This window comes from Platalea leucorodia (assembly GCF_965183815.1).
Source record: "Platalea leucorodia genome assembly, chromosome: 4".
Classification (NCBI taxonomy): Eukaryota; Metazoa; Chordata; class Aves; order Pelecaniformes; family Threskiornithidae; genus Platalea; species Platalea leucorodia.
The window spans coordinates 119,611,611-119,662,613 of NC_138826.1; the positions used below are offsets into that span (position 1 = coordinate 119,611,611).

A 51,003-nucleotide genomic window follows, 5' to 3' on the forward strand; every position below is an offset into this window, starting at 1 on the left:
GCCCTAGAGAGTAACACCTCTGCGTCTGCGACAGGAAGATACAGTTCCTCGGGAGAGGATGGAAAAACCCACGTACAAAGGCTTAGTCAGGGGACAGTCCGCAAGAGAGAGGCCAGCTCTTCTCTGTGGACTTGCCTTTTGCTTGGAGCAAAATTTTTATGACTGACATGAAGATGCATTTTTGCAATGTGAATCCCAAACTGCTGCTCAGCACCCCGACGCCTATCAGTGCGACTAGGAATGGATGGAGTTACAACAGTGGACATTTGGTGGGTCACATCAGTGGTTCTGTTCTACCAGCCCAAAGCAACAGAGGGAGCATCTCAAGCTAAGCGGGCACGACAGATAAATACATGCAGCCAAATGAGGAGAACCTCCAGAACTGTGGATTGCAACAAACTGGGGAAAAAGGCACAATTTGTGACAGCATCTTTCCATGAAATCACAGACAAGAACAGTAAACCAGTCCAGGGTCTGAACTAGGACCAGGGCACCAGATACTGCATCAAGCAAGGCACATCTTACATACCAAGGCAGAGCAGAAGGACCATTCCCCTGTGAGCACCAAAGCTCCTGCTGCTGCCAGTGCAGAGACATACAACCGAAGACCTCCCTGGTGAGATCCAGTTCACTGAAATTAGTAGTTCCTTCTGCATTTAATCATTTCATGCATAACATGAACTTCCAGAAGTCAAAACCCTTGAGATTCCCATCTTTTCTGCAGCATAGGGAGTGGAAAGCCATCTTGCCTCAGAAGCAGGAGGCACAATGGGGCAGGGTTTGAGCAGCCAGGGCCTGCAGGTGCCCTGAATGGGAGAGGCGATGGCCTGCACTGGGCCACTCACAAGTGCTCCGGACAGCTCTGAAACCGCTGTAAATGAGCCACTGTGTGCCAAAACACTAGCCAGACAGGGGAATGTGTGGAGCCCCTGCTCAGGCAGATTTAAGGCAGAGAAGCAGCTGCAAAAGGAGGAGATACAGGTAAAGAGACAGGTGAAGGGAGAGACAGCTGAGGGGATGTGTGGCTGGAGATGTGCTCTTGGAAGGAGATGCTCCATGCCAAAGGGGTGCACTCCCAAGGGACTACGGTCATGGGCACCCACACCAGGGCAGGGACGCCCCTGAGGGACTGCAGCCCATCAGTGACCCACACTAGAGCAGAAGAAAATCATTAAGAAGTGAAGAGCAGCAGAAAGAAACTGTTACATACTTGATAAGAGCCTGCTGCATTTTCACCTTACTCAAGGCACTGGGATGGCCTGAGCATAACCCATACGGCACCTAAGGGAAGCTGAGCCTGCAGAAGGGGGAGAAAATGTGTTTACTTAAGTGTTTGATTGTTTATGTTCTCTTTTGATACCCAAATCAGTGATCAGAAGTTGGTGCTAACTGGTAATAAATTAAATAAAGTAAAAATTCTTCCAAATTCAAGACACTCTTTCCCACAACAGCTAGGCCCTCTGAAGCTCCAGGGAATGGTCCTATACCAGTCTACTGCAGGAGAGGGCTTACCTATTGGGATGTTGGTGCCCTCTACACCAAAGGAAAGGAGCAGCTTTGCCCCAAATGTTTGTCTGAAAGGGCATCTCAGCGGAGCTGAGGATGGGAGGTGGCTGTTCATCTCAGAAAAAAATACTTCACGTATCCCTGCGAAACTAAAGTTAGCAGCCTAAAGGACTTCCCAGACAGGGGTGCCCTAAGAGGTTAGGTTGATCTGAAGCATTAGCAGTTTGGACTGCCCGCTGGGCTCTGCAGGACTTCAATGTTTAAAGCAATTTACGTAGGTTGATCCCAGCCAGTTAACATCAGAGAGAAAGACAGAAATGAGAGAGTTGTGCAAAATATCTCCTGCACCTCTGCTAATTGCTTGACATTGGGGAGATCCCTGTGTCTGTTCACCCATGCTACCCACCCACCCGTGCAAATGCTCCACCAGCCTTTCCTACCTCTGGCCCTTAGCTGCACACCACCTGGCATGCCAGCCTCCCTAACCTGAGAGGCAGAAAAGCAGTGAGCAGTGTATTCATACCCCAGCCCATGGATTTGATAATACAACCAAGATTTATGATTTTCTTTTACAGCTACATCAAAATCTGCTTCAGGGCTTCCAAAATTGATTATAACTCCTCTCTGTCACCTACTTCATATTTGCACCATACACACTCTTACAGGCCAGGTCAAAAGCAAGCTACTAATGCCTGCTACACTGTTTGTCATCTTGTACATCACCCACCCTGCCCACCTCCCAGTATTTAATACATACAATTCAAGGCCTTCTCTAACTTCTGCTTTTTGCTTTTCTTCTCTTGAATCTTGCAGAATAAAACTTTTTTTTTCTTCTATTAAGAAAAAGGATCTATACCAAGCTTTGAGTCTTCTATACTTCCTATCACGGCCCATGTAATCAGATTTAGGATTATTAAGAGTTTATACTTTGCCTTCAGGATTTACTGAGCACCATGGTGAGTCATCAGCGTGTTGATGATCCTCCATCTCACGTCTTCTTCTTAACAAGCAGTGCCACAGTCTCACTTTTCCTCTAATGCCTGATGAGGAGTGAGCGTACTGTACCTACAGAGCAATGCTAATTTAGCTTTAACTTCACCGCAGCAAAGGGAGAAGAGTTCTGTCTCCAAGACGCAACTGGTGGGTCCGGAGCACGTTGCAGTAGAGACACCTGGTGGCTATCAGGAACACAGGTCTTCTGGAAGAAAACTGTGGATGGATGGGTAAAAAATGAACTGCTATTTTAAAAAGGGATTGTTAGGTCTGTGTTTGATTCTTTCAACGACTTAAGTAGGTATATATGCATGTAATTGTGCCCTTAACATGAGACAGCTCAGGATCCACGAACATCATTTGCTTCACAAACAAGAGTCTGCTAACAGAGTAAGATTTCATTTTGTTCATGAAACACCAGAGAACTCCAGTCATCGCTTTTTCTACATATATCTTGAATTCGATATAAAGTTAATGTTCCTAAGTGTGGTTATATCATCTACCTGTGAGGAAAGTGGTATTATTTCCATTGCACAAACAGGGAATGGGGCACATACAGGGGTCAGGATCCCAAAACTGTGCAAAAAGTCTTGCAGATCCATGACTAAAATGCAGGACAGTAGCATACGGTTCCCAGTGCCCCAGTCCACAAAGTGCTGCCACACAATCTGGCAGCGATGGCTTATCATTATCATATCTCACTACAAAACATCCCAGAATAACAACGCTACGTAAAAGCAGGTACAAATTTTGCAGTTAAAATATTGTTTTCTACGAGGTACATTGAGATAAATAAGATAAAAAGATAATAAGGAGAAAAACTTTATACCCGGCATGAAAAATGCTCATAACCGAGGGGATAACGTATAGACAAAATAAGCATGGTATGGAAGGAGTCTTCTTCATGCTTGCCGCTTAGTACATGAGGTCTTTCTAGAAATTTTCACATGGTGAAGACATATATGAAACGTCAAAATTATTGCTTCCTGTAAAGTCTGCACTCAGCCTCCTGATTATGCATTTTGGTACAGCTCAACTAAATGATATCCTGTTATTTTCAAAGCAAGACTACAGCCGCCTTGGGGTAAAAAAAAAAAAAAAAAAAAAAAAAAAAAAGAGATGTACTTCAAAAGAGGCAAATGTAGGATCCCCGCTTCATTTGCTGCAGAAATTGGGGGAAAAAAAATCAGGGAGCTGCAAGAAATCATGGGCTGGTGAAACTAACAACTGTATGCAACCCTGGAAAAGCAAATTGTACCTCTACTTTGGCCAAGGAGTGCCTAAGGGCACTGGGCACTTAAACTTTCCCCTGGAAGTCAAATACTGGACGTGGAACTTGAGATCCCCGAGGTCTGATGTCCAAAAAGACCAAGTACACTGACACCAGAGTTAATTTAAGTGTGCTTCGAACAAAACAGATGCTATAAATCCGGCTTTCAGCTCCTTATCCCAGCTACATTCTTGTCCCAGCCATGCATTCATCTCCATTCTTTCGCCACCGTAACTTTTGTGCAATGTCTCCTCCCTACCCTGCCTTGTCACCCCATTACAATTCTGAGTCTTAGCCCCACTGTTTCCACGTCCCGGCTAAAACTTTTTTTTTACAGGTGCAAATCCCCAGGTTTTGTTCATGACTATGTTTTAATCTAGAATAGGAGACAGTGAAACCGAGGTTTGCTGTGCCCCGCTTCCACAGAAACTCCCTGGAAACAGCCATGCAGGGAGAACTCTGTTCACCCCCGTATCTCGAAGCGTGCCCAGGGAAAACGGAGCGACCCGAAACCTTACGGGCAAGATGCAATTGCCTAACCACAGCCACCTCGCCCTATTTGAGATATCCTAGACTATACGGGGCGTCTGTCCTGCCTCCAGTTGCTGCTTCAGAATTGCACAGGGCTCCCCTGGTCACGTTCACCAGTCCCCTGCAGGCATCACCGATGCTTTTGGGGTTTTAAGGTATTAAAAAAGGCACCAGATGTTTAGGACAGCTGAAGCCTGACTGCTGAACAAACTCTGCAAGCCTGTCTGGAGGCTTCAGGATGCCTACAGCCTGTGAGGAACGTTTGCAGGAAAGCTGTTTACGGGGGACAAGAGCACATTGTAAAGCTCCCAAGCTCTGGGGCAGGATGCAGCTGCAGGTCTACCACTTAAGTAGCCAAAAACAGGTTTTGTGGTAAAAGCATAATGAGGTTTTTACACATAAAATCATGGGCAGGGGATTCAGCTCACCCTCTTGCCTTGGTCTACCCAGCCTGCCTGTGAGCAGGCTCAGCGGGTGCCTCTTTTTGCCAAGGGCTGTGGCACCTGCATGTACCCGCTCCATGAGGCGGCAAGCACCACAACCTGCACACTACTAGACGCTTGCTTATTCTCGTTTTAAAGGTTCATTTTCTGATAATACGCCGGTTTTTTCAAGCTGTTAGGCAGGAGGGAAATGAAGAGCGAGCCATGAAGGAAGCCTGCGTGGAAAGAGCGGCTTTTCCCCAAGGCCGGGCACGGGGGACCCTTCCCGCCTCCCCAGCAGCGAGGAAGAGCAAGGCGCCGTGCGCTTTGTGGCACCACCGCGGCGGCGGACCCCGCGCCGTGCGCTTTGTGGCGCCGCGGCGGGGCGGAAGCGACGGGCGGGCGGGCGGCGGGCCCTTCCGGCGGGCGAGCGGGCTGCCTGCGCCTTGCCCCGCCGCTGCCTCCGCCTCCCCCCCTCGCCGCTCGCTGCCGCTCGGCGCCTCCATCCTGGTACTTGGGAGTCTCCATCCTGGTTTCTCAAGTGCCCGGACCCAAAACAGGAAGTAAGTGCGCGGGGGCCTGCGGGCTGACAGGGCCGGGAGCGGCCGGGCAGCGGCGGCGGAGCGGAGCAGGCTGAGGGGGATCGGGAGAGGGAGGCGGCCATGTCCGGCCCCGCGCCTCAGCCGCCGCCGGACTGGGCCGGGCCGGGCCGGGTTGGGCTGGTAGCGGAGCTGGCAGCGGTCTGGGTCAGCGCCGCCGCCCGCCGAGGGGACGGGAAAATGGCGGCGGTGGCCCGGGACCAAATGGCGGCGCTGGCGGCCGGGGGGCAGCGGGGGGCTGAGGCGGGCCCTGAGGCGCGGAGCCGCCGCCTGCGGGGCGCTGCCCCCGCCCCGGGGGCAGTGCCGGGGGCTGGGGCAGGGCCGGCGGGGCCGCTGCCTCCCGCCGGCTTTCCCCCCCGGGCCCTGCTCCGGTGTTCCCCGCCTTCCCGGGTGCTGCCGGGCGTCGGGAGCGCTGCGCAGACAGGAATTTGGAAGGGGCGGGGGGGGGCAAAATTGGGGAAAACTTGGAAATTACCAAACCGCGGCTCCGTTGGGAGGGCGGGGGAAGGGGAGAGCGGCGTGGCGTTTTGGTTTTTTTTTTTTTGTATTTTTTTTCCTTGTTTTGTTTGCTATTTCTGTTTTAAACTCCCTTCCCCTTACCTTGATGTCTGTAATAAAACGCCACCTGCACGAACACGTTTAAATCTCCCAATTTCCCCTCGCTGGGTCTGCGGTTGGGGTATCCTAAGCTTGTGGCTTTTATCTGTTTTGTTTGATAATCTTTTCTTTCCAGCGAGAGTTGTGATTTGAGGTTGCTTGGGGCTTTATTTTTAAGTGGAGTCTGAAATGCATTAACTCTACCAAGGTCAGGGATTTCATCTCAAAGTGGTATCAGGCTTTTCTGAACTAGAGTTATCCTCTCTGTTTTGCCAAAATAAAGGATTCCAGTCGCACAAGCCTTTTTTTTCCTTCCCCCCCTTTTTTTTTTCTTTCCTTTTTGAGGTCTCTTTATTCGTGGTTGTGCACTTGGGCACAATGGAGTGTATTACGCTTCTGCTAGCTATCTCTTTAGCTGACAGATAGTATTTGTGTGTATTTATTCACAAAGAGTTACCATTGTTCAGCCCCACCTGGCCATTGTAAGTGATGTGTTGAAGTAATCTAGAAAATGCTTTTTGTTTGCCAGCGCTGCTCTGGCCATAGATGTAAGCTGGCTTCTTGACAGCATAGTTCAAATCCTTTTGCAAAACCAGTAGATGTGGGCTTTGCAACGAGATGGACATGTCTCATTCAGATTTTGATTTCCATCGATCCACATGAATATAATAATGGCAACAGCTTCATGCTTGTTCTCCAGACACTTATGAAACTTTCTAGGTGATGTTTTATGACTTACCAAAAAGATTGAGCATTAATTAAAATCCTTAAATAGAATGCCTAGAAATACTGATTTTTGGCTTAAACACTCAAAATTATAAAAGGTGGGTGTATAAGAGACAAAGACCTACATGCGTCCATACTGTATTTTACATTTTCTAATAGTCCCATATTTATGAACGTTAATTCTGTGCTCGTCTGTCCATCAGAAAGCAACAGAGCTGTGGCTTTGCTTATCAGTCTTAGGCCTCCTACAGTCAGGATAACAATGAACTTTTCATATTTTATTGCATGCTAAATTTCTGCCTGCTGTTTATAAAGGTGAAGAAGTTACTGGGATGCTTAGAATGAAACTGGATTTACATGAAAGAAAAAGAATATTTATTTTAGTACATATCATACTTACTGAGATTTTTATCCATAGTCATAAGCTTGTGCCTGAGAGCCATTTTCTATTACTGAAAAAGAAAACTTACAGCTTTCTGCGTTTTTTCTTTCAAAAGAACTAGGACTTAGCTCCCCACCACCACCCCGTGTGACATTTAAAGCATGCTCAGTGCTTTTTATTAAAATATCAATGGATAGGCTAGAACTCATGGAGTTCTGCCAAATTTGGATCGATGCAAATGAGAACAGTTTGTCCCATTGTCTCTCCCATATAGTCCGTTTCTGTGATGGCCCACTTCTCTAAATGCCACCGATGAGTAGAATGTAACTGTTCCTGAAGGACTGTAATCTCGTGCTGGTACATTTTAATAAATCTTTCTGCGTTTCGAACTCAGGTCTTTGGGTCCTTCTGTTTGATACCTGTCTGGTTTGGTCCCCTGTTACATCCATTGTTGCAGCTGTTGAAGACAATTAATGTGTGGTGGATTTTTAGATTAGAGTGGAACCCATTTAGTGTGGAGAAGAGGTTTTTTGTTGAATAATAGCATAAGAGAATTGGCACTAGTTGAATAGTAAAAACTCCTGATTATGTAAGTATTGACTGCGTAAGAGCCATGGTATGGAATATACTAAACATTTAGGCTTCCTTAAATAGGAGGTATATGAGGTCCTGTAATGACTTTGTTTCCGATGTGTTACTCTTGAATGAATGCCTTGAAATCCCAGTGCATCCCATGTGATTGCTCCAGTTAAATGCCTCAATAGCCAGACGCCTCCGTTGATAAACTTCAGTTTTTGCTTCTTAAAGGATTCAGTGAAATATACTTTCACTTTTTGCCCAGTGCAGAGAACACAGCCTTTAATACAATTTCATGTAGAAATTTTAAAAGATTTACAACAGTCCACAGATGACTAGACATAACATTCAGTTAATAACTAGGCGTAATGACAGAATTCTGTCTGCAAGGGTAAAAATACTGTTTCTTAAAAGCGCTTAATTTTTACAGCCCACAGAATAATTGAGCCCATCTGCCTGATGAAGATGATTTAGAATTACAGGAATTTTGTATTAAAATGTTCAATTTTTTTGTAACTTGGTATAAAACCAGCTTTGTAGGTTTTCTTCTGCCTAAATCTGCTGCATATTTCCCAGATAAATAAGACCTGCTGTATTATGTGGCTCTAGTGGAAAATTCATATTGGAATTCTATATTAAATGATTCTTGTAGGCAAAGTATTTTCCTATCTGTTTGGTTGCATGTTGAAACCTGTTTAAAATTGTAATGCAACTCTTAAAAATGTTGTGTTTGGTAAACATACCCGAAAATCTAACAAGGCAAAAAATGCTTATTAAATTTACACTGATTTCTAAGGTGCTGTCTTAGAAATTGAAGATCATGCTATCTTCACTGCGTTTCACAATCCGCATCCACACTGTTAGTGTATGTGCATCCAGCAGCCTTCCCTTCCCCCACAAGCTAGCACCCTGCTTCAGAACATAAAATATTAGTGGGAGATTGGTTTCTCTATAAAGGATGTGTTTGAATCAAGGATTGAAAAAAGGTCTTGGATCATGCATTTACAATTAAAGCAAGCTTTTTGTTTTAAATAAAAAGGAATGCATTTTCAAAAGGATACTTGGTGAAGTTACGAAAATAAGGTGATACTTCGGAGGTGATGAGACTAATGTCATAATCCTCACTAATTAAGAAACATTGGCTGTCATTAACTTTGTATTTAACTTTTTCAAGAGTGGATGTGCAGTGGTTTTGCAGGTCTGTATTAAACAGAATTCGCACGGCACATCCTAAAGGACCTCTGCGGTGGTACGGCATTGTTTAGCATGGCTTCGGCTGTCATCCCATGATAAATCAAGGACATCGGGCGAGTACAGTGTCCCTGCAGCCAGTATCAAAGAAGCCTGCATCAGAGGGCGTTGTCTCCTGCAGCAGCACTGTGCTTTCTCCACTGAGCTCACCATAAACTCCAAGTGGTCCCATCATATGTCACATTTGATGTATCTTCAGCATATGTGGTAGTTCCATCGTTATTTATGTGTAAAGCAGTGATTTTTATAAAATCTGGAGATTGTTTCCTAATCACACAGAAGAACCACTGCAGTTACTCGAGATTTTTTTTTTCTCACCTTTCGGTCACTAATTCATGTCTTCATGGGTTAGCGCTCCTGTCCTGGTGTAAATGTATCTTGAAAGAAGAAGTTTGTTTGTTTCCTTCACTTTCTTGTATTTGTGTAGTCTAATGAATAAAAAATAATGTCCAAAATACACATTTGACTTTGACTTGACTCCTCATGTTCTTTGCAGTCAGTTTTCAGTTGAGGTCCAAGGCCATATCCATTAAAGTTGATAGGAATTTTTCCAGTCAAATCAAGGATTTGGCTTTTCCTAAGTTTTTATTGAAGCTTGGTTATGATTATTACCTTTACTCAGAAAACTTGACATATGCTAAATCTCAGCTATCTGGCACAGGACGTTACTGTTTTTTTTCTGGAGAGCCTGCACTTACTGTTGGGATAAACCGTTCTTGGGAGATTGGCAAAAAGTTACAGAACGCTGGTCAGTCCAGGAGTTACATGGAGGAGCGCTCTTGGGAAATGGCAGTTCTTGAACAATGTGCCGTGGGCAGTTCTTGGTGCTTTGTAAGGAGGACGCGGGAGCCCAAGCTGACAGGTGTAGGTGTCTAACGTGATCAGAAGAATCATGCTGCTGTTGGATACGGTGCCTCAGCTATTGTCTATTTAGTCCTGTTACGGCTCTTTGTAGGGAAGTGTCAGGGTAGCAGCTATTGATAGTGGTTTATCTTCCTTCCCCACCTTTGGTGGAAATGCCAGGTTTGGATGTATGGACTCCTTCCATGCTATATCCTTGTCTCTTCTAATACGGCAAAACCGCTGAGGGAGAGAATGTAAATGGACAACCCTAATTACTCTGTGGTTTTGACTTGGGAGCCTAATCCTATAAACATATTCTTTGTTTCTCAGCAAATCCTGAGCAACCGATGAAAGAATGGCCCAGTTTTGCTATCTCTGTATTTACTTTTCAGTATTCTTTCAATAAAAAGAAGGAATGCTCTTCTGCCGTTGATGGTGCTATAGTTTCTGCTGCTTCTAGATGAGCTTTAGGTGAAGTACATGATTGACATAACATGTTTTATGAAAATAAATCTGTCTTTCAAGCCTTTATAGCGGTGAAAAGAAAAATAGGTGCTTTCAGCTGATTATAGAAAAATGAATGTTTTCACTATCTGTTCACATATGATTAAAGAAGAATCCGCCATGGCATTTCAAGTAACTTTGGGATTTTTTGCTATAGCATTCCCTGTAGTAAAAGTGATTCAGAAAGTACATATGAACATGAAAAAGAGAATCTATATATTTCTTTTGGCCCTCCAGAATTATCCAATTTGTTGACTCCCAAAAAGTTAAATGAATAACTCAAAACTGAGTTGAACAAGTAAGAGTCTGCTAATTTAGCTACAACACTTTGGATTTCTTTCTTCATGTTTTAGAGTTAAGGATGCCTCCTTTGGTTCTTAAAATATCAGTACTATAGCTGTGCAGCAAGCATCGCTTCTAGTAAGGGATAGGGCAGAGGTTGTAAAACTCAGAAGCAGATGAATCCCAAAGAAGTTATTGCCTCCTACACTTGCATGTGGCAAGGAGCTGTTCCTGATGGTAGATATGAAAGTAACTTTGAGAACCCTCTGATTTAAAATGTCAACGATATCTGAAATTTTTGACATGTTCAGAAGGGTAATATCACTTCATTCTAGGAATCAATCACTACATGTGCTTAAAGATGTGCCAAATCTTCATCAAGCTTGAGAGGTGATAAGTAATTTTATTGGAAGACTGGCAGTAGTTTTATCCTTCCAACAAAACACTGCTCTTGGGAATCTTCAATACCAGAGAACACGTTTTCTGATTAAAAATTAAATCATTTCCTGCTGAAGCAATATTGTTAACATTATACAGGGGATTTAAAATCCAGGTTGTAAATTCCACTCATGTGGGTTTATGGGTATCCCAGCCTGGTACATGGAAGCTTTATAATGTAATTGTGATTTTTTTTTTCTTTTTTTTAAAGCTGTAGTCAATGATTTTTTAACAATGTAAGTTAAAATTGTTGATAACAGTATTTTGGCTTTAAAATAAAAGTTATGAGTAATTTTCTTCTGTTGTTGACATATGAGAAAACACATAAAAAGGACTGAGCACTTCAAGGAGGAATAGGTGACATTTTCTTTTTACAAAGTTCTGCCAAAGACAGTCACCAAAGCCAGGTGCTCAGAACTGATGAGATCATTGCAAAGCTTCTGGATATTTTAGATCTGATTTCATATAGCTTCTGCAGCAGAAAAGGTTACATTTCTTTGTATTTGGTGGATTAGAACTTTTTTGTGGGGCTTTGTTTTGGTTTATTTTGAAATTAGTAATAGTGCTAGTTTACATTCAAATTCTTAAAAGCTTTGGGTTTCTTTGTAGTACTTCTATAGTGGAAATGAGATTGTCAGAAACACTTTGTATTGCCCTAGTTCACTGACTTCAGCATATACTGCTTATCCTGGATGACTTATTTTTTAAGTAATTTTTTATACTGGTGATTGCCTGCACCCAGTTTTCCTGTTGCTCATATTGTTTCAATGGTAAAGAAAAAATACTGGCTTCACAAGTTAGTTATATGCGTGGAAGGAGAATAAAACTTTGCAACTAAGCGATCTATAAATAGCACAGCTATGAATAGTATGACACTACAAAAATATTTCTCAGTCCTGACTAGCTTTAGGTTATAAAATAGTAAAATTATTGAATGAGCAGTGAAACAAATATGAGTGAGACAGAACATGTCAGATGTGAAAAAGTAATAGCCTAGGTTTGTGTTTAAAAAAAAAAAATGGTTGCAAATGCTCCTGAATAGGGAGTTTAGGTACTATTTTTAACTGGATAAGTAGCTTTGAAGCTATCTGATGTTACCCTACGTGATATATAAGTATGTATAAGTATGCAGGAAAAGTAAAGGCAAGTGAATGTCTTAAACCGTGGAGTTGTTCGTGTGAAAGAACAGACAGACGTTTGTCATTCTCTGTGGGAGTTTATGGTGGTTGTTCAAGATAAAGAAAGCAGCATTACGGTCAAAGTGGCAGTCTGACTGAAGAGAAGTAATCTGTGTATTGCTCTTTCAGGTTTGAGTATGAGCACAGTTGAAGAAGAGTCTGACACAGTGACAGTAGAAACCGTGAACTCTGTGACTTTGACTCAGGACACTGAAGGGAACCTTATACTTCATTGCCCTCAAAATGGTATAGACTTGTATTGCATAGTATTTTTTCTTCTTTTTTCATTGATCCAACCATCATACTTCCCTGCCCCCAAATTCTGTGAGCTACTTGGATGCAGCTTACTGTGCTGCAGTTTGTTCTGTTTCAGTTTAAAGAAGGCTAAAGTGTCAAATTAGGTGTAAATCACAAAATTAAGTATGTATGTGCCCAACAAGGATATAGCTGTTCTGATTTGTTTCCATGGAAATGGGTTCTTAGAACCAAGCATGTACCCAAATTTCTGTAGGCTTAAGGGGTTGGTTTCTGTGTAATGGACTGTGGATGGAATTTACAAAGAAAATCTCACAGAAAATGTTTGTTGAACAAAGCATGTGAACGGTTATTGCCCATAACTTATACCAAGTTCCTGGCCAGTACTAAAGCACCAAACCAACCTTTCTACCTTTTATTTTGGTCCACTTTGTTAACAGAACTTGGTCCAAAGCTCCAGTTTGTTGACAGAAAGTAACCTGTGTATGTTTTTGTTGCTAGAAACTGATGAAGTAGACTCTGAAGACAGCACTGAACCTCCACACAAGAGGCTTTGCTTATCAGAGGATGATCAAAGCCTTGATGATTCCACTCCGTGCATTTCTGTTGTTGCAGTTCCAAGTAAGTTGTTTTATGTACTCTTGCAGCAAATGTTTCTGTTGGTAAAGGTTAAAAGTGGATTCTTTGGATCGCATTAGAATATTTTGCATGTTTTATTTTCAAATTTCGTTAATATTCTTAGGTATCATCTTTACTTCTCAGAGCCTTGGATGGTTTTGCAGCAATTGTTATCTATACAGTACTGGCAAAATAAACCTGCCTTACAGGTAGAGGACTGCAAGCACAGGTGCATTGAATAAGTTGAAGGATAAGTGAATGAACAACAAACTAGATGCTTTCCTCCTGCAAAGAGCGATTAGGTTTTTTTAATGGTCAAACAGTATAGTTAGTATTTCCATGTTTCGTAATATTGAGATGTATGATCTTTTTAAGGTAGAGATTGTTGTACAAAAGGTGGGCTGAGTACTGAATTAGTCTTAAGGAAGTTGATTGAATATTAGGTAGTTCAATATAATCTCCCAAAGGGAGGCAAAACCAGATCTAGCAAGTTAAAATACCAATTTAGAATACCTAGAGTGGCTGTTTATTTGGTGGAACTTAGTAGAAACTCCTTAGAAGTAAGGACATTATCATGTTGAAGGAAAACTGGGGAAAAAGAAGGCAGCCGAAAGATTGGAACGTTGTCCTTTAGTAATTGGAAAATACTGAATATAGAGCTGGAAAGGAAGCATTAATACAGTACCGAATGTTTGCACCCAATCAAACACCTTTTATTTATATGTTTCACATTAGGTCTTAGTTATAGTCATATGTAAAACTGAAGGTTTCAAACCCCATATTTAAATGTTATGAAGAGGAAGAGTTGATAATCATCTTGATGATTTTACTGTGTCAACAAATAAATACCAAATAAGGCCTCTTTAAAATTTTCAGCACAAAGGTAGCAATTTATGAAACTTGTGGCACGCATAAAAAAATGTTACAGGAGTAAGGTATGCAACTAACTTATCCATTCTGAAGTTTCAGAAAATGATCAGAGCTTCGAGGTGACCATGACTGCTACCACTGAGGTAGCTGAAGATGAGATTAACGAAGGAACTGTTACTCAGATTCAGGTACAGTGAAACTTCAAAATTTACCAGTTTGATGTACATTTTTATTTAAATTGAAATGAAAAAGGGAAACAAATAGCAGAAGGAGCTTATTAAATGAATAAGATTATTTTTAGTATGAAACAAATGTATTTGAGCACGGATCTTGTTTGTAAAATGTTGTTCTATAAAAGTGCAATTGAATCATTTTATATATGAAAGAGGTTATTTGTAGTGGAACTTCCTGCCCAAAGAGCAATACAGTAAACAGTAATAGATGTAACCCTCCACTGATAATGACTTGCTCTGTGGTGATCTGCATAGAGGACAAGTTTATCTTTTATTTCTTTCATTCTTTGATTATAAATTAAGCTTTATAACAGGCCTAAATATGCTTTGTCTTGTCACCAGTCCTAACAGTTACGTACAGTTCTCATGGGTATACGATGTTTAAAAGTTCTAGATTGGAGATGCTGGACATAGTCCTCTTTCCACCAAAGCCAGTGAGACTCTTCCTATTCACTATACGTTAAACAGGATGAAGAATGTTATCTAATGAATTCTTACACCATCTATATGTTAAGACGCTAAATCTTAAGGTGTTTTTTCATCTGAAAAGGGGCACTTTCTGAGCAGTCAGCAAGGTAACTAGGTGTGCTGGTTCCATTTTCCTCCAATTTATGCCTCCATGTTAAATGCAAGGTGATAGAAAACTCTTACTGAAGACCTTACTGGGTTATTTCATATTGGTCTTTTCAAGATTCTTCAGAATGAACAGCTGGATGAAATCTCCCCCATGGGCAATGAAGAAGTGTCAGCTGTTAGCCAAGCCTGGTTCACAACCAAAGAGGATAAAGATTCTCTAACAAATAAAGGTAGGATATCTCAAATGCAGTTCTCCCACGCTGTAAAAAGGTAAGCTATTCCAAACGTCTCAGAACATTTTGCAGGTTGCCTAAAGTAATCTCTGCTGTGGCTTTTTTAGTGAAGATATTTGAGAAGACTGATTCTAAAAATGCTGAGAGATCTAATGCATTGTCTTCACCATCCCTCTCACACTTTGCATGCAAGAAGGAAGTTGGAACTCCAGATGCACTTGGAGAGGAAGAGGGGCCATGCTTGCAGTGGTGACAGTGATTCTAGTGGCCGTGGCAGAGAACCGCTGTAGATAATGTGTGTCGGCAGAGATGGGGCAGGCAGTTGTGTTTGCTCTGTTTGCACATTAGGAGATGGGAAGCTGCAGTCAGAGGTGGGTACACCAGGAAAAAATGAATCTACGCTCAGGCTAATACAGCTTCTTCTGAGTAGGGCTTATTAGTCTGGCTACTGTGTTGTGACTCGTATTAAACAGTTTCTGGATGGAGTTGCTTCAGGAAGAACAGGGATTATGTAAACAAGGATCTACTGAAATAACCCCGCTGTTCCTAAAACTGCCACCTCATTGGCATTCCTCCCTTTCAGATTGTACCTGCGCAATCATGTAGTTGTTGCTGAACTTTAAAGGTTTTTTTGTTTTTATTTTCAAGGGAAGTGCCTTTCTAAACCTAGAGAAAACAACTTAGTGTGAAATGAGGACATGTTGTCTCTCCAGTTTCCTCAGTCTCTCCACAATTTTTCTTATCCTGACCTTACCTCTTTGTAGGAAAAAAAAATTCTTTCAATCAGTGCAGAGCAACTCCCTTTTTTATTAGAAAACTTTAGGGAATAAAGTAATTGTTTTCTCTCACAGAAGCAAATGATCCCTTACCCAGTGAGTTCTGCTCCAGAGAGCTGAGTGTACTGCTGAGTCAGTTAAAAAATGTGGGTGAGGCACGGAGAACCTGGGTGTTGGGTATGGATAATTCAGAGAAAGGGAGCTGAGCAACTCTGTCAAGTGACCATTTCACTCACTGATCTCAAGCATGCACTAATGGTTGCTTCTAACAGCCAATAAATAATTTATCCCTGTTTTCTCTGTCCTTCTTATTTATTAGATTTATAGGGCATCAGAGCTATTCAGTGTTCAGTCCTAGGACTGGGGCAGAGGTGGGATAGCAAAGAGATCCCTTTCCATCACAGCACTGAGGCGGATGGGTCGAAGTAGTGAGAAATCATGTTCCTACAGTTGCTGTGCTCTAGGGTGAGAAGCAGCACAGAGACAACGATCTTTTCAGTAGCAAAGGACTTTGGTTGGGAGCAGCACATTGTCAGCTGTGACTGGAAGAGTATGTCCTGGTGATTTGGCAGAGAAATGACTGTTTTCACGTGACTTCGTGGCCTCATGTTTGGTATATCTCTTATTAAATATGTTAGAAACTTACTGCATTTGTAGCTGTCTCACAGGCATAGCAAGCGACCATATATCATAAGTTGTGAATGAACCAGGGCACTAAAGCTGGTGATTCTCATTAAGAGATTAATAATTTGAGGAAGACATTTCCAGTAAAATATGCAGAGAAAAATATTTGACAATCCATACTAGCTGAACTTTTCTTGGCATCTCCATGTTTTGTCACAGAGGTCAGCTGTGGAGGAGTCCCGGTACGTGTCTCCTTTTACGGTAGCTAGGAGTTTGACGTGTGTTGCCTGAGCTCACCATTTTATAGCAGCCTCCACCTGACAGTGCTTTCTTTGAAGACCCATGGGCAGGTTGTAATAATCTTGACGCTGAATATGCAAACACACAAAGTGCAAAATATACTTCCTTTCCTAAAATAGTTGAGTATTAAAGGTTATTCCATGTAGAGAGTAGCAGTGTCTTGTTAAGTCAGTTCCGATGCTTGGATAGAGGTGTGAATCACAGCTACGGTAGTAGATTATTGTTCTGTCTCTGTAGCTTTGGAAGAAGAGATTGAAGCCATCAGGCCCAAGGGAAGAGTTTTCTCTCATCAGTTCCAATGGAATTAGTAATAATGCCTGTACTTTTCATTATAATTGGATTTGAGTAAACAGTCTCTTTGGTGTGTTCTGCCTCTCAGCTCTGGTAATTAGCAGGCTGAGAAGGAAGTACCCTGATTTTTCTGAGCAGAGATGGGCAGGTAGCCAGCGTGCACCAGTATGTAAACTGGGTCACCAGCATAGTCTTAATTATAAGTGATCGTTAATATTAAGTATGGTATGAGCATGAGGGGAGGAAAGAGGAATCTATATGTAAATTTTGTGTAGGAATGTTTTAATGTTTTATTGATAGACCTCAGGTTTGAAATTTTCTCTCTGAATAAAGTTGATTGGTTTTGCTTTTAAAGCTTAGCTGGCATTGTAGTTACTAAGGGCATAGACAGAGACTAAACATAATGTTTGTTTCTATTGGTTTGCTACTTTTATTTGGGAAATAAGACGCTCACTGTGAGTCTTTATCTTGACTGTGACCACTGGTCGTTATTCCCAATGCAAAAAAAAGAGAGGGGGGGGGACCAGCTTGTAAAAATCGACTAGGTGGAGCATTTACCTCTATGAAAAGCTCTCACAGTAGGTAGCACTACTCACATGTTGGGAAGTAATAAGGCATATAAGAGAACCCCACGTTGTTGCCAGTTCCTGAAGTAGTATTTTGAGTCACGTTTTAAGTCCCAGCTTCTGCAATCATTTGAGTGCATGGAAATTTCAGCTGTCAGTTTGAAGACAGAAATTTTCTAGTTGTGGCTGAAGAGAAAGCCTGAAAATGTGACTTGACAGCACATAGAGGAATCCATGTTCTGATTCAAAAAAATTGATGCTTTTGAAGGGGGTCTGACTCATATTATTTAAACATTAGTTGACAGCTACTAAGGATTGTTTATCAGTTCTGAAATAACGTGTTTAAAATGAATTCTAGTTAGTTTAAGTAGCTAAAATTACTACTCTTTTTTTCTTTGTTAATTGCAATAACGATGGTCATGTTTTTCTGATATTTTTGTTGTTGTTTTGCTGACTTCCACTTCAGTAATTAGTGTGTCATTTCTATTTTCAGGCCATAAGTGGAAGCAAGGGATGTGGTCGAAGGAAGAAATTGACATTTTGATGAGTAACATTGAGCGTTATTTAAAGGTATGTGTTAGAGTGTGTTCTCTGCTAGTTGGCATGGTGATGCAGCCCCTGCTAGAAACCAGCTTTCTTTAGTACTTCCCAGAATGTGCAATAAGTGATTCTGGTTGGTTTGCAGTAGAAATGGTCATTACCCATTTGAAATACATAAGATACTTGTATCCATACACAGGATTTAAGACTACTGAATGTAACACTGCTTTTAATTTGTGTACTGAATATAACCCATTTTAAAATTTCACGTCAGGGTGCTCAAGTGGCTTAATCTCTTTCTCTGAATATATATCACTCAGGAAATCTTTGGCAAAGACAGAGGAAAAAAATTGCACTAGGAATAGAGATAATTTTCCTTACAAAGCATTGAATACAACTTCCAGACTTCTTTGATGCCATATCTGTATTTGTTTACTACACTAACAAGGTGCCTGTATTGGCTTTCTTCCCCTTCATATATTGTTGTCAGAGTTCAGTGTAAAAATAGGGATAAAGTTAACGTGCTGACAGTGATAATTGCCCATAAGTCATCGGTGGTAGGCTTACAGCTGAGAATATTTGAGCTGAGTGCTTATGGCTGAGAATATGTAGCCTGGATATTACAGGTTCACCATCCTTCATTTGTGAATCAAAAAAAGCTCTGGATTTAGTCTTCATTGCCATAAAAATCCTCAGTATTAGGTGTAGAAAGTGTGCCTGCCCACACATGTATTAATTAGAATTTCCGCCACAAATCTTTCATAGGTAATATTATTTTTTTAATCTAGAGAAGCTTTTTTAAGCCAGATAAATAACTTTTTTGAGTTACTGATAACTCATTTGATTCATTATTTTCCCATTTATCTGCTTTCTTGTACTACTTCGAATAATTGAAATATAGTGATTTTTAGTTTAAGCCGACATTAAACTAAAGCTTTCCTTTTATACTTAACTCCAGTGGTTTTGTATCAAATTTGCTTTTAGTTTCCATCAGAAAAAGAAGAGTAGTTTAATTGAAAAAAAATTGCTTTCAGACAAAGAATATCTAAAATTATGTAATAAATTGATATAGCACTTTTTGACAACCTTCCACTGTATAACCCAAGGATAATTCCACCACAGTATATTTTCCATGATGTTCTAAATGAAGCTTCAATTTTTGATCTTAAAATATACATTGGACAGATTTTTTTTTAAATGTAGATGAAAGTTAAAGCTTCCCTGTCTACCTGGACTCCAGTTTAAAAAAAAATCGTGTTCAAGGGTTTGTATTTGAGGTAGCTAATTCATAAATATTCAGTTTAACTTTTGGACTGTAGTATTTGAGATACATAAAAAGTTGCATAGTAGTATGCTAGGCTTCAGTTCTTAAGTGTTTTACTTCTTGATTTCTAGGAGACTTTGTCTAAGGTGTTTGTCATTTGTTTTCTTTTTTTTTTTTAAATGCTTTCTTCTAGGCCCGTGGAATAAAAGATGCCACTGAAATTATATTTGAAATGTCAAAAGATGAAAGAAAAGATTTCTACAGGACAATAGCTTGGGGTCTTAATCGGCCTCTCTTTGCTGTCTATAGAAGAGTTCTTCGCATGTATGATGACAGAAACCATGTTGGAAAGTATGAAAACCTCTAATGCTGCATGGTTTTATTGGTATGAGTAGGGTCATGTATTTAATGTTTGACATGTTATATGTGAGGCAGAAGATTCTAGCCAAACAGACCTAGCTCTTCCTAATCAGAAGTCATCTCTGCTGAGCTCTGGTAGATCAACCTTGACAACAGTTGTGTTAAATTGATGGTATCCACAACTTTAAAAACAAACAAACAAACAAACAAAGGTGCAGAGAGGATTCTAATATGATTGGAAGACTGACACAAGCACGGATTTGCTGAGATGTAGTTTCTTTCTATAACTGTGACCTTGAGCTAATTGATCTTCATCCCTGTGCCCTTAGTTTGCCCATCTGTAAAGCAGTGGATATGGCACCATCCAGAAGTGCTGAAAAGGATGTTAGATTTTTAATGGAAAGTCAGCCTTATGGTGATCATGAACTGAGACAAGAAGGAAGAAATAGCTGTTTATTTGAGAGACTAATACACAAAATGCTAATGCTGTTCTCTAGTAGTAAAATCACCGAGAATGAGGAATTCTGCTGGCAAATGAGAGGAATGTTAGACCAGATAACCTTAGAAATGCACTGATGTGGAAAATGGCATTTGTTCTTCACGTTCTTTTGAAGCTTTCAGTCAGATTGTTTCTTACAGCTGAAATTCCTTAATCTCTTGTAACTAAACGTGTACTGTGTGCTTAGTAAAGCAAAAATATTTATTCTGTATGTTTTCTGTTTAAAATAATGTCTTTTTATTCACCTGCTGTTTAGGTATACTCCTGAGGAAATTGAAAAGCTTAAAGAGTAAGTATTTTTATTAACAAGGTCACACTACCTTATTTATGTTTAGTAGCTTGAGTAGCTTTTACAGGTTTTATTATATGAAATCCCTGGAAAGTCACAAGTAAATTTGACTGCTCTGACTCTATCAGAAAATAGTGGTCACTAAATGAATCTGAAGAGAAATGAAACTACATTTGGGATTATTTTTTTGTATTTTCTAATGTGTATTCAGGACATAAGCAATACGCAACAAAGTCCTAAAGCAAGCCTTCTGTTGAAACTAGTAATGTTTCAAGATTTTTACGAGCACAGTCAACATTTGCAGTTGTTTCTGAAAAACAGAAATTCCCTTTCTTTAAGAAACCTGAGCAAAGGTTATTTCTAAAGAAAGTGGCAGGTCAAGGATGGGATCTCCTCTATGAAGTATTAGAGAGGTACATAAATTGTCAGTAAGGCGCTCTAATTTTGACTGTTGAACCTGATAGATCAAGGAGGAGGGGCTGCAGACTTTACCTCCTTTTGCAGCTTTCCAGGGTTGAGCAGTTTGAAGAAACCATGTTGGACTGAAGGAAGGAAGGAAGGGAGTGTATTTCGTTGTGTTGGTGATATGTTTGGATCAATTTAGCTGGTTTGTATCATTCGCAAGGTGCCTGTGATTCCAGATGTGTCAAAAGTAGTCATGGCTCAACACGTTAAGCAACCTGTTGTCATGTGTCGGAAGAAAAGACTAATTAACATTATGAGCATGATTATGCAGTGTTTTGCCTCATTTAAATTGTAGGACGCCTGGGTTTTTATCGGGCATTGTTTAGATTTCTCAAGTTATCTCTATACCTCCTGAAAATCCTTGAGAAACTTGTGTAGAATGGATGATGGCTATTTATCTAAACATTCATATTGTGTTTAACACAGTAATTAGGCCTCACAGCATCCCTGCAAGACAGTTAGATATTAAACATTTTATAGGTGAGTATCCTGTGTCTTAGCTGGCCCAAAAGGCTTCTAGAAACACGTAGAAAAGTTGTCAGTGGTGATAGAAAATGTTAATACTGTAGTATCAAAGTGACTCCCCATTTTATCTTTAAGCCTGTAAAGCACACGTTTAACCTGTTTTTATTAGAGCATATTTGATATTTTGGTAATCTCTTAACTGCATATAGTGCTAATGAGCATGTTTCTATTTAGGCTGAGAATAAAGCACGGTAACGATTGGGCCACAATAGGAGCTGCACTGGGGAGAAGTGCTTCATCTGTAAAAGATCGATGTAGATTGATGAAAGATACCTGCAACACAGGTGAGGTAAATGCTGGTGTCAGTAATGGATATTCTAGTTAAAACTCTGTCACCTTTACCTTCGTCAGTGGTGTTTTCAGAGACGTGTAACGTGTAACTCTGAATTTACAATGAGGAACTTACAATGTGAATTCTGGGGACATTTTTAGAACATATTTGGTATAGGTTTCTCCAGTTTCACTTTTAAAAGATCAGAACATTCAGTTTATTTTTGCAGTCCGTTATTCATCATACCTTTATGCCACTGGAGCATATTTTATTCAGGCAGATTAAAAAGTACTTTCCCTTGTGTTTAATGTTTATAAACATACACTGTATATTTGGTGTCAATTAAGAGACAGATGCACTTGAGGAGTAAAGTGTTGTTTATTTTGTAGTGTGTATATTCAAATGGAAGGAAAAGTTAGTCAGACCTCATGTAATTACTGTATACTAAATGACTGCATGGTTAATTTACTTCAACTAATACAGTTCAGGTAGCTTGGACCAGTTTGGTTTGATCAGTATTTTGGTAAGTTCTGTGTGGCTTCATTCATCTGTGAGAGGAAGAGAAGAGGAAGAAACTGGGCAGCAAAACAATGGAATTATGCATTTGTTAATCAAGAATGGGTATAATACAAATTGTTAGTAAGAACAGTTATATCTTCTTTGCAAGTCAGTATTCGCATCAGGAATAAGCTGTTAGGCACTGAAGACAAATGTCTGTTGACATGTTACGGATCAGAACAGAGGCCATCTGCTGTTAGTTAAGTTGGAGGGGTTTTCTCTCTTTCAGGAAAGTGGACAGAGAAAGAAGAAAAAAGACTAGCAGAAGTAGTGCATGAGCTAACTAGCACAGAACCAGGTGACATTGTCACACAAGGTGTATCATGGGCTGCCGTAGCAGAACGGGTCGGGACGCGCTCTGAAAAGCAATGCCGCTCTAAATGGCTCAACTATCTCAACTGGAAACAAAGTGGGGGCACTGAGTGGACCAAGGAAGATGAAATAAATCTGATCTTGAGGTTTGTTATTTTAGTTACTTTTAAAGGTTCCTAATACATGATGCTAGCAGGATTCCATTGGGGTCCCTTTTGCTGGTTTCTTAGACACTAAAAACTCTAGAACCCTCCAGAAATCACTGCTGTGTTTACAGTTCCCAGAGATTTATTGTTGAACATATTTTTTGTTTTTTGTTTTTTTAGTGAATGTTAGTGTTCGTGAAAGGTGTCAGATTGAAAACCCTGGAGACTGAAGTCTTCTTTATTCCACAGAAAAGGTACAGCACAGGCAGCGACCGTGCAAGCTTCCCACACATTGCCCCACCAATGCGCTTTAACCCTTAACTGGAGGGTAGTTCAGTCTCCCTGCCCGTTCAGTCCTTGGCCTCTCTGCTGAGATGACCAACAAGGGTCAAGTGTGGTGGTGGTTTCTGTGATGTGGACATCTTGTCTACAAAGAACTAAACCGAGACTGCAAATTAATTTCATGTAGGTCACCAAACACTGATTGGATATCAGCATCTTTGACTACAATTGAACTGGCAAGCTGGTAGTAACTTTGGAAATCTTTTGCTCTCTCCAGTCCTCCTCCCATTTTGAATGCCTTTAACTCAGGCTTTTTAGCCAGTGGATTTTTATGGATTGATAGTTTTGGGTGGGAATAAAAAGCCAAGACATACAGGGCATCTAAACGTTATTTACAGAGCAATATTTACTAATTTACTGAAGCTGTTTGACTTGAACTCAAAATGAGGAACCTGATTCCACATTTCAGAATGTGCTGGTTATCTGGTTACAATTCTTAATATTTCTGTACAAATCGTATCTGTTTTGGTCTGTCCAGATATCCTGAGCTCATCCTACAGGGTTGTTTCGTTGTTTTGGGTAGCTTTTTTCTTTTTTCCCTTTTTGTTTTTTTTTGGGTTTCTTTTTTGGTGGTTTTTCTTTTTTAGCTAGAAAGAGTACTCAGTGCTATTTCTTGCTTTGTGAAGAGAACTTTTCTTAACTTTCACAAAAATCTTTTCCCTCTCACTGTTCACCTCTCTTTCATATGCTCCAGGTACAGATGAGCTGGAGGCAATTCAGAGATATTTATAGTATGCAAACAGATTCTGGTAGAATCCAGTATGTGCATAACATCTGCCAAAATTATGTGAAGACCGTCCCTTACCTGGAGAGCCTAATGGGATTGATTTATGAGGAACTGTTTAATACTGTAGTTAACTTCATCTACTTTGGCTAAGAAGCATCTGAGAGGAGGCAAAAATCTATGTTAAGGACGGATGAGTGTTATTTAGGAGAAAACAGAAGTAAATATCATAACATGAAATTAATTAAGTGAAAGTTCAGCGTGAATCTCAGGAATTATTTCCTGCCTTGGAGATGTGTTTGGGGAATGGTTTTCCAAAGAGAAAAGATGCAAGTACCATCCTTTGGAATGCTTCACAATAATCTGATCAAAGCCCTAATGTGTATGTCAATAAGGAGAATAATCCTGCATGGCAAGGAGATGGACTGGATCATCTAACAGGTCTAGTCCATCTTCTGTTGTTGATGATTCTGCTTGACCTCTGGCAGCGTGGAGCCTTGGAAGCCTGTGTCGATTCATGAGCTCTGGTGGACTATTCACTAGCATGCCATTTTGCCGCTGTTACGTGTGACAAGACCGGAGATGTGCAACACCCCTTCCAGTCTGGAGGGTAGTTTCTAACAGGTAAATATTTTCTGTATCCTGCCAGGATAGCGGAACTTGAAGTTTCTGATGAAAATGACATCAATTGGGATTTACTAGCTGAAGGATGGAGTAGTGTCCGCTCACCACAGTGGCTTCGGAGTAAATGGTGGACCATTAAAAGACAGATTGCAAACCACAAAGATGTTTCATTCCCTGGTAACGTACTACTTGCACACTTCTCTTCTGAAAGCTCCTTTCACAAATGTCAAAGGAATAAGGCTGCATTTCGTTGTCTACCTAGAGCATTGCTGGCCAAAGAGCACATTGCTCCTTTGCTGGAAGTTACTGGCCCCTTGGATCTGCTGGCTGAATTGCTCCTGCAAGCAGTCCTTAAGTTTGTTTCAGTTGAAACAAGCCAAGCTGATGTATACAGCGAAACAGTAGATTTTGCCAACTCCCTTCACTTTGGCTGAAGTGAGAGCACGTATATAAGCACCTCGGCTGGCAGATCTCAGATGATGATGATCTTTGATACGGGGGGCAGTGACCCCTTCAGGTGGGAGAGGATATGTATCTGCAGCCTAAAAGTATCACCTCAGGTTAGATCTGTTACCTTTAAAATATTAAAATGTAATCTGTGTGAGGTGCCGAATCTTAGCTGTAGACAGAACATAGATCTACTACTAGCTGCACCATGAGGAGGAGGGGAGGAATTGGGAGTATAAAGCTCCCCAGATACGTGTCTCATAGCTCTCATTCTTAGAGAAACTAGCGCCTGAGCCAAAGGGTATTTCAGTCTCCGTGGCCTTCAGTCCTCCTTTTTTCTGTCTTGGGGAGAAGAAAAAAAATGAGAGATTAGTCATGTCATAATGAAAGGTGTAATTTAATGGACACTTTTGCTGTGGTCGTCGGTGTAGTTATATATTAGTCATGCCTGGAGGCTGCAGTTGAGAGGGTGGCCCTGTAATGCTTAATGTGTACTAAACCATATAATAGGCAGTTGTTGCATCAAATAATTAATAGTTTAAATACACCACTGCATCAACAGGATCCACTGTCTTTCCCCAGACAAAATGTCATGCTGTCAAGAGTGGGAGCTGTTTAGCAGTTCCCCGTATGGAGTGGTAGAAAAGCAGAGGCCTCAGCTTTTGTTACCTTTTATATGTCAACTCCTCCCTCAGTGGGACCAGAGTGATCATAAGGAAGAAAGGTGGGCAGTTTTAGTGGAGCAGTGGGCCACTTCATGCACAGATGAAGAGTTGCAGTGTAGGCACTGAGGGATTAATTCTGTGTCTTGCTCCCTATTTCCAGTGACACCTCTGTCAACCTCTTGAACAAATCCGCTTCCATCTTTTGTAAGATTGGAGGGTTTATTTCTGATAGCAGCATTACACAACTAGTGATACTGGGACTTGATTGTAACTTGGGGATATACCATACATGTTTTTAGAAGGGTCCAAAATTTTATGAGCTTTTCATTTTTTTTCCTCAGGCATCCTAAAATGTCTATGTTCCTTGAGAAAATCAAGTTCACCCAGTAGTCAACTATAAATACGTTTTATGTATGTGCTAAATCTCTAGTTGATATATCTCTATAAATTGTTCAGGTTCCAAATTCAGAAGGAGTTTGGTTTCTTTTTTCATCTTGGATAAATCTCACATACAGCATTTCAAATGTGCTTCTTCAGCATGCTTTAGCATGAGTATTCTTTCTCTCAGTGCTGATAAAGGGTCTTAAACAACTCCACGAGAACCAAAAAAACAATCCAGGGCACCAGCTTTCGGAGAACAAATCTGGAAGTGGATTACCAAACACTAATTCCAGTTCGGGGGTTCAGCACGTGCAGATTCGAGTGGCTCGTTTAGAGGAGAACGCAGGCAACGCACCGAGCCCTATGGCAGCTTTGCAGATTCCAGTCCAGATTACGCATGTCTGTAAGTAGCTGAAACGAACGACTCGCTGTCCTCTAGTGAAACCTAGAGCTTTCTTATGTTAAGATAGTGAAGGAGGAGTGGGCACGTCTTAAAGAATTTTATTAATTCTGCTTTGGTCTTGCCATAACTTCACCTTAAGTGTTTCTGGATTCCATTTGCCTGTTTCTAACTTTGTTAGGCAAGTGTAGACATTACTGTGACAATAGTACAAGAAGGTGCAATTGCAGCGCCTGGACGTGGGGGTTGTAGGTCTCTGTGTGCATGCACGCAAGAGCTTGCCATATAACGTGTTCTTTGAAAAGGCTTGAGTACACAAGCCTCTTAATGAAGATGCAGCATATACATTTATTCCTTAAGTTTCTTCTGGTAGCTCTTGTCCAGAACAGTAAACATAATGTGCAAGATCTCCTTTTGTAAAATATATACACTGCTGTCCCTAAGTTCTGATGAAGGACACTGAAGGGAAGGTATAGAATGTTTTTTCTAGCCCTGCTCTGTATTACGCGGTTATTTCTAGGCACAGATGCTCTGGAAGGTGATAGCTGCCGAGTCACACTGACGTTCAGCTGATGATCTGCTCTAACCACTGTATTTGTTTTTACGTTGGTGCTTCCCATCCTCTTAAGGATGAATTTTGCTCATTATCAAATATTTATTACCAGGTCTACTTTGATTGTAGTGCTTATTGTTTGTTTTTGTAACTAATCAAGTAACTCCAGTCACTCCAATCCAGTCACCCCATATGCAGCCTGTTGTCTCCATTGTCGATTATTTTGCTCTGTTTGTCATTTGTGAATTTTATTTGGAAAATTTAATGCTTCGGTCTTGCCGATTACAAAATTAGTGAATCGGGCTAAGAACTGATTATTCAGACTATGACTAGATAGGCATTTGGTAGACAATTTTTTGTTTATAATTCCATTATATTAGCCTCTCTTAATCTACTTAAGTGCCATCTTCATTTATCTGGTTTATTTCTTAATTAAAATGTCACGTAACACCAAGCCAAGAACTTTTTATCTGTAGTAATACATCAGTGGCCTCATACTTTCAACCAAGCTTGGCCAAAGCTATTGGGTTTCGATGAGCAGGCAAGAAGTGCTGGTGTTCTGTAACCTTTAGTCCTTTCTGAATTGAATCCTGTAATGGTTATTTTGTGATGTCACTTGCCCCTGTCTGCCGAACAAGCCTTGTTCCCCACTTTAGTCTGCTTTCCTGAAGAATTTCTGTTTGTGTAATCCAAGTGAGTGTTGTATCGTGTCTTTTCTGTCTGTTTCCCAATCTGGTGAGAGCTGAACCTGTTAGCCAATTTCAGCTGCATTTGATAGAAGGCTCAAGGTTTCAAAGGCGTAATTCCTGTAAGCTTATGAACGTAACCGGCTAGGTAGGAGACAGGCCACACCTTACAGCTGTCTGCTGCGAAGTGCCAGGAAATCTGCGTCAGGAAACCTTGAACATGCCACTACAGTAATAAAAGCTTCAAAATCAGAGCTTGTATCTTCTTAAGAGACCAAAATTAGTCTACTTGGAAGCCACAGAGTCTGAGATGGCCAAGTTTCCAGTGCTTGGAGCACTGCTGTCGTCATGTAGGTCTTTTTCCTTTTTGGTATTTATGGAATTACTGGATAATCCCAGGCAAAGTATTAATTTGCCTCCAGCTTCCTGGAACTTGTGAGTTTTTTAAGAACAAGTAAAAAATCATAATTATGGTTCTGAATAGGTTTTCTGATATCTTACAAAGCTTTGAGTACGAGCTGTTTGGACCTGGTGATCTTGAAATGTCTGATACGTAAACTGTTTTCAATGCTTCTCTTCATTACTTTTAGAATTAATGGAGATAATTGCATAAATAATTACACACTTGTAGTAAGAATACTTACAGCTTTTATACATTGCAATGTATCTGGTGTCTCATCAGTGGTGGACATACTGTGGAGGGCAGAAAAGGTTAAAAATACAAAAAAAAAAAAAAAAGAGGTCTGTGGAAACATAGCAATATTAAACCTGACACCAGTTTAAAACAAGTAATACATGATCCAAAAGATATCGTTACACCAGGACCTCTTAGAAATCTCATTACAAAAAGTAATTAGATCACATCAGATAGCTTTATTTGTCTGCTTTTATCCCTGTGCACTAAAACCATAGTGTCTTTCTTTTGCTCTTTTGGATTGTAGAATGCCCTCTTTAAAAAGTACCGTATCTTGGGTACCAATTAGAGAACCTTGTCATTAGGATTGCAGCCAGTTTTCTTTTTCTTATTACTGTAATTAACAGTACCCTGCTATGTAGTAATTATAGTATGTTATGCTCTCTGCAGAGCTGAAACATTTTGGTTTACAAACTTACTTTTTCTTTTTTTTCTTCCTTTTGCAGCCTCAACTGATTCCCCTGCTGCTACTGTTGACTCTGAGACAATAACACTAAACAGTGGAACGCTACAGACCTTTGAGATTCTTCCAGTAAGTAACAGAGAGCTGATAGTTGTTACTGTGTTTTTACTTTTAAGCACAGCTACTTCTTAGGCTATGGAACTGTGTATTTCCCAAAAAAGTTCTGAAGTGGAAAGAGGAAGTTAAGATATCTAAAACTTAAAAGTTCAAAGCAAAATGTGTTTCTAGATGTGTAATTCATTAGGTTAGGGTTAGGATTATTAGGGCTGCGGAGTAAAATGTGAACTACAGTTACATGCTTTAAATCTGTCTTAGTGTCTGAGTGCTATGAAGTTTTCCTTTGTGCTTGGTTTTTCTGTTGAAATCTGACATAACAGAGCCAGAGGATGCTCCCAGCAAGTGAAGATTCTCTCAGTTCCATTGTACTGTAATTTATAGCACAGTTTCTCTTTCATCTCAATGTTAAGAGTAAGTTCAATTTGTTCCTTTCTTACACACTGTTGTGCAGCATAATACAGTCCTGCTTGACTCTTAGCCTTAATACTTGTCTTGGTAGCCTAAGGCTATAGATGGGTTTCTTTCTACTTCTGGAGTGCAGTACAGCAATCAATGCAGTAGGGATTGGAATTGTTTGTTTGTTTGTTTTCCAGGGGAGTTACAGTTAGGCTAGTTCATGTAGATAAGCACGCTCTGAGTGCTCGGTGTGGCCCAGGAACGCAGTGTGTTTGGGTATTAAACTTGTGTTGTCTTTCGTAGTCTTTCCATCTCCAGCCAACTGGAACACCAGGTACATACTTACTACAGACAAGCTCAAGCCAAGGCCTTCCTTTAACACTGACAACTAGTCCCACCATGACCCTAACGGCTGCTGCTGCTGCTCCAGCCTCCCCAGAGCAGATCATAGTTCATGCCTTATCGGTATGTTTTTTGAGCAGTGAAAAGACTGGAATTTAGGCAGTGGGGGGAGGGGAACATAATAATGCAGGCCTCTATATGTGCATGTTAAATTTGCAAAGCAGTTCTTGCATCATAACAGTGTTACTTTGTTTCAAATATTGAAGGGTGAGAATTTCTTTTTTCGTATTGTTTTTGAAAAGCAACTTCAAGTTGCTTCAAAACTTACCTTAGTAAGCAACTTGGTTCTTACTGTGGCTGAACATGATGCCTCCATCTAGTGGCTTGCCCCCCTGCAAAACAGAATACTATGGTTTCCTGATGTTTCCAGTTACTCTCACAAATGAATATTGGTGTTCACAAAATTTGCACAGTAGTGACAGTATTACTTTTTATTAGAGGGAGGGAAGGGAAAGCAAACTGGAGACTGAATAACAGAAGTAATGCAAAATTCAGGGAAAAAAGCTCAGATCTTCTGAATCTACAGTGATCCCCACCTGAACAGTTGCCTCTTTCATATTACGTATTTACTTTATTTGTGACTTAAAGAACAGGTGACACCAAATTCAGTCTACGAAGTCATCATTTAAGGCCAGGAAAGGTCAACAGATGATCTGGGCTGACATACTATATATGTAAAACTCTCAATTACACTTAGTAATGAGTTCTTTGAATCCTTTTGCTTTTATTTGCTGAAAGATGTGAAGATACTTGGAGGAAAGTCTCTGATGTTTTTTCATTTTTGTTTGTGTCTCTTTTTGCAAATACTGCTTACAGCCAGAGCATTTGTTAAATACAAGTGACAATGTCACAGTGCAGTGCCACACGCCCAGTGTCATAATCCGCACCGTTGCTGCCGAAGATATCTCCTCCTCTGTCACTCAGGCAGAACTTACCGTTGATTCAGATATTCAGTCAGCTGACCTGACAGATCCTCCCGATACCCTAGAAGCAAATGCTTTCCCAGATGATATCCATCAGTCCAAGCTGAGTGATGAAGAACAGTCAGCCTACAATGAAGATGATGCCTCCAAATTCAGCAGCAGGAATAGTAGTGAACTGATGGATAGCGTTATGGTAAGGACCGAGGAGGAGATTTCAGATGCCAACCTGAAACAGGAAGAGGATTCTCACTCTGATTTACCCAGCACTTATGTTACTGAGGTAAGGGAGCATATGATACTTGACATTTTCCCCATTTCTGCATGGAGAATGATTTCATTGCATCTTTGACCTTTATGTTAAGCTATTCATGTGAAATATGTCAGTGATGTCATGTATATTGTAGTTCTACGAGTATTTTGTTCAGGTCCTCTGTCCTTGAGCTTCATTAATATGTTGTCGGTGTGAAAGTGATAGCATTTAATTTGGTACTAAGGCTTACACTTGACTTCGTCTGGAGCACTGAATACCTCACTAGCTGTGGAGTTGCTTCACTGCTCAGGGTCCTTTTGCATGATGACTGTGGAAAGCAGGAATATTAGTGGCACCAAACAGTTGCCTTCATGTGGTTATTATGTGATGCTATTGCTTTAAACTAGGCTGTTAATTGTCCAACACACATACTTTACACGTAGATAGGCTGCTGAGCAAGGGAGGTGATGTAGAGTATTTAGTTTTTGCTCTATGAGTCTCATAACATATTTTGAGGTGCACCACAGGTTCCATTTTTGAGGACTTCTATTAAACATACTACTCCAGTTAAGTATCTGTTAAATTGGAATTTGAAGCATTTAAAGTATTTCTGTTCTGAGTTTTGTTCAGCTCCAACAGCTGAGATGCAGAAATTAGTTTATCCAAATGATTTCAGGCATTTGGATTGTTTATACTAAATTCCTCCATCTTTCAGTTGCTGGAACTATGATAATAATTAAGTCAAGGAAAACAGAGATGCTAAAAAGAAGATAACTCTCTTTGGTGGGTAGAAAATACCTCTTTCCTTAGAAGCTTGATTAGGTTAGAGTGTGGAAAGAGATGAGTTAGATTCAAATAGCCCATCCTGTTCTCTAAAACACTGTGCTCTACAGTTGCTGTAATTCTCTTTTTATCGGTCTTGAAAATCCATTGTTGATGTGCTTTGACTTTGTTAGCTTTGTCTTTGAAGAGGTTTGTAATAGACACTGCACATCCATTATGCTGTTGCCAAGAGGAGGATCTTTGTACATCTCAACAGTCTGCTACTACAGAAGCGTTTGAGTCCTGAATACATCCGAAGCTGGGGATTATTCTTCCATTTTCCTCTTTCTTGTCTCATGGTTGACATAGTTGTGATAAGATTCTCAACAGTTGAGGCAGCCCATCAGCTTTCTACTCTCAGTTGCAAATTTCAGCTTCTCAAGGTAGAATTAGTAAACTTTTGCTATAAACCTAGTTCCTAATTAAACTTTACAGAAATCGCTTATGGCTAGCAGGATATAAAGAGGTACTAAACTTTTTTCTATACAGAAAAACAGACTGAATTTGTAATTCTAATTTGCCTTACACTTCTAGTCAGATTCAAGTTTGACATGTGTATTTAAATTTTATGAAATAGTGAACTGTCTGTGAGTGATTCTAAGTGAAAAGTTACTCTAGAAAGACATGCCTAAATTTTGCTTGCTTTAAGTCAGTGTTATTTCTATGCGCTTTCGAGTATTGTATTGTGACTGTGGGTGTGGGTAGTGGGAAGCAGGCAGTCATGCTGCAGGATTTTATTATTTCTGGCTGGGAAAGGTGCCCATTTGCCACAATGGCTTCTTCAGTTTTTCACGCCTCCTTTTTCCCAGTTTCAAGCCTTGCAACGTACTGCTTATCGTGGGCAGGTTACCGTGGGCAGGTTCAGCTGTGCTCTCTGCAGAAAGCCGCTTTTGCAGGTCAGGCATACTGTGCCTTGCATGAATGGGTACACATCTGGACCAAGTCCTAATTCACTCAGTTGCAGCACAGGTAGTCAGCTCCTCTTCAGCAGCACCAGGGAAGGGGTTTTCAGGCAGTTCCCTTTGCAAAAACATTGTGAAACTGTTGGAAAATAAGTTTTTGCTGTAACTAGATGGAGGAACTTCAGGATTTTTTTGAATGGAGAGGGCTGTAACCTCTCCCAAACATTTCCTGCTCCCTCTGAAAACAGTGATAAGTCCAAGTAGCTTCCATTCTGCCAGCAACATTTGCTAGCATTCTGCATCAGTGATTCCTGAAGCTTGAACAAACTTACACGTTACACACAAAAACTAGAATCCAAGTATCTCTGCTTATTCTGGCAGCACTATCTAGGGTGTCCTTTCACTGCGTTTGCAGAACCGGGAGTCTGCTGGAGTGTGGTGTGACACTGAGTAAGCCAGATGTATTGCTGCCATTCCAGTGCTCCAAGAGCCAGGGAAGAGGCGGCAGCAGCAGCGGCTATTACAGGACTGGAAGAGAGCAGGGGTATTGACAACTTGTACCTGGAAAGAGTCAGTGTGTTGCCAATTTTTTGATATAATGAGATGCAGCTGAAAAAGTTTGGAGCCAACCTACAGTCAGCGAGTGACAGGGCAAGCAAGGCACAGCAATTAAAATGGGTCTTCTGAGCCTGTGTTCAGTAGTTAAAACTTGACACAGAAGTAGAAGTTGTGAAACTAGGTATTAAGTTCAGGTAAAGCTATTGCATTTGTGGAGCTGGTAAGTACTACAAAGGTATTGCTTCGGTATCAGAACATCTAGACAGCAAGTAGCAGAAAAGCTTAATTATTCCTCTTTATAGACAAAACATTTGACTTACAAGAGAACATTTTATCACCACCTTGCAGTCTCTCCTTTGCTCTCCTCCTGCCCTCATACTGCTCACAGGGTAGAATTCTTCTCATCTTGTTTTTAGATGCCTGCACTAGGATGAAACGTGCCCTATAAATGCTGAACTAAACTAGCTCAGATGCTGACATTTCAATTTAATGAGATAAAATTCACCCAGGGAGTCTGTGGCTTACTATGGATTGTGGCTGAGCAAAGCAGGTTTTTCCGTTTATGCTACCAGGAGTACACTCTCATGTCCTGTTCTGTGTTTTGCAGGACCTGGGTTCTCCAACGATAGAAGAACAAGTTGATCAGCCTACAATAGATGATGAGACTGTGCTTATTGTTCCTTCTTCCCATGGTTTTATCCAGACAACAGATGATATAGATAGCGAATCAGTCTTGCCCCTGACAACTCTAACAGGTACGACAGTCCCTTCATATGGTTGATGCTGGAGCTAGGATTCGTTAAAGCAGTATGGCACTCTTGAGTTCCTGTAAACAACACTTTATCGATCCTTGCTTTCTCTTAAATAATTTTCCATGTCATTGCTGTGAAACGTTAAGCAAGTTGGTTACCCAACTGATAGCAGTAGAAGTGGAAGAAAGTCCCACTTAACCCTGTGGGAAAGCATTAGAACAGCAGCTGCTTCATCGCTTGCTGAGCTGTTTTCATCATCCTTGAGCCTTGAATTAATACACATAGGCTAATAAGTAACTCTTTCTTTAGTGTGCATTTCTTCATGCCTGGTGCTTGAATGACATTTGTTTCTTATTTGAGAGAAGACCAGAGGCATCAGAACTGCACTTGATGCCTCTCATGGTGAGGGGCTGGGCTGCTTGGGGGTGTGTTTGCACAGCACTCACCTGGAAGGGCTTGCTGGCTTGTGCCACGCTTCCCAATGCCAAGAGTCATCTCAGACTTGGAAGCAGCACAGGTATGTTCTCCCACTGTGCACCTAACAAATACTGCTTTCCAGAGGAAGGATCTCCTTGCAGAGCCATCAGAGGGTCAGCACTAGCCCTGATACAGTAATACCTGATGAATCCAAATGTGAGTCACACCGGTTGCATCCGTATTAGTCATAGCTTACCCTGAAACTAGAAATGGAGAACTGCCTGGTTTGAGCAACATTGCTTAAAATTGGTTAAAATTCCAGACTGCGTTTTCTGTCTCCTAAGTGTATTTTATATCTTGTTATAATGGCACAGTAAATAACAGTTCTAATGTACTGTGTCTCTTGACAGATCCTATCCTACAGCATCACGGAGATGGGTCACACATTATTGGCTCATCATTGGGCAGTCCTGACTCAGAAGATTCAAAGGATGTTGAAGATTTAGTGAGCTGTCCCTGAGAAGCTGTATTCGTGTCCATTTTCTATTGACCATGTTTGCATTGTGAAATTAGTTACTACCCTGTGCCACATTTCCAAAGAAAGCAGTCGGTCCGTGTCTTTAAACAGAAACTTCCAGTTTGAAACGACTACAGTGCACTTTCTCTGCTCAGGCTATTTACCTCATTTGTAAAGGGTTACAGAGCAGCCAGCCGAAGCCTGATGTACTACATCTCAGCCGAGGTGCTTCAGTGTTTTAAAGAACCTCTGTGGCAGTGCTCACTGCTAGGATCCACGTGGTCAATTCTGATCTGACTTGTTACTGGTGTGCTGAACTGCACATCTGGAAAACTGGACAGAAGTCAAGGATTGTGGACTGTAGCCTCTTAGTGCCACAGCAAGAATTAGTTTGCACATGTTTCATGAAGAATGGGTGAGGATTTCTGCACTTACTGACTCTTGTAATACATGGAGTAAGAGACTGTTACTTTTCAGGAAGAAATGTTTTCCATCAAAGACTTCAGGGAGCATGGGCAGCATCACGAAGAAATGGTCTGTATTCCCATCTCATCTGGCTTGTCAGTACGTCCGCGGCATAGGAAGAAGACACAGATGCTTATGGGACTTGCCTGGTCTGCTTGTTCCTGAGGAGTCCGTTGCTGGCAACGGACAGAGCTCAGAAAGATCACTTGTGGAAAATCTTTTTTTTTTTTCTTTTCCTTCATCACTACAGCAAGCTGAATAAAAAGGGAAGGGCTATGAGAAAGGGAAGCTACTGGGACCCACCAGCCTCCCTCCGCAAGCTTGTAACTTCTTTGAGGATTGTTGTGAGTAGGCTGGAACATTTTTCTCTCTCGCTGTTTACATGACACTACCAGCCACCTCTCCAGAGGTGATTTATGCAGCAGGTTAGTAGATGGGGGGGTGGTGTGGAGGTAGCAAAGTCTTGGAGAAATAGCTCTGTGAGAATTTGGGCATAGGGCCCTGAGGCAAAGGAAGCCAATTAATTCCTACGTTCAAGGGTTTGAAACAGACACTAGGCTGAGCAGCAGCCTGTTAGCTAGGGATCGAGAGAAAAAGCTATAGAAACTAAAGACTCATGTATAAATTATTTTATTTATTTCTGTAATTAGCTCTTCATAATCAAGAGTTGGTCTTTTTCAGTCTGTGGTTTTGTTAATGTGAAAAATAAGTTGTAGTTTCAAATGGTTGCCTAGGGAACAGAAATAATTGTATATTCAGTTTAAACGAAATAAAGAGTATTTGTCTTACGTAACTGTAAGATGCCATTTATTTATATTGCTACAGATCCTTGCAATGCTGCAGTTTATTTGTACAGTAATAAAAAAATGCAGTTTTTTCCAAAATGAAAAAGCTTGTGCCATTCTGAAACATCAGTACAACTGGGATGTTCATTAAGTGCAACAGTAGCTCTTCAAAAAAAAGCAGAATGTCACGTCTTATAGCAATAATTCTCCCCAACAAGAGGGACATTACATATACATTTACATGAAAATCATGTACTGATTTATCCCCGCACAACCCACTTCTTTCCTCTCAGGCTGATTGTCCTCACTTCAATGTCTCGGGCTGAGCTGAAAGCAGTCTGACACAGTAGCATCATTGCTGGGCATTCCCCATGTCCATCATTTACCCACTTCATGGAAGTACAGGTTGGCACATATACATAACATGACGATAGAAAATAAAATGTAGTAAATTAGGTTCCTGAATTTAGGTTCCAGGTCTCCTTGCCGATACCAGTAGATCTAGAAGAGAGAAGGAGCTTGTATTACTGAAAAATGCCAGGTACTTCTGAGGAAAATTTCTATAGTAACTGAACTGGTAACTTCTAGAAGTTGGGTTTAGTTTTGTTTGGTTTTTTTCTGTAAAACAACCCAGCTTCATCTGACTAGAGAAGACTGTGTAGAGTCCAGCTAATTTTCTTAACAATTAAGAAATACCACCTATGTTTTCTTAGCTTGCTTGTGGAATAGCAAACAAGAATTTGGCAAGGTGCTTCTCCCTAAAACCAGGCTCTTTGTGAAACTAGGGTGCAGGTTGGCTCTGAAGACGTGGGTTGTCTTGTCAGCTTTGTTGAAGAGGGTGGGTGGGTTGGTTTTTTAAACATTCAAAACCAGCTACACTCCAGTCGATGAGGACAAACGTCGGGTTTTGCACTACACAATCTGTCTTGGGCAGAGTCATGGCTACCAGCTGTAGAACCAGGAGCTGGTACCAGGCAACGCAGAGCACCTTCCCATATTACCCAGCAGCGAGGGGCAGGAGCTCAGGCCCGTGACCGTTCCAGGTCACAACTGGAAGAAGGAGAACGCTCTAAGTATGACTGCAGCAGAGGAAGGAGCCACTGATGTCCCTGCCCACAGCAAGGCGTTGGACTAGATGATCTTTGAAGGTCCCTTCCAACCCAAACCATTCCATGAACTCTGACCTGCCGCTTCCCTTTGCCAACGCTTGGGACCAATGCTTGGGACTAACGCTCTGGGATGCCGCAACTGTTGAGTAGAGGAACCTCTGCCACAACCCCACTGAAATGCCACCTGCTGTAGGTTCCTGCCACTGTAACTCAGCCCCTGTGCTGAAAGGTCACCGACTTCTGTAAGTGCCTGGCCAGCCCCACCGCTTTGAGTTCAAGTGTTTCGCTCCACCCCTGGTCTCCTGCAGCACAATCCATCTCTGCGTTCCCATCTCACTGCTCTGCTCTCCGGTTTCCTACTTTGTCTCCACTGGCCGCTACAGGTGGCAGTGTCATAGAGGTGACAAGTCTTGCACGGCAGCTGGTCTGCAGAAGTTGGCTTAGTTCACACGCTTACTCTGCCGTAAATACAAAACTGCTTACCACTCCTGCACTGTCAACTTGTTCTATGGAGGCAGGAAAGCTTTTCTAGGAGAGTGTAAAAAAGAAGGCGGCACCGCATAAAGCAGTTTTTTTTCAGATTTCATCCTCGGTCATAGACTCAAAAGCTTGCACGGCAAACGTGGCGGTACTTACAAGTATGCCTGCAGAAATGCAACACAAGGAGATGCAGAAAGCAAAAAATATATTCACAGGTTTTGGAGGTAGTTGCGGGAAGACAAAAGCACTGATTAGAGTGACCTGTATGGAGGAAAACAGAGATGAAGACTTTGCTCTCGCCTGCCGTCAGAGCGGCGAGGAGAAGGGGCTCCCCCCAACGTCTGGCGTACCGCAGCGCTCGCGTCCAGGGCTGCACGCCCCTCCCTGCTCTTTAATTCCCACCCCATGAAGAGCTGGAGGGAAATGTAAAATTCTGGAGGAAAATCGCTTTGATGCAACTGCAGACTTAGAGGGGTGAAAAAAATTAATGATGAAAGCTTTGCTACTCTGGCTCGTTGCTGGAAACCATGCTCCAAGTACCCACAAAGCCAGCAGGCACGGGGGTGCACGCTGCCGGCGCGGGAGCATCCCTTCAGCCAAGCTTTCCGCCAGCTGGCACCTTGGCTCTCCCTGCCGCCTCCCGGCACCCGGGCTCGCAAACGGTGCTGCTGCCACGGACCGCGGAACTGATGCTCCCCAGTCGCGATGGCGTTGGGTGCGTCTTTAAAGCTTGGGGAAAGCATAGCTCGAGTCAAAGTGACAAACTTTGGAAAAACTTCTATAAGCCATAAATAGAGGGCAATAAATCATAAATAGAAGGAAATAAAGAGAAGCAAACACATTCTCCTGGGTCACTTTGTCATCTCACCCACGCTCACGTTCAGCCAGGATGCACAATCTGCCCATGGACCTGGGGCTTTTTATTGCACAGCCAGATCTTAAAACATGGCTTGAAGAAAGGTATTCTCCTTCTCCTGTTGTCAAAGAGCTTCAAAAGACGGATGCACTGCCTGGGCCCCAAACTACAGCCTGTTTGGTCAGTGAAGATTTGCCGCCCGTTTTGGGGAGGAACTCTGGTTTTCACCCCATCCCCTAAGGGAGGCACGAAACACGGGATGGGGTGGGGTGGAGGATACTTACTACAAGCAGCAAGGACGTTAAGCCGCCAACAACTAGATTGATGACTCTGTCCTGAAGAAAAGAGAGGACAGTTACACGCACGCCTTGCCAAAAAGAAACAAAAAACCACATAAAACAGACTGGTAACCAACAACGTCGAGAGCATCGCATCAGCCAGGACCCATGTTACCCCCAACACACCAGCAGCACCATCGAGGCTCCCTGGTCAGCTCTGCCACGCAGGAAGGTTTCCCTTCCTCCGACTCCGTGGACCTCGGGGAGGTTCTACTGGCCAAGTCCTGGTGCAGGTTTGCTCATTCGCAACTGGCTTCTTCGCTACATCCGAAGCGATCACAGTTGTGCAAATCCTTTTTAAAAAGTGGGAGTGCATAGACAGAGGTTGTCAGAAAAAGCTTATTTTAGCCTCAGTGCCTGAGAATTAATAGCTTGGTAGTGTCTTTGTGGCTGCTGGCAAGGAGGTGAAGTGTTCCCCGCACCCCAAATGATCCCCCCTAACACCAGCAGACCTGAACACACCTCAGGGTGGCCCTGCTTGGACGGACAGATACTCCCCCCACACACTTCTTTCTGCTGCTCCCCATCAGTATAAAACTGTCAGCTGGGAGGAGACAACCTTTTTGCACCCGGGGAGAGGTGTCCCACCCCAGGTGGCATCAGGACACGGACCGGCAGTGACACCGGGCTGCGTGACCGCGGACTCAGAGGAGCACCCAGGGCAGGACCCCGTACTGACGCACTCGTTAGAGTAAGAAACGACTTGATGCAAAAGGAGAACATTCCCATCCCTGCCGGGATACCGGCCTCCTCCCTTTCTTCATGGTGCTGCTCCGAATAGAAACATCTATCGCCAAAGTCGGACTGGCTGGACACAGTCAGGTGTAACACCCCAGACGGCTGGCTCCCCAGATAAAGCACTAGAAGAACAGCTACAGCAGAAAAGATGTGCAGCGAGAAAAAGCCCAGAACTTCAGTTAATTATACTGAGAGTCATTAAATAGGTACGGTTAATGGAAAGTGAGGTAAGAGTTCAAGCAGTGAAAGCATCTTGCCCAAGACGTCCCAGCCAGCAGGTTTCCCTCGACCTAGCCTTGCACCCTACCTCCCTCCTAGCGTTACATTTTAGAAGATGACTTGTAGCAGGAGAAGCCCCAGGTCATGAAGAAGTAATGCATGGCAGCAGCGGGGCAGGAGGAGAAAACAGGGCAGAAGAGGAGGCAGAGAGCAAAGCGTGCTCTTGCAGGAGAGCACCAGCCCTGACCTAAGGCTCGGTGGAGCTTGGGTGCCTGAGCTTGCGGTTCAGTAACAGGCGGATCCCTAGGAAAGGACCACAGCAAGCAGGCTCTTTAAAGCCTCTTCTACTAGTCCCCAGCTCCTCTACGTAAAACCAGACCATTTATGTTCCTACAGCTCAGAGGCCCCAAGCCGTGGGGGCACGGCGGCGGCTGCAGCCGTGGGAAGTGACCCACCTCCGCAGGAAACGGTCACCAACACCCCCTGCGCAAGGTCCTCGCCAGCCAGGCGCAAACCCCTTCTCCTCACCAGCGCTTCCGCACGCAGCGTCGGCCACACAACAGCAGCCGCTGGGAGCCATCTACAAGGTACCCACCACCGACCCCAAAAATGAGCTAAGAGGAAATAACTCTGGGCAAATAACAAAAGCAACAGGGTGAAATGCAAGCCCGCTACCTCTGCGAGAGCATATCGCAACAGCTCAGCTGGGCTCCTCCACCTAGGCTAAAACAAATTAATTACAGAACTGAAAGGTAACTTCAATCTAGATGGTATGTGGAGGGGTCGTTACCCCCAAAAACAACTCCGATACCAGGAGAGGACGGTGCTTTTGCTCTGCCCTCGCCCTGCAGAGCCCAGCAAGGCGATTTTACGGAGGGGGACTGGAGTTTGCATTCGGGCTCAGCTCCCCAGGGACAAAAGGGGGCGTTCAGCCAGCAGCAGGAGGTGAGCAGCTGGATCCCTTCTCCCTTTGTGCTGTGAGGAGATGGGTTCTGAAGAGCAGAGGAAGGGGAGGGAAAGCCGAGGAGCCGGCTGCAGAGCAGCCGCGGGTCGCCATCCCGTACAGCTAGCCCAGCGAGCACACCGTCACAGCCAGCTCTCCGCAGAGAGGCTCGGAGGGACGGACGCACGGCCGCATACGTACAGACAGGATACACCATCCAGAAACTCAGCCATGATTAGGTTTCTCCCAATTAACTAGAGACTCGGAGGGTGGCAATTTTAAGATGGGGAGAATTCACCTGTTTTGCCCGGACAGAGAGTGGTCTGCTGGCAGAAAACGAGGGGGTCGGGCTCGGCGGTGACTGCGGAGCATTTCTCTGCCTGTTTTACAGGGTGCGGGAGAGAGCATCCCGCTGGCACGGGGACCTCTCCTCCCACGCTGCCGAGTGATGGACATCACGGTGACCGCCGGATCGGGTACGGATGCCGGCAGCGTAGTGGCATTGCCACGTGGCAGCCAGTCCCTGTGGGTCGGGGCATCCCCTTCCCTGTGCTGAAACCCACAGTCACTAAAATTTTCCAAATGCGCCACCGGCAGAAGAAGGTATTTCAGGATCCGGGGATTAGAGCCACTGATCCTGAAATCCCAGGCTTGGCAAAGCGGCAAGAGGCTGTATTCCCCAGTGCCCGCTGACACTTCAGCCCCAGGCAGCTTAGCACAGCAAAAAGGTTAAAAATACACAAGCAGAGGCCAAGACGGCTAAAGAGATTGGGGATGACGGAGCCTTTCACCTCCACACCGTGTCCCGAGCGCACAGACACTCCTTGATACCGGGCACGCAGAAACGGGCCGTGACGAGCCGTGTGTCCTACAAGCCGTGTCACCCCGCTGGCACGGCCAGCTCTTGCAACCAGCGCAGCTGATGTAGGGAGGATTTTTCTCCGGCTTACTATTACATTACTATGTATTATGATACCTGCTAGAGTAAAAAGACAAAAAAAAAAAGCAGCACGCACACTAAAACAGTGAGCGTGCAGGCTGCTGGAGGTCACCTGCAGCGGCTCAGGGTGCTCACACACGGACACCAACTTCTGATACAGCCCAGCAGCGTGCGATGCGCTGATGGGGATCCCCGTTCAGCCAGCCGGCAGCCGAGACGTAGCGAGCTGTTCGCCAGACAGGCGATGAATTCCGTGTTTCTGCGTTGCACAAGCTGCATTTTGAAACGGGAGGGTTTCTGCCCTCTCCCCCTGCTCCGGGGAGGGTGTTGCAGGGGCTGGAGGCCCAAGGCTGGCCCCAGGGAGCTGCTGCGGTGCAGAGGTCTCCCTCCAGCTGCCTCTGGGCAAGGGAGACGAGGTCAGGAAGCACCAAGTCCTCGCAAAGCAGGAGGGCACAAGCCAGGATCCTTCAGGATCTAGGTCAGGGTTACTCTGAGCAACAGGGAAACCAAGGCAGGACTGAGGGTGTATCCGCACCACTGCGCGACCAAAAAAAGCGACAGCTTTGCTTTTTACCTCGTTCCAGCTCGGCACCTTGCATCCTGCAAGATAGCGGCTTGCAGGCTGAGCCCGCGGGGAACAAGCTCCCGGCAGAGGCTTGGCCAGGACGGGGGAACGGGCTGGTCCCCTGGAGGGTGGGTACCTGGTGGCATCGCTGCAGGCATGGCGGAAAAGCCATTTTTATGCCTTACATCAGCAAGTCCAGATGGTCAGCAGCAACCGCGGCGAGACGCCAGCCCACTGCAGCCAGAGGGGATACCTTAATCTATGCCACATTAAACTCCGTGGAATAGCAGAGAGCGTATGCTATACACGAGAGGAGCTGTGCTCGGGACTGCGCTGGCCACACTCCCGCTTTAAGACGTGGGGAAATGCTGTTGTGCCCCAGCAGCTCCTCATTCCCATCTCGGAGGCTCAGTCTCTCTTTTTACTGCCTTCTGCTTCCAGCCTGCAGCAATTAACACCCACCCGCTTATATTTAAATGCTCCCGTCACGCAGGAACCCAAGCAGCTTCTACTTCCAACTTCTTTCCCCAGAAGTCCTGCATCCGCGATGCTGTCTCCTCTCTCACCTTACCGCTCCTGCCTTTGCTGTGCATCGTCTCATACCCGATCGCTGCCAGTGCCGCATCCCTAGTAGCCACAGCTGAATCCACAGTGCTTGGCATTCATCAGCACCGTCTTGCTACACTCTCCCTTCCCACCAGAGACCTTTTTGGTACCAGCTTGCCCCCAGCCTCTGCTCGGCAGCCGGCACGGGAGGGCGAGCTTTGGCAGGAGCAGCTGGACCGCAGCAAGAGAAGGAGACCGATGATGCTGCCCGCCTCCCTTGTCCCCACAGCCTGGCTTTAGCCCCAAAGCCACCGGCTTGGAGACCAGGAGAGCATAAGAAGGGAAGAAGAGGGCATCTCCATCTCCACATCCATCTCCAACTGCTGGCAACAGTGCAAGACCCCTGATCTGGGTGCAGGCCTCCCTGGGGCACGAGCACTGCCCCTCCCGAGCACAGGTTCCGGTTTGCCAGCACCAGCCATCACTTGCAGAGACCCAAAAGCAGAGCCAGGACACGGGCAGATGCGCTTCTCCCAGCAGACCTGCTCCCATTTTAAGGCAAAGTTTAGCTTCACCATTTCCGAGACGGAACATTTCCAGCTCCGGACCTCACCAGTGTCTGTCTCTAAGCAACGCCAGTGAATCACGGAGGAAACCACCCCAGGCCAGCACAGCGATCCCTTGTCCGTCGGACACTGGTACGGCAGCGAGAGGCCATCAGCCGCTGCTGGTCCGCTTCCAAAAACAGCCAGCGGGGCCACAGGAGATAGGCAGGGGGTGATGTGCAGGACCCTGGATCCCTGTTTGAGCCCGGGAATTGGAATTAGCCTCCCTGCTTATTATTTACCACTCTCCTTTGCGAGCGGAGCCGCAAACAGAAAGAGATGGGAGGTCAGGGACCGAAGGCTTAACCTGAGCTGGGAAGGTTGGGGTTTGCCTGCCGGGATCACTGCCCAGCTCCGAGGGCACATCCCGGTCCCCAGAAGTCCCCATCCCTGGAAGCTTCCCACAATCCCCAGCCAAGGACCAGGCATGGCGACCCTGCGCAGGGCACGGTGGTGGAGGTCCCCTCGCCTCCAGCGCTTCCCCCCGTCCATCCGTCCTCTCCGAGGTCCCGCCTGCCCTCCTCCCATCCCACATCATTCTGCTTTTCCCCCAAGATCTGGCTGGCACCACTTTATTTATATTTTTATTAAACATTATCATTTTAGCAGCATTTCCAAGTATTTGGGGGGGAGGAATGATGCATTTTATACACTTTCGTGAATAACTTAGCGCAATTTCAGCCTGCGCCCCTCCACACCCAGGCGCACAGCGATGGGTAACCTCTCCGAACAGGGGACAAACGCCAAGCCACGAACCACCGTCACCCCGCTGGAAGCGGCTGCGCACCGCCAGTTATCGCCATTCCCGAGGGATCTGGACGCCGGGCAGCGCCCCGGGGAGCCCCCTCCCCAGCGCAGCCCCCCGAAGCAGACACCGACCCGCCGCAGCGCCGACAGCTGAGCGGCTTACGGGGGATTGACACCTGAAGAGTCGGCACCGCCGCACGTCAGCCGCCGCTGCGCACCCCCCGAGAAAAAGTAAATTAATTACCAAGAGGGCACCGAAAGCAGCCCCCCCCATCCCCTGCAAAGCAAAGACTCCCCCCAAAAAACTGGTGAGATGCAGCTTGGGGGGCTGCAGCCCCGGGCCCCGCTTTGGGGGGCTGCAGGGCCACACGCACCCGGACGGGGCAGCCTGGCCGGGGTGACCCCCCCCGCCGGCGGCCGAAGCCCTGCAGGGGGTCCCCCCGAGCCCCTGCTCCTCCAGGGGCCTGGGGAAGGTTGGGGGGGATTATCTGGAAGTTTATTTCTTGGGGGGCGGGGGGTGTTTGGGGAGTTTCTTTTTTATTTGGGAAGGGGTTCTTGCCCTGGAGGATTGTTCTGGGGATGTGTTTGGGTTTTTTTTAATTTGGGGGGTGTTTGTTTTGGGGTGTTTTTGATGGATTATTTTTGTTTTATTTTGGGGCACTGATTAGGAGGGGTTTGGTTTTGGTTGGTCAGTTGTTTTATAATTCTGGCAATTTGAGGGGTCTCTTTTGGAATCTGGGGGGCCTCCTTCTATATTTTCTCCTTTGGGGGCAGCTTTGTTGTTGCTTTCCTGATTTTTGACGCTGTTTGCGGGGGGGGAGGGCTGGGGATGTGCTTTCTTATTTTATGTTGGTTTTTTTTTTTTAATGTGTTTGCAGGATTTGGGCAGGTTCCTTTCTGTTGTCAGGCTGCCTGCGGTACCCGGTGCTCTCCCCGAGCCCGGGGGGGGCTGGGGAGGGATTCTTCATTACCGGGGGGGCATTTATGCTGGGGGGGGGGCTGCTGCAATTTCTTTGCTGGGGTTTATTTTGTTGGGGGGGTGTTTTGTCGGGGGGGGGGAGGGGGGGGGCGTTTGGGGGTTTCGGGGAGCGTTTTTCCCGCCCGCCCCCCCGCCGCAGCCCTTACCCTGGCCGAGGTCTCCCCGAAGAGCGGCCGGTTGTCCGGGCCGCCGGTGCCGTAGCCGCGGGCGGCGAAGCCCTCCATGGCGCGGGGGCGCGGGGGCGGCCGGCGGGGGGCGCGCCCTCATCCTGCGCCCCCGCTCCGCGCCGCTCCGCGCCGCTCCGCGCCCCCCCCAACGGCGCCGCCCGGCCACGCCCCCCGCCCCGGCCACGCCCCGGCCACGCCCCCGCCGGGGGGGGCTGCGGCGGGGCCGCTCGGGGCGTTACGGCCGCGGGAAGGGGGGGCGGAGACGGGCATGGGTATGGTATGGGTATGGGTATGGATATGGTATGGATATGGGTATGGTATGGGTATGGTATGGGTATGGATATGGTATGGGTATGGTATGGATATGGGTATGGATATGGGTATGGTATGGGTATCGGTATGGATATGGTATGGGTATGGATATGGATATGGTATGGATATGGGTATGGTATGGGTATGGTATGGGTATGGGTATGGGCATGGTATGGATATGGTATGGGTATGGTATGGGTATGGGTATGGATATGGTATGGATATGGATATGGTATGGGTATGGTATGGATATGGTATGGGTATGGTATGGGTATGGGTATGGATATGGTATGGATATGGATATGGTATGGGTATGGTATGGATATGGTATGGGTATGGTATGGGTATGGGTATGGGTATGGTATGGATATGGGTATGGTATGGGTATGGTATGGGTATGGATATGGGTATGGGTATGGGCATGGTATGGGTATGGTATGGGTATGGTATGGGTATGGCTATGGATATGGATATGGTATGGGTATGGTATGGGTATGGGTATGGTATGGGTATGGTATGGGTATGGGTATGGATATGGTATGGGTATGGTATGGGTATGGGTATGGTATGGGTATGGTATGGGTATGGTATGGATATGGTATGGGTATGGATATGGGTATGGGTATGGTATGGGTATGGATATGGTATGGGTATGGTATGGATATGGTATGGTGTGGATATGGGTATGGTATGGGTATGGATATGGTATGGGTATGGTATGGATATGGTATGGTGTGGATATGGGTATGGGTATGGGTTTGGTATGGGTATGGTATGGGTATGGATACGGTATGGGTATGGTATGGGTATGGTATGGGTATGTGTGTCTGCGTGTATCCGCGGCTCTATAGGCGCGGGTGCCTACAGTTATGCTGAGCCGTACGCGGGCGCGGCGCGGCTCCGCGGGAGCTCCGCAGCTGCGAAGTCGCCAGCCCCGGCCCCAGGGTGCGGAGGCGTTCAGGTCGCCGGGCTGTTGTTTATTGTATTTACCGGTTATCCAACGAAGTCACGTTATTTAAACAAATCTCGTTATTGACACTGATACTGTGATTTGGAGAAATGAAGCTTATTTTACTTTATTTTATATTATTTTATTTTATATTACACTCTTTGATATTATTTTAGGTTTTATTATTTTATTTTATATTACTTTATTTTACATTATTTTGTATTACTTTCTTTTATTTTGCTTGATATTATAATATTTCTTTTATTTCATTTTATTTCATTTTATTTCATTTCATGTCATTTTATTTCTTTTTTTCATTTTATTTCATTTTATTTTGTTTTTATACATCTGACACTGGCAGAGCTGAAAAATGAACTTACACGGTCTTCCCAGTCACCTACACGTGTCTTCTACATAAACTAGATAAAAGGGAGTGATTATTCCTGGAGCTGGGACTGGTGGCAGTGCAATATTTGTGCTCTCTAGGTTAGCCAAAGTTTTTGCTCAGATTCACCGAGCGAAATCCCGCGCGCTGCCCCTGCTTCACTTATAGCTTGCTGCTGCTTTTTCAGTGCTGAAGGCAGGTTTGCATGCAAGAAAGCCTGGGGGCGGAATTTTATTTTTTCTTTATTTTATTTTTATTTAATGTATTTTCATTACATTTATTTGTATTAATTTTAAATTTTATTAAAAATGTTAATTTATTATTAATTTCATTTTTTCCAACTACATCACTCGGTCTCACAAAATATCTTTCCTCTTGGATATCCCCAGCCCATCACAGCTGCAACATTTCTGCAGGTGCGTTTGAGGATGAAAACAAACCAATTACGACGCACTCAATGTCCCGTCTCCCAGGACAGATTTTACTTTTTCGTTCAGACTGGCTCCGTGGTTTCTCCCGACCCTGTTCTGCCCCACCACACACCTCTCCGCAACGTCCCAGGAGGTTTCTTGCCCTGAAAGACAAATTCCACTAAATATCAGTGGAATTTTGTAGAAATAACATGGGCCTTTCCTTCTTGCTGGATAGAAAAGGTTTAGAGGCCAGATCTGCAGGTGAAAAGACCAGAAAGAAGAAAAACAGCTGCAAATATTAATTGTCTGGGGTCGATTCCTGCTCACCCCCGCTCATCCAAGATCCCCCTTTAGGCCCTTTTATCTCGTAGGAGCTCCCCAACTCTTGAACAAGAGCCCGGTGAAACCACTCGCTTTTCTTGCGAAACATTTCAGTCGTTTTGGGTGAAAAGCGGCGCCGGGGCTGCTCGGCCTCGGGGCCGGTGCTGTGTACACAGGGCTGCCGGTGCACTTCATCTCCACTCAGCCTCCTGCGGTCAACGCCCTTGAAGACCAAAGCACCCGCAACTTCAAAGATGAAAAGTATTAAATTCAAGCAAGGGTAGAAAATTACCAAGCTTTCAATGGGTGGAAAGTCAGAAGCACGTCCTGGAACCCTCCAGCATTTGCTCCCACGCTCGCCGTTTGGTGAAGAAGGGTCTCCAGGGCTCAGCGGAGAGACTCTTCGTGTCATTTTGAGCCACTTGGGAAAAAATTCCCATGGGGTGAAGGATGTGGCTTCCTGACACACAAGTGCTCTTGAGCTACAGAAAGCCTCCAGAGGCTGGGAGTGAATAACTCTTTGTAGCAGTAGTCCTCAGGGAAGGGAAGGAACAAGCTAAGATTGAAAAGTTTCTCTGAGAGATCATTATCGGAGGCTATACAGGAATAACAGCAGCAAGAGGGGTGCGGATCTATCAGGACTCATGGGTCGCTTAGGGACAAACAGGAATTTCTGCCCTAAGCTGGGATTTCCTCCGTCAGAAATGCAAAAGGAGGAGAAAGCTTTTGGTGTCGGTCATATGATATCCATGAAGCAACGTGGTATAACAGCGGCACAGGGTGATGTGATCCCGGGCGAGGAATTTCCACAGGAAAAAGGAGTAATTTCTGCCACGGTACCAGGTACCAACGAGATCCCATCTGGAGTCTGTTCATCATTTTGATCACTCAAGCTCAGGAGAGACTGTTTTGTTCTGAAACAGGTCTTGGGAGGAGCTCAGCAGGGGGACGATGGGCACAAGAGCCTGTCTTCCAAGAGAGGACTGAAACGCGTGGCTTGGTTAGCCCTGCAAAACGGAGGCCAGGAAGGGATACTGTGGTTTTTATACACGGCGTGGGAAGGAGTAAATGCTCGGGAGTGAGATAAAAGGTTTAAGCTAATGGGTTATGTTGGCACAAGAGAAAGTGGCTAGGAAGGATGCACCTGTAGGATTGTGTTCAGACTGGGGGATTTCAGGCAATCGAAGGAGAGCGGCTCTAGGACAACCTTGCAGGCAGAGTTGTGGGGAGCAGAAAACCAAATTGCTTTAAAGATGGAGTTTGATCGACTTGTGAAAAACTGTATAAGGTGGGGAAAGGGGATTGGCACTGGAAATCAGACATCCTTTTCAACCTGAAGTCCTTTTCCCACTTTTTTTTCCATTTCTTTTTCAATTTGGCAGCAGACCCTACTCCATCCCTGGACTAGGATGCATTTGGTGTGGTCCCTCTCCTGCAGCCAGAGCTCCAGGAGCAAACCCTGCTCCCATCAGGAGAGCTGACACATGTGGCTCAGGCTGCTGAGTGAGCAAAAACGTCTGAAATCCTCCTTGGAAAACGGGACCAAGCCTCTAGTCTTGGCACATGTGGTTAAAGACCTCCCTACTTTAACACTGATGTTAGCATTCAAAATACACGTCTCATCCTCAGTGAAAATGCTATCAGTCCTCCTCATGGGTATTCCGTATCTTCCTTGGTTGGGCGGTGATGCAGCGTGGGAGCGCAGGGTGTCCACGCCACGTTTCTGCTGGTGCTCCCTCACAGGACAGGGCGCACAACAGAGCCGTTGGTTTTCTGCCACGTCTCAAAGCTTAGGGGATCCTCTGTGGAACTGAACAAATGATAAAATGATTTGCCCCATTCGCTGGGCTATTTATTCTCTTTTCCATAAGATTTTTTTTTTTTTTTTTGCAAAAACTGAATCAAGCTGTATTGTCTGAGCATAAAGACAAGCTGCTGACATCAAGTTCATGACAAGAGCATCCATGACTGCCACAATTTTGATGCCCCATAACACTGACCCACTTCTTTCTACAATTTAAAGTAAGTACATCAATCCTCAGTGAAAAGTACATACACTTTTCAGGTCTGAAATAAAAAACAACCTGCTTTTTAACGGAGGTAATAATATAAAAGGAAATCTCAGGTGGTTTAACATTGCAAAGGTTTCTTCTGCTCAGGTTGGACACAGTTTGCCTTCCCTTGTTCTCGTTTAGTGTGCTTTACATTTATCATCACTGGCTGTGTCTAAGTGTTAGAGCAGTTCCAAGGTTCACATGCTGAGCTTTAGCTCTCCTTTCTCAAACATCGTCCTGGCATTGCTTCCAAGAAATAGATTTTGCCCATAAATTGCAGAGAGCTTTGGAGCCTCTTCAGAACATCAGCACCGTAGACTCATAAAAAGATATATGCTCTCTCCTGTCTAATATTTTATTTATTCTAAAGGCCATCATGTGGTTTTTCCTGTACTCTGGGCGGAGATTTAATTCAGCACATATATGAAATTTTTAATACATCCCAAGGCTAATTATATATCATTGTCATTGATGCTGCTGCCTCCGTAACTCATCAGCCGGCTGTTCGAGTCCCAAGGTGGAGGTCAGTAACTCATCTGTGCAGGCAATGCTGTCTTCAGCTCTTCACTGACCCGGCTCTCCGATGCTCTGCGTGTCCTTTCAAGTGATCTAATGTGCTGGGTTTCCTAATGCATCAATTTATGCCGTAACTCTTTGTTAACACTGGCTTTCTGCTGCAATTTATCTTAGTCGCAGCTCCAGCAACCGCAGCCACTGCTCTCCTGTCTCCTTCCCCACAGCGATTTCAGCTTCCCGACACAGCCGTTAGGGATTACAGCCTGGTAATTGGTTTTTGCACAATTAAATCAGCCTTCAGCTCCCAGCGTGATGGCCTGTTGGCTATTCTATTTGGCATGCTTTATTTTGTAAGGATACGATTTTCTTTGGAGCTTTCTAACAAAGCTTTTACAACCCCAAATTCCTGGAGGACCCAGGAGCTGTTTTCACGTGTTTTTAAGACCAAAGGGAACCTGATTAACAAAGTTGCTTTGTTACAATGGACTTTAAACTCATCTCTGTCTTAACAAATCATCCAAGAGCTCCCAATGCTCCGGAAGAAATAAAAATAGACAAGATGTTTATGACACTGAGTTCCCTCTCTGTTGTCCCAGAAGAGTTGTGTTTGTCTCCTCTGTGGAAAGAGTCACCCAACCCTGGCAGATCATCAGCGGGAAACCCAGCTCGAGGACTTCAGCATTGCTCCCTCACCCCAGAGCAAGGGGCATGATTTTTTGCAATTAATCCTGCAACGCTGCGGTTGTACATTTCTTGCCTTTGCACGTGCCAGGGGGACGTCTGCTGCGGGGACACGGGGTTGCTGCAGGTTGCGTGTGAAAAGAGAAGAGAAAACAAAACCTTTATGTTTTGCAGTTCCCACGGTTGATTTTACTTAGTAGCTGCCAATATGTATCGAGAGGTTTTTAAACTGATACCAAGCGGTGT

The 51,003-nt window shown here is 44.0% G+C and overlaps 2 protein-coding genes across 6 annotated transcripts; one reads left to right on the top strand and one right to left on the bottom strand.

Moving 5' to 3' along the window:
- Window positions 1–5,154: 5,154 nt before the first annotated feature.
- Window positions 5,155–35,889, top strand: DMTF1 (cyclin D binding myb like transcription factor 1). 5 transcript variants are annotated; one of them, XM_082310752.1, is made up of 17 exons: window positions 5,155–5,285; window positions 12,228–12,344; window positions 12,855–12,974; window positions 13,935–14,029; window positions 14,766–14,880; window positions 17,934–18,010; window positions 19,438–19,595; window positions 20,360–20,392; window positions 21,557–21,666; window positions 22,441–22,669; window positions 24,385–24,536; window positions 26,040–26,255; window positions 28,632–28,717; window positions 29,405–29,566; window positions 30,320–30,706; window positions 33,566–33,713; window positions 34,538–35,887. In XM_082310752.1, the coding sequence occupies exons 2-17, from the start codon at window positions 12,236–12,238 to the stop codon at window positions 34,645–34,647; spliced, it is 2,307 nt and encodes a 768-aa protein (XP_082166878.1). In that variant the 5' UTR covers window positions 5,155–5,285; window positions 12,228–12,235; the 3' UTR covers window positions 34,648–35,887. The 5 variants fall into 5 exon arrangements, with proteins under 5 accessions (XP_082166878.1, XP_082166879.1, XP_082166882.1 ...); XM_082310753.1 differs by lacking the exon at window positions 29,405–29,566 and having other exon boundaries at window positions 34,538–35,889; XM_082310756.1 differs by lacking the exon at window positions 12,228–12,344 and having other exon boundaries at window positions 5,156–5,285; window positions 34,538–35,888.
- A 383-nt stretch (window positions 35,890–36,272) lies between these two features.
- Window positions 36,273–45,207, bottom strand: TMEM243 (transmembrane protein 243; the record flags this gene model as incomplete). Its single annotated transcript, XM_082308499.1, has 4 exons — window positions 45,106–45,207; window positions 38,624–38,674; window positions 37,640–37,744; window positions 36,273–36,395 (listed from the first exon to the last, which is right to left on the bottom strand). Exons 1-4 carry the CDS (start codon window positions 45,181–45,183, stop codon window positions 36,273–36,275), a joined length of 357 nt encoding a protein of 118 aa, XP_082164625.1. The 5' UTR covers window positions 45,184–45,207.
- Between the last annotated feature and the right edge of the window lie 5,796 nt (window positions 45,208–51,003).

Coding starts and splice junctions, on each gene's coding strand:
- DMTF1 (XM_082310752.1), top strand. CDS start 12,236: ATGAGCACAGTTGAAGAAGAGTCTGACACAGTGACAGTAGAAACCGTG. Junction 19,596..20,359: donor GACAGAAACCATGTTGGAAA/GTATGAAAACCT, acceptor CCTGCTGTTTAG/GTATACTCCTGAGGAAATTG. Junction 33,714..34,537: donor GCCCCTGACAACTCTAACAG/GTACGACAGTCC, acceptor GTCTCTTGACAG/ATCCTATCCTACAGCATCAC.